This window comes from Numenius arquata, chromosome 2 (assembly GCF_964106895.1).
Source record: "Numenius arquata chromosome 2, bNumArq3.hap1.1, whole genome shotgun sequence".
In the NCBI taxonomy this organism is placed as follows: Eukaryota; Metazoa; Chordata; class Aves; order Charadriiformes; family Scolopacidae; genus Numenius; species Numenius arquata.
This window is the reverse complement of record NC_133577.1, coordinates 57,152,254-57,213,201: the sequence shown is the minus strand read 5'-3', so window position 1 is coordinate 57,213,201 and position 60,948 is coordinate 57,152,254. Positions and strand designations below refer to the sequence as shown.

The 60,948-nt window shown below is 41.0% G+C and overlaps 2 protein-coding genes across 2 annotated transcripts; one reads left to right on the top strand and one right to left on the bottom strand.

The window, feature by feature from the left end:
• The first annotated feature begins 532 nt into the window (after positions 1–532).
• Positions 533–18,977, top strand: RECQL (RecQ like helicase). The gene is made up of 15 exons (XM_074168532.1): positions 533–657; positions 1,264–1,336; positions 2,744–2,941; positions 4,779–4,958; positions 5,876–5,982; positions 7,110–7,308; positions 8,458–8,624; positions 9,184–9,265; positions 10,285–10,433; positions 10,521–10,638; positions 13,496–13,634; positions 14,489–14,580; positions 16,863–17,082; positions 17,970–18,099; positions 18,300–18,977. The coding sequence occupies exons 2-15, from the start codon at positions 1,321–1,323 to the stop codon at positions 18,486–18,488; spliced, it is 1,986 nt and encodes a 661-aa protein (XP_074024633.1). The 5' UTR covers positions 533–657; positions 1,264–1,320; the 3' UTR covers positions 18,489–18,977.
• Positions 18,978–23,115: 4,138 nt separating this feature from the next.
• Positions 23,116–44,891, bottom strand: PYROXD1 (pyridine nucleotide-disulphide oxidoreductase domain 1). The gene is made up of 12 exons (XM_074168356.1): positions 44,714–44,891; positions 40,353–40,433; positions 37,553–37,672; positions 35,986–36,114; positions 34,086–34,159; positions 32,938–33,098; positions 30,118–30,218; positions 28,732–28,858; positions 27,707–27,819; positions 26,473–26,595; positions 26,036–26,173; positions 23,116–25,348 (listed from the first exon to the last, which is right to left on the bottom strand). Exons 1-12 carry the CDS (start codon positions 44,792–44,794, stop codon positions 25,100–25,102), a joined length of 1,497 nt encoding a protein of 498 aa, XP_074024457.1. The 5' UTR covers positions 44,795–44,891; the 3' UTR covers positions 23,116–25,099.
• Positions 44,892–60,948: the final 16,057 nt, after the last annotated feature.

Here is a 60,948-nt window from a genome sequence, read left to right as displayed (position 1 = left end):
TTGGCAGTGGTGGTATAGAATCAATTGTAAGGTATACTGAGCTACTTCTTTTAGAAACGGGAGCTAAATTAAAGACTTGTGGAGCTTCAGCAGCATATAGGGAAACTTTCATGGGCAATTTTCATTGTCTTCGCACTCCTTGCATAAGAAAATGGCTTATGTTTCCTGAACTGTCAGCCTCATGATATTTGTGAGGATTGTATTTATGGGGGGGTAGAAGTAGCATATTGCATTTACAGTGTGTCTGCCATAGCAGACCCCTTGTTGCGGATAGCGGATACCCCTCGTTGCTATGTACTTTAGGGAGACTAATATTTCCAAATATGTTTGTGCAAGTGGCAGGTGGTATAAAGGCAGAACTGAGTAACTCAAATTATGCGGGTAACCTGGATGCTACTGAATTATCTTATGCAGTAATCAACTTCTTTCTGAAGTGTGGGTCTTTAGGTTATTTTTTAATTATAACCTCTTCTGGAAAAAAACAGTGTTTTATTCACACATTCTTTTTTGCATGTATTTTCCCCCCATTTATAGGGACGCAGTGAAATATTTATGTTAGGAGCAGCATACAGTGAGAGTCTGCTGAATTTGTTCCCTGTCACCTTCCCTCAGATTTGAGTCCCGTGTATACAATAAATAGTTCAGAATTCAACAAGGGTGAGAGAATATCAAGTTTCTTGAGTTTTGTATTGTTAGCATATAATACAAGAAAGAATATTGTTCAAAAAATTAGCCAGTAAGTAGAATTCTAAGTTCATCTCACTGATGACCTAGCCAAAAATGGTTCCTCTTCTCTGAACCAAACTACCTTTCAACTTCCTCCTAGAAGATCCTCTAGGTTTTATGGTGGCTACTTTTCTAAGGGGCACAATATAATTCTGTAAAATAGTCAGAGATGAAAAAAAAGATAGGTTGAAGGTAGGTGAATGACTGGACTATTATTATAATGGACCATGCTTCTTGTAGAAAATTATGAGTTGGTCAAAATTCACTTGTTTTCATTTAGAAGACTGCTGAATTCCTATAGCCTTAGGAATTGGTTGTGAGTTACTATCTGCCCCTTTTGCACAAGGGAAAAAGTGTGTTGTCATCTAGTTGGGCATATTTATACAGGCAGATTAAATGAGCTAGTACTTAAACTGTTATATTAACACCTTCTATACTAACGGATAACATCTTGTAGTAAATTTGTTCTAAGTGTAGAAGGATTTCTAATGAAATATTTGTTTGTTTGTTTGTTTTTTAAATTTATTTTATTCTTAGGGATGGTAACTTGGTTAAATAAGATCTCTGAAGGATAACATTCTCAAATTTCCAAAGATGGCAGCTGTTGCAGGTAATCCAAAATTAGTATTCAATATATTAATTTCGCTATCTTTTAGCTAACAGACACAATCACCTGATGTTATTGATTCTTATTTATGTGAATTTAATATATGCAGAAAAGAGTTTGTGGGATCTATATTATTATACTTCAGCTTGTGGGGTCTTATGTTATACTTCAGATTTGAAGAAAAAGTTCAAACTGGATAACTTTTTGTTTCTTAGACTAAAAACTAAAAAGCATGTTTGTCAAGGAAGTCACTTGGTTTTCAATATTTTGAAAATATGATTCATATTTTAAGATAGTTTCAACTCTTTCATGCTGAGTAACAGTGGGCGTTTAGGAAGACAAATGTCCCCATTTTGTGCTATTTGTAATGAGGATGTCTCTTTCCATATCATAATTTTGCTTCCATAGCAGATTATCATATCTGCTGTGCTTGGACCAAAATCTCTCTTTTTGTGGGGTGAGGCTGAGGAAGACATTTATTCTTATGCTTTTCTGACCTGGCTCTGAAATAGCGATACAGGCCTGGCATGCTGTGGCGGTATGTGTTAATTATTCTTTTAAACCCTGGGGATCGGATTCTACAACACAATCTGTAATTCACACAGATGCATATTAGGATGTAAAGAGGCAAATTCCTGCCCAAGATTCACTTATTTAACCCAAGCTTTTGGGGAGTATTTGCTTCAGATTTTTCAGATCAGTAGAATAGCTTGTGTTAGCAAAAGCTTTTGTCCTCTGTGTTCAAACCTTGACGTTCAGCAGATCCTCTGGTCCTGCATAGGAGGGAGATCCGGGTGCATGAAATGTAGCTTTTTGCTCATGTCCCTATTTTCATCTTCAGAAGACCTTTATCTGCTAAGATTAATGTTGCTTCTCACATGTAAATGCTTTCTATTAAAAATGTTCTAATGTTGTGCTCACCTTGGAATTGGCTGGAGTACTCATCTTCATTTTAACACTTGCAGCTTTAATATCAGGGCAGATGCAATATGCTTTTCACTGCTTGACTACATCTGCAGAAGAGAAAACAATTTCAAGTGTTTCTCCAGAGGGGCACTGATTTCGAGAAACTAAATTGTGATATATTTTTTTCTCTATTAATCAACACAGGCAACTTAGTGTTGTATATCTCTCATCAGAGATTACAATTTACATTATACCTGCATACACATATGACCTACTAATATAAGAAATACGTTGTTAAGCCTTGCTGTGTTTTTACATGGCATACACAATATTAGATGTTGTAATCTTATCAGTGGGTCTGTCAGACTGTTTCTCTAGGTTGTTTTTGGGTTGTGTTTAATTTTGACTGTTGTCAATCAACAAATTAAATAAAATATCATTTAAATCTGGGTTTAGCATGTTACTGTAGTCTCTATTCTGCCTTCACCTTGCTTTTCCCTTCAGTGCTAGAGGAGGTACTGGTTTCCATTGAAAATGAGCTGCAAGCAGTGGAGATGCAGATTCAGGAGCTTGTGGATAAACAGCAGGAACTCCTTGAAAAGAAGATGAGGGTAAAGAACCTGATAAAGCAGTCCTCAGGAGACTTGGAGGCAGGTGGAAGTAAAGACACTGAAACATCAGCTGAGGCATGGAACAAAAAAGGTTTGCAGAGTCAATATCAAATATTCTAACAGAAGAGTAAAATAATTCAGTAGGGGAAAAATGTGTTCATATGGAGTTTTGTTTGGATAATGATACTGTCCTATTTAATTTTGTACTTAACTCTCTGGACATTCCTAAATACTAATGTGAGTTGTTCTGGGCAGAATTATCACAAGAATGGACTGTTATAACTACTTTTATTCTTTTCTTGTTGCAAAGTCACAACTTGATTCGATTTGCTATAAGAATCCCAGAGTAAACCTGGGTATATTGCAATACTTATATTCCATGTTTATTTATGTTCTAAAAAAAATTACTCTGGATCTTTTCAGGATTTGATAACAATGTTGCACTCTCAAAGTTACTTCTTGCTGTCTTTGTGTTTCTGTAGGACATGATTGTGTCTACCTCACTGTCTTACTAAATTAACTGTTATGTAGCCTCACTATCTTACCAAATTAATGCAAATCAGATGGATGCTGACTGCCAAAAGTAACGTAGAATACCTAAGTATGCTAGAGTTAGTCCAAGTGGCAACTGGCCCATGGTGGTGTTAGGGCTGCTGTTAAACATTAACTGAAGTCCTGGGTAGTTGGTGGGTCTTGACTGTGTGATGCCTAGCCAAGTTCAATTCAGATCTTTTTATTGTAATTTTTCCCCTCCTCTTTTACTTCACTTGCAATTTCGAAATACATTGCTAATTTCTGCCTGTATTTATTGCATATATTCTTTTTTTTTATTTTTTAAAAATGAAGTTAATTTTGTAGTCTAATCCATATTTGTCTGTGTTTGAGAAAAGTGTTATGCATATGTAAGAATACTGGTATTTTATAATAGCAAATTGATGCTATTGAACAAATCAATCTGTTTTGGGTGGCTTTGTGCCTAATTCTCTCCTCCTATGCTTTGAAAACTAATATCTTTGCAATCAGATGCTGTGCATCTTGAATAAGAGGAGTAGCTAAATTTGGTCCCAGTATAAAGCTCACTGAAGTCAGTGGTAGGTTTTTCTTGGTTTCAGAGAGCGTTGGACCTTGGCTGTGCTCTCTGTAGCAATTAGGAAGCAATGTCACGTCAAATCCCAGAGTTAATTCTTGCCCTGCATGTGGTGTAACCTGGAGTTCCACATTTTTTCTGCATTTTAATTTTAATGATATGAAATTGATTAGTAAGCTTCCTGATGCACGTGAAATTTCAGTTTTTACAGTATTATCTCTAAATGATGCAGTCTGTAGCGCTTTATTGAAGAAAAGAAAAACTATTATAAGCATGTTGGGGTGATTATAGAGAGAGAGAGATATATATATAGGGGAAGATTAAACCCCCTCCCCCCTATTTTTTTTTTTTTTTTGTTAATGCTTATTATCTCTGGAATATATGGAAAAAATGGTAGCCTTCATTATCCTGTTTGTAATTACTGCATTTGTATGAGGGAAGCATTTGGGCAATTTAGCAGTGAGACTGCTGTAGGGCTCAGTGTCTGGTTTTATTTATTTTCAAGGTGGGTTTCTCATTTCCATTTAATTTTGGACTGATCAGTTAACTTGATCATTAGCACTTTGAAGTTCTTCATCTGCATCTTCATCCTCAGTGAAAGCCTGGAGGTGGGTTGTGTTTAAATTTCATAGTGTTTTCAAAGGTCCACCCTAGAAATTGGTTTATACAGACTTGGGTTGTGTGTGGGTTTTTGTGTGCCATTTTTGAATCTTTGAACACTTTCCCAGATCTAAAACAGTATTGCTTCCAGATTTAGTTATTATATGTGTAAATTGCCCTCCCTTCTTACATTTGAACAAATTTGGTTATGAAACGTGTTTGGTTTTTTTTCCTTTAACAGATTTTCCATGGTATGAGAAGATAAAAAGTGCACTGCAGAGCAAGTTTAAACTCCAGAAGTTTAGGTCCTTGCAACTTGAAACAGTAAATGCTGCAATGGCAGGAAAGGACATATTTCTTGTCATGCCTACAGGTGGTGGAAAGAGCCTTTGCTATCAGTTACCAGCGGTTTGTTCTGATGGTATGTAAGGGAAGAAAAGGTCCATAAACAGTTGGATTTATTTTATCCCTTTTATAGTTATTTGGAGAATGAACATTGTATTGGTATCTAATATCACAATATGGGGGAAAAAAAGAGCAAAGATATGAGAGAAAGATTTACTAGAAATATTTGCTTTGCTCTCTTACTTTATTTTCTCTGAAGGAGCAATAGCAACTTCAAAATAAATGTGCCCTTCAGATGTGATTTAGATTTATCTAGGTTCCTCTCAATACGTTATATTATTAAACAGTGAAAGAACTTTTTAAAAGTTTTTCACTCTTTTTTCCTTTCTTTTCCTTTTAATTCAATATACAGACTGTAAATTATTAAAGTATGGCTATCTGTTTTTTGTCTGTTCAACTGTAAGGTTTTAGCTTCAGATTATTTAGGAGAGACTTTGTGTATTAATTTTTTAAACGTGTTCAGTTCTAGTTTCTAAGTTTTGTTTTTGTTTTTTGTTTTTGTTTTTTGTTTTTGTTTTTTGTTTTTAAATAATCTATTCAATTGCATGGAAGTTTACTTATTTACAAAGACCAAATTTACCAATACCTAGCGTTGCTTAGTTGTGTGGTAAATTAGCACCTCACGACACAGATGTGAATCCAGCTTTCTTTGTTTTGTGTACTAGTTCTTACACTCCATTTGTTACAGCTCAGTTGTTTGTGGTCTAGATTCGAAGAGAAGGTGCGTGTCACAGGCATTTGGTCAGAAGTATCCCTGTGTGACCTGGCACACGCTTATCAGCTATCTAGGAGGGAAATCTGATACTGTGTATGAAGCTTAAGCTCACGTTTGGCAGTTCCTTCAGAACAAGGCCAATGCATTAATAAAAAGTGTTAGAGGAGATATTTCTGACATCTGAACTGTTCAGTTTGCACAGTGATTGATTGTTACAGGTTTCACGCTCGTGATATGTCCTTTGATATCACTTATGGAAGATCAGCTCATGGTTTTGGAACAGCTTGGTATTTCTGCAGCTTTATTAAATGCCTCGAGCAGTAAGGTATGTTTAACTGCCAAGTCATCATGGCTTTTGTGGTGTATGTGCCAGCATATTGCCTCTGTCTGTTATTTATGAATACTGAATGAATGGCAGTTCTATCAGCTAATGCCATTCTGTCAGCAGTATCTTGCCAGCTACGTGCTGTGATACGGATAGTGCGAATAAGTATCTTGCATTCTTGATTTAATGACAAAAACGTATGTAAGCCAACACCTTTCACGGAATAAATAGATTTCATGGGACTATTTAGAGGATGTGAAGTACCTTTGGCTGACATGTGTTGTAGATTTTTACACAGTTTCTCGACTTAAAAGAATATTGGAGTAGGTGATTTTTGTCCCCTAGTAACATGTTGAGCAGTGCATATAATTATTTATCTTACTTTAGGATGGTAGGCTGTTTGATCCAGAGACCGAGAAGCAGCTTATTTCCCAGTCTGTCGTTAGGCAGTTGCTTCTTACAGTGCGATATCTATTCCTGACTGGCAAGAGGCCACGGTCGTTAACTTGCACGTGGCACTGGATTTGATAAGTTAGTGGCTTGATGCAATGTGCCAAACTTGGAGCCTACTTTGAGGTAGAGTGCACTCAAAACTCAGTAATAAAGATTACAATTGTGTGTAAGAAATTATTTTACACTTGTTATACCACAGGCTTGTTTGGTCCATGCATTTATTGTGTTTATTGGGAAAATGCTGATACCGCATAGAATCATAGAATGGTTAGAGTTGGAAGGGACCTTAAAGATCATTGAGTTCCAACCCCCCTGCCATGGGCAGGGACACCTCCACTAGAGCAGGTTGCTCATGACAAATATTCAATAGTTTGCTTTATCAAAGTTCTGTGACAGATTTTCCAAGTATTAACATTTTATATATAATGGTCTTCTGCAAAGACTTACAGTAAATTACAGTAATATAATAATATATAATAATATATTAATATATACAGTAATATAATTACAGTAGTGTAATATATATAGACTTACAGTAAATACTGTGTAACAGTTTATCAGTCTCTGTTAGTTACTCCTTTTGAACTGTTAATTACGTCTTAAGAATCTTAGCACTAAGGAACTTCAGTGTGTTGTCCTAGTATGTTAGCCCCTGTAATTTTTGTTTTGAACAGGAACATGTGAAGTGGGTTCATACGGAAATGCTAGACAGAAATTCGCAACTGAAGCTCATTTATGTGACCCCGGAGAAGATTGCAAAAAGCAAAATGTTCATGTCAAAGCTAGAGAAAGCTTATCAAGCAGGGTGTCTTGCTCGCATTGCTGTAGATGAGGTCCATTGCTGTAGTCAATGGGGCCATGACTTCAGGCCTGGTATGTTCATTAGAAATCCAGTTTGCAGTGTTATTCAGACATCAATAAATAATGAGGTAGGCTTGAAATAAAGCCAAGTGCCTTCTTCATGTGTTAAGTAAATACTTAGTGTATGGCAAGTACCTATGTTAGCTCAAGGGCTTTAAATTTAATTCACAAATAACTATATTCTTGTCCAGAAGCTAAGGTCATGCAAATGGGCGTGACTTCAATGTAGATTTTGCTGTCAGTATTTTGAAAAACTCCTAAATCCGTTTACTTTTACTGGAGCTTAATAAAATGAAAGGTTTTGGCTGCTATCTTTAATATTTACAGTACAGTCATCTTTAATCTACTGCTACATGAAAAAGTGTTATTCTGTACACTGCTCCCTGGGTGACAGGGAGAGCGTTTTGTAAATTCATGTGATGTATTTTAGTCACTTCTAAAGCAAATTGAAACAAATGCCCTTGACTTGCAGGAAAAGAAATTGTGCTTCAGTTTCTTTCCTATCTTGTTAGTTGTAGAAGACTGTTGATTACTGCTTACAGTTTCTTTGCCTTTGAAAGAACATCTGATTTGAAGCAATAGTAACCATAAAGTCAGCCTTTGCAGTGTTGTTAGAAAGTGGTGTCTGAGCAAAGAGCCAGGCCAGTTAAGCAGGTAATGTGGAAATTGGATATGTATCTCTGGCTGCATTTCTGTTGTAAGGCAGCAAGTGATTGTCAGCACTGAGTCTTTACAGTCTTTCCTTAGTACGGTCTGGCCTATGTATCCACATTCCACATTGCTTGTTTATTAGCAAAGCTGTGTTTACTGAAAAGCTGTGTGTAAAAACAGGCCTGCAAAATAACCTGAATGTTAGTTAATGTGATGCCACTTATATTTTTCTACCTTTTTAAGAACTTCTATTTCAATATGTTTTGCCTTCTGAATTGTGGCTGCTTTTTTAAAATTTGGTTAGAAGAGAAAGGATCTATTTTGATATAGACAACCTTTTTATTACTTCATTTGGATGTATAAATTATTTCTGTAGTAAATTGATCAATAATAACATTTATTGCAGTATTACTCCATTGAATGCTGTCTAGATTACTATCTTTTTTAACTTTGGATCTATGGAGAAATCTTTTTCTTTCCAATTTTTTTTTTTTTTTTTTTTTTGCTTAGACTACAAGTCTCTTGGTATCTTGAAAAGACAGTTTCCCAATGCTCCCTTGATTGGATTGACAGCAACTGCCACAAATCATGTTTTAAAGGATGCTCAGAAAATTTTGCATGTTCAGAAGTGCATTACCTTTACTGCATCTTTCAATCGGCCCAATCTTTACTATGAGGTATGTCTTATTACCTGTTTTTTTGACTGCATTGCAGTCATATTATCTTCTGTAAGTTACAGTTGTTGAATTTTAGACTAGATTTTTCAATTATACATTTTAATAATAAATAGCTTTTCAACTGAATGGTGGCGTTCTTTCATGATTTCATCTTGCTGAACTTACTGTTGTCTGCAGAGGAACTTGGGCTGCTCTGTCTCTGTTAGCAAGGCTTAGTAGATAGGACTGTGTAGAGGGGAGAGGTAGGTAGGAAACTCAGACTGCTTCCAGACTGTTGGAAAACAGGTCATATGATGGCAAAATATTGTGAATTGTTGTGTTATACAGTATTTTCAGTTTGACCACAGCTTCTCTTACTGTTCTTCATGAAAAAACTTTTGCGCATTTTTTTTTCCTATGGACTTTTGAGATGTAATCTGACTACACAAAGAGAATCTAGTAATTTTTGTTAAATGGCAGAATTGTGTTTATTGTACTGGAAGAAGTAGAATCATAGGATTGTTTGACAGATTGTGTGCCAGCTTGAAGAACTTTGGCATGTGTTTATTATATTTTTGAGGTTCGACATAAGCCTCCAAATAATGAAGATTTCATTGAGGACATAGTTAAGATCATTAATGGAAGATACAAAGGACTTTCAGGTAATTTTTTATTTTATTTTTTTTTTAAAGTTATTCTCTACAGCATTACAGGGATGTTTTCAAGTGCTCCTGAAACGTGTAGAGAAATTCTACTTTCACCATACATTAAGCAGAAATGACATTTAGTAAGATCCATACCGTGAGTAATTACTCTTTCGAGTCATTAGTGTTTAAATGTCTTTACAGTTTACTTATATTTTTTGAAGTATTGAAATAGAATGCTGTGATGTATATGGAACAATGGTTACATAGATAAGAATAATAGCAATTGTTAAGATTGTAAAAACAAGGCTCAAAAAGGTTATCTGTTCTTAAATCACACATGCCATTTAGTATATATGTGTCGGGTTACTTACTGTCTAACACTACTTTTTTGTATTTCATCATAAGATTAATTTTTTATTCAGTGCTCAACATGGGGGTGGGGTGAATTGCGCTTTCGTGATGAATGCAGAACTGTAAAAGTTGGACTTTATGAATCAATAAATTACGTACTGCAAATAAAGAGGAGGGCCATATTACAAAGGCAACAGAACCCAATTTTCTGGAGCAGAGCAGCAGTCTGTCCCTGTCTGTGCTGCAGATCTGTGTGGCTGTGCTGAGCAGCTCCCTGAGTGCAAAGTGTGCTAAGAGGATCATAAATTGCGTGGGTCTGTGTGTAATCCTTGGCTTAGCAGAGACTGACTGATGACAAAAAGCAGATTTATCTGAAACCTCAGGTGAGATGTCATAGATGTCATAAGCAACAGCACCCCTTTACATAAGCATTAATAACCATTGTCTTCCTTGAACATTAATATTTCCATGATTATGTGGATTGGCACCCATATTTTCTCTTTAACTTCCGAGTCAAAGCTGATAATTGAAGTTTCATTCATGGCTACCAATACTGCAGACTGAATAGGCACAGAGATTGTTTACTGGTTTTGTTATTTATTTTTAAGTTAATAAAACTCTCAAAGTTGTTTTTAAGTATTCTTTTAAGACATTACAATAAGGCATCTTTCACTTTTGTGCAGGAATCATTTACTGTTTTTCTCAGAAGGATTCTGAACAAGTTACTATGAGTTTGCAGAAATTAGGAATTAAAGCAGGGACTTACCATGCAAACATGGATGCTAAACATAAGACCAAAGTTCATAAAGGGTGGGCAGCGAATCAACTCCAGGTAAAGTAGATACTCTTCATAAACTTTTATGTCTCATTTAAACAAATTGTGTTTTGGTACCTTGATGGTTTCTTAATCTTATTTTAGGTTGTAGTGGCGACTGTTGCTTTTGGCATGGGAATTGATAAACCTGATGTGAGGTTTGTAATTCATCATTCTATGAGCAAATCCATGGAGAACTACTACCAAGAGAGTGGACGTGCAGGTATTGTAGGAAATGGCTTTTGCAAAGTAGCCGTTTACATCTGTTAAACCAATAATATTATACTTTGATTTCAGCCATTTGCACAAAGTGTCTTGTCTTTGAGACAGGTTCTAAAGCGTATAATGCCACTCTGCCTCTGTAAAGAGGCTTTAAAGCAAATCATAATAACATTAATGATCTTAGGCCTCTGTAGTGCAGTGTAGCAAAGAATAACTAGGCACCTAGCCTCTTACTCTGCATTTTTTTAATTACTTGATTTTTGTGACATCCGTGGCTTACCAGAGTAATTTCATGACATGATTGGATATATATTACAGAAAGGATTTAATTTTTCCTTTGCATAGCAGCTGGAACACATTACTTGCTCACATTGTCTACAGATGATGTCTAATTGGAGACAGCCAGCATAGCTTCACCAAGGGCAAATCGTGCCTGACAAATTTGATGGCCTTTTACAATACTGCCACAGGCTTGGTGGACAAGGGCAGAGCAACAGACGTCATCTACCTGGACTTATGCAAAACATTTGACACTGTCCCGCACGACATCCTGGTCTCAAAATTGGGAAGTCATGGGTTCAATGGATGGACCACTTGGTGGATAAGGAACTGGCTGGATGGCCGCACTCAAAGGGTTGTGGTCAACGGCTCAATATCCAGTTGGCGGCCAGTGACGAGTGGAGTTCCTCAGGGGTCGATACTGGGACCAGTGCTATTTAACATCTTTGTCAGAGACATGGACAGTGGGATAGAGTGCACCCTCAGCAAGTTTGCCTATGACACCAAGCTTGGTGGCTTGGTCAACACGCTGTGGGGAAGGGATGCCATCCAGAGGGACCTGGACAGGCTTGAGAGATGGGCTCGTGCAAATCGCATGAAGTTCAACCAGGCCAAGTGCAGGGTCCCACACCTGGGACATGGCAATCCCAGGCACAAATACAGGTTGGGCGGAGAATGGCTAGAGAGCAGCCCTGAGGAGGAGGACTTGGGGGTGTTGGTGGATGAGAAGCTCAACATGAGCCGGCAATGTGTGCTGGCAGCCCAGAAAGCCAACCGCATCCTGGGCTGCATCAAGAGAAGTGTGGCCAGCAGGTTGAGGGAGGTGATTCTACCCCTCTACTCTGCGCTCGTGAGACCCCACCTGGAATACTTTGTCCAGCTCTGGAGTCCTCAACACAGGAAGGACATGGACCTGTTGGAACAGGTCCAGCGGAGGGCCACGAAAATGATCAGAGGGATGGAGCACCTCCCCTATGAAGACAGGCTGAGAGAGCTTGGGTTGTTCAGCCTGGAGAAGAGAAGGCTCCGGGGAGACCTCATAGTAGCCTTCCAATATCTGAAGGGAGCCTACAGGAGAGCCGGAGAGGGACTCTTTGTCAGGAGAGGTAGTGACAGGACAAGGGGTAATGGTTTTAAATTGGAAGAGGGGAGCTTTAGATTAGATATCAGGAGGAAATTCTTTCCTGTGAGGGTGGAGAAGCACTGGAACAGGTTGCCCAGGGAAGTTGTGGATGCCCCATCCCTGGAAGTGTTTAAGGCCAGGCTGGATGGGGCTTTGAGCAACCTGGTCTGGTGGGAGGTGTCCCTGCCCATGGCAGGGGGGTTGGAACTTGATGATCTTTAAGGTCCCTTCCAACTCTAACCATTCTGTGATTCTAACTGCTGTGTTAATTTCAGTGGCCACCGAAATACAAGTAGGATTGGGAGTCTGGAGCAAGGAATTTTAAAGATTGATCAGTGTATAGCAGTACTAAATAACTATTATGGCTTAAAAAAAAGTTTTGTAGTGTTTTGTTTTGCTTTGGGTTTTTTTGACCTCATGCATTATTCTTCAAAGACAGATTTGAATCCATGTGGAGGAAAGATTTTTAAAGACCCTGAGGGGAAATTGCTTGAGATTTTAACTATGCCTGTATGATAGAAATTGGCTTTAATGCTGGCCTAAAAAATACAAGTCATCCAAAGTTTGTGGGAGTTTGCATCTACTTATGCTAGAGACAAGGGCTGTATAGGTGCTGAAATGGTTGTTTCACTATGTTTATCAACTTGAGGTGATTAGAGCAAGCTTTTGTGTGTTTCTTTTTCATAACTCGATATAAATGAGGTTCTTCTGGGTGGGGAATTAACTAAGTGCTGCTACTCATTTGCCTGAACATACTACTTAGATTATGAAACCTTTTTTTTTACCCTTGCCCGCCCATCCAAGTAAAGTAGTTCCTTTCTGTTATATGTTAAATTTTTAAAAAAATGAGGGGGTTTAGAGCTTTTCTGCTCTCTGGATCTTGTAAACAGCAGAAGGGTACCCGTCAGCACACTGCTGGAAAGGGTGGGCAATGGGAAGGAAGAGATGATCTAAGTTCAGCTGTAGAAGACACAGTTGGTTTTAAATGGAAAATTTTGTTAAACCATACGTAATTATTTATTACCATTAGTAACTAATAAGGTCTTTGAAGCTCACAAAGTCTTTAAATCAAATAAGAATTAGGCTTCAAGATGAATTTGGCTAGGATTTTCCGTGGGGTGTTTGGGTGAGAAAATGGTGATTTCACTGACTTTTTCTATGACATCAATATTTTTTCAGTTGTTAAGAGTCAAAATCTTCATTGTGTAGTATTTTCAGTTTGCCTGATTCTGTAATTGTAGAAGACTCTTGTAGATCTATTTTATTTCTAGTCTGTATCATGCTATGTTCTATTGGCTAATATGTTTTGCTTGGTACTATTACAGTCATGCACTCTCTATATAGGGGCTGCAGAAGCCCATGCAGATAAGAATTTGTATCAGAAAATGCTATGCCTAAAGTAAATCTCTTCTAAAGATTAAAGTCTACATTTTTTGTTTATTTTACTGCATTGCAGGTAGAGATGACCAAAAAGCTGACTGCATTTTGTATTATGGTTTTGGAGATATATTCAGAATCAGCTCAATGGTAGTGATGGAAAATGTAGGGCAAGAGAAGCTGTATGATATGGTGTCTTACTGCCAGAATATGAACAAGTAAGTTACTGTGGTGGCTTGGCTGCTTAGTTTTTAAATAGTTAAGCTACTTTTGTTGGGTTTTTTAGAGGGTGTTTAAAAAAAATAATAACAAAAGCACTAAAAAAAAATCCCCATAAAAATAACAGCAGAACAAAAAAAACCAACCCACCACTTTATGGAAACACTAGCATTGTAACAGTCTGGAGTTTGGAGTTTGTGGTTTGGCTGCTTAGTATGTGTCCTCTTGCATACAACTAAATGTTGGTGTGTTGCTTGCCAGCTTCAGGATAAAGTTCTGGAAGCAGTTAACGTTAATATAGTTAGACAGTTAAAATACCTGTCAACAAACAGTGTTTGTATTTCAAATCCCATTCAGAGCAAATAGTGCAGTGCTTTGTTTTTTACTGTAAGGTACCAGTGTTTTATGGCTATACAGTAATCTGCATGTGTATAATGCTTCCTCCACTGCACTGAGTGAGCTGTATTGAATACTTCATGGAAAACACTTGTATCTACGTTGTGGACAACTCGTGTCTTCAGTATAGCCTTTGTTGGCCACAGTCTAAGAATGAGTTCATATTCTTAAGATTTTTCATTCTATTGGAATTGCAGATTATACTTACTTTGATTTAACCAAACTATTCCTACAGCAGTGTTCAGTATTGCTGAAAGCTACTAATTACTCCTATTAGCATAACTGACAGGGAGTACTGTATTGCAGTGTTTTTCTGATTTTTCCTGAGCTAATTCTTCATGCTTGTTTTGAGATAGGAGCTGACCCAGAGGACCACCTTTTTGCTGCTTTCAGGATTTATGACACAGGTGCATACATTTATGTTCTATAGTTCCCTTGTCGCTCTCTATTCTTTCAGGTGTCGCCGGGTCCTCATAGCCCATCATTTTGATGAAGTATGGGATTCTGCAAACTGCAACAGAATGTGTGATAACTGCTGTAGAGAGAACTGTAAGTAAATTGGTTTTTATAACAAAGGACAGAGAACATGGAAAAGGTTGGCTTAAAGAAATACCTAATTTAGACAAACTGTGAACAACTTCTGTAAAGTGTGCTCATGGTACTGCCTGTTTCCAAGGTTCTGTTGTTATGAAAATTGGTTTTTAGTGACTTAGTTTTGCCAAATTCAAGGTGTTTAGCAGGACTCTTCCTGGTTTGGCTTTTTGCCTGAGGCCTAACACTTTGGTATCTTTCAGGCTCAGCCAATGAAGCTCTGGGGCAAGGGCGGGATTGCCTTACCTGTTTTTAAAACGATTTTGGTATGTGTTAGGTTTTGTTTCAGGATATTTTTTTGGGGGGGATGTGAAAGCTTTATTTTGAGAAGGAGCCTCTTGCTCTCTGCATGCCAAACTGTTCACACTTAGGCTCTGAGAAGACACAGTTTGCACATGTCCTTTCACAACTTGCCTGGTAAAGTCTCTGAGGATTTCAGTGCTGTGTGCTCATGAGACCCGCCTGTGTCAGGACTGTGCCTGACAGTTGTGCAGAGCAACTGAGCACGCTAATTAAGGATTTTGCTGTGTATTAGCCCAAACAGCAGAACGTTTGTCTAGTGTGTGCTCTTCCTTTGGAAGAAAGTTGGGATCATAAGAGGAAAAGCATGTGGGCGAGACATAGAGGGAACTTGGGAGATGAGCTGAAACAGGACCTGCTACATGGTAAAGGAGGATGGTTTCAGCAGAATGCAATTCTGGGACATAAGTTCTTCTGCTGCTTTGCCCACAAACATTGTGGGCACTGTTGGCTAGCTAGTTTAAACTACGCTTTTGTGGGTGATCATTGGCTGCTTTAACTGTCATTTTTGGTACCCATCCAGAAAGCTGTAAGTCTCTGAAGATGCACAAAGTATCAATTGCATCTAAGTGAGAGCTCTGGTATAGACATGGGAAATCCCATACAAAGCTAGAAAGCTCTGAAAAGAGTGCCAAGAAACAGTTGGTCTTGAGCACCTTTAACTGGACACACAAAACCATCTTAAATTTCTTTGAGGACCAGGTGAATTGTAATATGTGGAAAATATCATCTCCTCATACCTCATATCTGTTGCAAAGCATTTGGATAACGTAGTGATCAGCACTTAAAAATCTTAGCAACAACTCTGTATTCAAAACTGTTCTTCATAACTGGACTTTATTTCCGTGTATATTTTTTGGGGGGGGTAAAGTAGACAAAACAAAGATATTTAACTTCTTTTTTTTTCTTTACAGTTAGTTATAACTATATGATAAAACTGTTTTAAAAAATCATGCAAATAACAGTATCTTGTTATCTTGTAGTTGGAAATGGGGCTTAGTTGAAATTTATACTGGGATCAGAGGTTGAGTATGGAGCTGGCTTGTACCCAAGACTTACAGAAGTCCTGTTTACTGCTGGTTTACCCCCAGGGCCTTTTGATACATAAGCGAGGTTTGAGGAAACCTAGTGGTAGTACTAGTTTTTCAGTACTTAATTCTTAGTATTGGAGAAGGCAGTTGGGGTAATTCTATGCCATGATCTGATTGTGGGGTAGAAGCATGATCATTATGTGCTATATGGATGTGTTAGTGCTCGGAATAATTATTCATGATGAAGATAATTTGTATAATGAAATTATTACTTTTTTTCTGTCTCATTTTATATATGATGAAGCTAATTTGTATAATGAAATTATTACCTTTTTTTCTGTCTCATTTTATATATGATGAAGCTAATTCGTATAATGAAATTATTACCTTTTTTCTGTCTCATTTTGTGTGTAAGTTTGTTGAGAGAAGAAATGTCCTGCTTATATTCTTCAATTCCTCTTTGCTCTTTAATCTTTCCATAATAAATATTATGGGTGAGGAAAAGGAATCCAGCTGCGCAGTAACACAGTAGCTACTTTACAAATTTTATGCTTCGTAAATGCTTCTTTGAAATAATTCATGTGGTTTGAAACTTTAATTACGTGAAAAAATGTTTGCAGGGTTGGAGTTTTTAATAATGCACTACAAAGATGAAAGTTTCTTTACAAATATATCCTAATTTGATGGAGGGAAAGTTACAGCTGTATTCTTTAAGTTATAGTTTAAAAACAAACAAACAAAAAAGCATTGCTATTATATGGCACATAGATATATATTTATAGATGTACACATATACCTATAAATATGTAAAAGTGCATCTATATGTATATGCCTAATGTATATATGGATACTATCTAAAAAAAATATAAATAACTTGCTATTTAAATGTTACTTCACTTTTATTTGTAGCATGTGAGAAAATGGACATAACAGGATACTGCAGGGATCTAGTCAAGATACTTGAGCAAGCTGAAAGCATGAGTGAGAAACTCACCCCACTGAAATTAATCGATGCGTGGTCTGGGAAAGGTGTATCAAAATTCAGGGTGGCTGAAGTTACTCCACCAAAGCACCCTCGAGAGGAGCTGGAGAGAATTATTGCCCATTTACTGCTGCAGCAGTATCTGAAGTATGTAAGATGGCTACTTTTTTTTTTAACATCTAGCAGTCATTTTTCTTTACTCTCATGTTACTTTTGTGTAGTATATATAGATAGGATACATTCTGTAGTCTCATTTTTAGCCTTTATTTCAGATGCATTTAATGTATTTTAAAAAAACCTCAAAAGATTACTATATTTCTACTTCAAAAAGTTAAAACAGAAATTGGAGAAACATTTGAAATGCTGCATCTCTTGCGGTTTTAAAAAGCTGGGGTCTTCTGTATTCAGGTTGAACCTTTAAATCTGCAGTAGTCTTCATTTTGGAGAAATCTGCTGTTTATACAGAGTCCATTTACATTCCATGGTTAACAAAGCAAATTGGGTTGCTCAGATGAAGTCTAAGTCAAGACAGGCTGGTTAATGTGGAAGGTGGTACTCAGAAATTTTAAAAAATCATAGTGAAAATAACAAGAGTGCTTCTCCTGTAACCTGGCTGTCTGTATGGTGTGTGATTTGTCTTTTCATATAGTTTTAGAAGTTCCAAGAATATGTACAAATCAAGTATTTAATCCTTTTATTTTTGTCTTTTTTTTTTTTGCATCTATTTGTACAGTTGACTTTTTACACTCTAGGAGGGTGAGCAGATGACTCTATTACATCTTTTTTTCCTCATTTTTCTCCATGTTTTCCAACAGATTGACGTGTGTGTATGTAAAGGTCCACAAACTTAACTAAGTTAAGTGTTGTCAAGACTCACTCTAAATTAAGTGACTATCCACTTGAATAGATAAAGCAGAATTAAGCTGTTATTTGGAACATCATCAGAAAGATCAATGTGTCCCATTTTTCCCCTGCATGGTCTAGCCTGTCTCTGTCTTCAGCCTTCTCTTGTAACACTGATTTAAATTATGCAGGGAAGACTTCAGCTTCACAGCTTTTGCTACAATATCCTACCTGAAGATAGGACCAAAAGCAAGTTTGCTGAAAAACGAGGCACATGTCATCACTATACAGGGGATAACACACAAGAAAAATGTTTACAAGGTATTTATATCTGTACTGACTTGCTATATACATATCTTTTCAATTATAGTTTATTTTAAGTTATCTAATAGGTATCTGCTCAATAGTAATGCAATCAACAGGATTTAAAATAGATCTCATTATCTCCTCTCTTGTGTGGGAACACTGAAAAAGAAGGAAAACAATGTTAGAATTTTAATAGAATTGTTTATAACCTACAGGACAAACCATCTCAATCTTCGAATTCAAAAGGAAGCAGAGAAAATGCTCAGACTATTTCAAAGACTGTCCAAGATTCAACAGTGAAGAACTCACAGGGACGTAAACGGCCTAACTCTGGGTCTAACTTAAAAGCAAAGAAGCTTAAGCTTCAGGCAGGTGGAGATGACCAACCAGTAGTTCTTGACTGAGTTTCACAGACTACGTTTAGGATTCAATCATGTTTGCTTCTCCATGGATAATGCAGTGTGTAAGTTCTGTTTGTGTTTTAGTAATTGTATTTTTTTGTCCATTTTTTTTAATTAAAAAACCAACCAAACAAAAAAACACAACAGGGAAACAAGTATCTTGAAAAAGTCTATTAGTCAAGGGGGAAAAATGCTTTGTATCAAAATAACTGGTGCATATCTTATGATACAACAATGACTGACTACAAAATGTAAATAATTACCATGTTGCCTTTTTAACTCTTTTGGGAGGGTAGTGTACGGTAACACTATTGCAGAATCACGCAGGCTGGAAGGGAGTTCGAGAGACCGTCTAGTTCAACCTCCTGCTGAAAGCAGGTCCAGTTGGAACAGAGTGCTCAGGGCTGGGTGGTTAAGTTTTGACCATCCCCAAGGATGGAGATTCCACAACCCCTAGAGCATCTGCTCCAGTGTTTGACCACCTTCATGACCAAAAAAAGAAAAAAGGTTTTTTCTTAGAGCTAATTGTTATCTCCTGTGTTGCAACTTCTCTGTGGCCTCTTGTCCTACCACTGTGCTCTTCTGAGAAGAGTCTGGCCCCATTGCTGCTATTCTCTTCCATTAGGTGGTTGAAGTCAACAGCAAGATCACAACAATCACTCTGCCTCCCCCCTGGCTTTTTTCTTTTTTAATCTGGAAGAAATCCAGTTCTCTGTTTCTCCTCTCTAAGCCCCTGCTTCTCCTCTCTGAGTGTCTAGGCAGCTTGTTAGCCCTCTGCTAGACTCAATCCATTGTGTCAGTGTGTTTCTCCTACTGAGAAGTGCAAAACTTAGCCCAGCACTCTAGCTGTAATCTCACAAGTGCTGAATACCCAGAAAGAGTCATTTCCCCCAAACTGTTGGTTACATTCTTGTTAATACCCTCTACTATCCTGTTATCATCTTTGCTGCAGAGGCACACTGCCAGTTCATGTTCAGCTTGTTATCTACTGGGAACTTGGGTCCTTTTCTGCAAAGATGCTTTCTAACCAGTTCAGCCCCAGCCTCTACTGTTGCATGGTGTTACTCCATCCCAGGTACAGGACTTCGCTTTTGCCCTTAACTTAAAGGTCCCTGGCAGCCCATTTCCACCCTGTCTAGGTCCCTCTGAATAGCAGCCCTGCTCTCCAATATATCAACAGCTCTCCCAACCTTGGTATTGTCTGCAGACGGGCTGGAGCATGCTCCATCCCTGTATCTAGATTGTTAAATTAAAGACCCTAAATTGTATTGGACCCAGAATCAATCTGTGAGCGTTGCCACTAGAAAATGGCCACCCATTGGACTCCGTACCACAGATCCCAGTTCTTTGTACCAGGTGGTCCAGACAACTTTTGACCTACCTTGTTGTACCAGTCTATATCTCTCTGATAAGGAAAGTAAGGAAGTTATAGGAGCTCACGTCAAAAGCCTTCCTAAAGTCAAGGTATACAACATCCATTGCTACCCCCTTATTCACACAGGCAGTTATCTCAGTCAGTCTGGTTGATCAGGTATGCTTTGCTTCTGGTAGCTCTAGCTGGCTGTTCCCAATCACCTTCTGAAAAATGTCTCCTGGTAGTATTTGCTCCTTAAGTTTGCTGGAGGCTGAGGTGAAGCTGACTGGTATGTAACTCCTTAGGCCCTCTTTTTTGCAGAGGGATGAGATATTGGCCTTTTCCCACTCATCAGGAACCTCCCCCAGTCTCCAAGTCCTTTCAGAAGTGAGTCTTGCACTGACCTCAGCTAGATTCCTGAGTGCCCTTCAGTGCAGCCCATCCACTCCTGTGGGTTTGTGTATGATCTGTAACTCCACCTTCCCCTACTGCTTTACTCCCACAGACAGCAAGTAGGCTTGGGGACCTGAGAGGTCTGAGGGCAAACCCTACCAGTGAAAACGAGGCAAAAAATATGAGTACCTCAGTCTTTTCCATGTCCTGTGTCACTAACTCCTCTGAGTAGTGGGACCATACTTTCCTTACCATTCCTTTTGCTGCTTAGGTACTTACAGAAGCTCTTCTTACTGCCTTTCACATCCTTTGCTAGTTCCACCTCCAGCTGAGCACTGACTTTTCTAACTCCCTCCCTGTGTGCTGAAGCAGTGTCTCTATTCTGGTTATCTTGTACCTTCTGCCTCCTTTTTGTGTTTGAGCTAGCCGAGGAGCTCTCTGTTCACCTGGGCTGGCCTTCAGCCATGCTTGCTTTACCTTCTGCACAGAGGAATAGACTATTTGTGCTTTGAGGAGGTTGTGGTTTGGAAATCAAGCAGCTCTCCTTGAGCCCCTTTGCCTTCCAGGGCAGCCTCACTGGGATCCTGACAAGCAGATCCCTGAACAGGCTGAAATCTTCTCTCCTCAGGTCCAAGGTTCTACTAGGTCTTCCTCACGTCTATGTTGAGTTTAAAGGTCTAAATCACAGAGTCACTGAGCAACATCTGGAATCTGGGCGCCTGGTAAAAAACAAACCTGTTGATGTCTCCAAGTCAATGAGAGCCTCTGTCCCTTACAGGAGGGATTTTCTGGTAACTCTCATTTCCCTTTTCTTCATTGTGTGAACACTTGGCTTAGATTCAGCTGACATCAATGCATTCCTTGGTGGAGTTGTCATCATCATCTTTCTTAGGGCACTGTACCTACTCTGCAATGGCAGAGCTGCAGGCAGAAAAGGAGCCCTTTTGTGTTGCTGGAAGCAAGAGGTTTCCAGCCTTGCCTCCTGTGGGAGTCTGAATCCACTGTTCCTATGAGGGTAGTCTCAAGGTTTTCCCCCCTTTGCAGCACAGGGCTTGGGTGCTCCTTAGCTCTGCAGGGTCTCTATGAAGACCCTGCCATGTCCTGTTCCTCCTCCTGACTGCTACGCAGGCTGCTCACCTCCTCCTGCAGCTCCTTCACCCAGCAACTTGGCACCGCAACCAGAGCACAGCTCTCACTGCTGTCCCCGGCCCCAGGGAGGGACATCAGGCGGCTGGAGGCCTGGGCTGCTGCAGCAGCAGCACCCTTCCTCTGGAGCCACCGCGGATCAAAGCCTCTGCTGTGCCAGGGGCAGTTGTTCCAGCCCACGCGGGCATCACTGCCACTACAGTTTTGAGCAGAGATGGGGCCTGTTTCTGCAATACTTACACCTACTACAGCATGTCTGAGTACTTGAGTGTACTTCAGAGAAGAATTTCAACAGGGCATTGTGACAACATTGCACTACTGCTGACTTGTAGAGATTTTTGTGAAATATTGTATATATTTATTCCTTTAAAATATGTCTGTTGCTCTCAGAACTGGATTTCTCTAGCTTGTTACTCAAGTAGAAAATTACTACTTCTGTGCTTTTCAGAAGTACCTAAATTTATATTTAAAAACAAGACAGCTTTTCTTGACCTCAGCCATTCCCTTTTACAAAAGTTATGCTCTATATGGGAAATACAAAAAAAGGCCACTCAAAAAATACTTTGCTCTCCTGTTTTTTTCCCCTCCTCCGCCTGTTGAATTGGCTTATATTCTGACTACAGATCTCTATTCTGATTAGAAGTGACCCTGGTTGTCCTGAGAAATACCCTTCTGCTCTGTAAGCACTAGAACATGACTGTATTGGAAGTTACAGCCTTTAAGCCCTAAACGTGGGATACATTAAACTTAATCTTTGGGAGGTTTCTGATTTCCAATCTCTTAACTCTGCTACCCCACCTATCTGTTTGCTAAGAGGAAAAAAAAGAGAAAGCCAAGTCCAGGAGAGTATCGCTGCTTGCTGTGGCTCAGAGTAGTGCATCTCTGCCATTTCAAAGAGCAACCTGTCTCTCTTGACTCACGTACGGTTCCTTTCACGTAACGTCGTGGTTCTGTCAAGGTAAGAGAGCGCCAGTGCTTAGTGCTGCAGATGTTCTTACCTTACCTCATCCCACAAAGCCGAGTGGCTGACGGCAGTTAAATACCCGTCTGGGTGAGCACTGCCTGTCCAGAATACGCAGGTTCAATGCAAGCTCTGTCAAAATGATAATAGTTGAGAGAAGAAAGATGATAAAAATCACTCAAGATTACAAATTACAAGTGGAACAGAAGACAGAAGTTGGTTTTAAGATGTTTTCACAAGTAGTGGGAATTTGGTAATTCAGAAATTATAGTCGAATTTTAATTCTGAGTTTTGGAACTATATTGAAACTGATACTTTTTTGCCTTTTTTTTTTTTTCTAGAAAGGCATCAACATTTTTTTAGTTGCCCAGTCCTACCTTCTGCAGTGAGCAATTAAGTGTGTGCCACGAAGCTTTTTTCTTTCCACGCCTAACCTAACCTGTTAACCTAACCTGTTAACCTAACCCCATCCTGCTGGCTGAACTGTGGCCATTGTACACCAAGGGTCACAGTCTCTTTCCTCAGCACTCTCTAGGGACTGAAGAAAATCTTCCGCTACGGAATTCTTTTGCCTCCCATTTCAGCAGGGAGAATATTTAACTGTATGGAAAGTAGAAATATATACCTGTTGATGTCCTTTGGTCAGTGTTTCCAGGAACGTGTAGCTGTGCTGCCAGACTGGGAAAGACCCAACAGTTAACTGCCGCCATCAAGCATTTGCTGAGGTACACATGAGGCTGAATGCCAGAGTAGATTTTTAATTGGTTTATTTTTTTAAGATCATAGCAGCCAATGATCAGTAAGGCAAGTTCAAGCTCATTATGAACTTCAGTTCTGGTACATTTCATTTTGGTTTCCCACACACACATTCAGATGTATACCAACTTAAATATAAACCAAACGTGATTAAGAACACGCTCTTCATCTTTATTTTTCTGGTAGAATCTTGTCAGTGACTAAAGGTCAGTATTTCACCCATCATTTAACTGAAAACTTTGCCAAAAGTGGAACAGATTTATTTAACTGAACAGTCATTCTCTTAAAAAAATAGTGATTTTCCAAGAGAATTCCCAGTATGCGCTGCCAACTTTGCATTTAGTGGAGTACAACAGACTGTTCCCAGTTTGACCCTAAACAAACAGCAACTCCCAAATAGCAATTGTAGAACTAGCCCAAAAGCCAGTGTGAAACAACCCGATGTCCATGGATGGCACTATGGAATACAGAGAGGACATTATGGAATAGCTTAAAATCTTGGGCTTTATCACCTAGATACTAAATTACGCCTAAGAACTAAAAAAGAAGGAACTCGATTGAAGCGAGCCTGTCTGTACATAGCACTATTATTAAAGTGCATCTTGTGGAACTAAACATACAGGCAGAGAGCTAGTTACAACTGGAAACAAACAGCTTAAACCCCCAGTGGCAACTTAATAGTAGGTATTTTGTCACTAGTTACCACAAGTCAAACTGGAGTTTCGTACCTGCAAAAATTCCTTCCCGGAACCGGTACACGTGACAGTGGAGATGAGGAGAGGGCAGAAAGTGGCCAAGACACATACTATCCATGAAGGTTTTCATTAAGCGACTGTAATAGTTGTCTACTAAGAATCCCATCAGGATGTGGGACTCCCATGCAAAATTGCATGCAGTGCCATCTCCCACTTCATCTGGATCCAGCAGCCTGCTCCACAGGCTCTTGCCAGGGAAGACCGCTGCAGGCGCCATCCAGCAGTGCTGGTGTGTCAGCCTTTCCTTGGCGCGTGCTGCACACTGATCCTGGGGGCAATGAGACAGGATGCACCAGTGCAGCTCTACCACAGCACCTGCACAGCTCAAGCGACAAGCAGTAAAAAAGCTGCTCTCAACTGACATCTCATCCTGGCTTTCCTCAGTCAAAGGTTCTGTGCTCAGCTGAGTAGCAAATACATTTATTTCAGTAATAAACTTAGGAAAACAATAAAAAAATATAAAGCATCTGTCTTGCCATGTATTTGCAGACCACATTCCAGGCAGAGCTCTGAGCACCCTGTGCCCTAAAGATGTTCCCTGTTAATCTGAGCCAGCTCGACAGAAATGGTACCAGTAGCTGGAACAGAAGTCTTGAAACCTGGGGCAGGTACTCAGAGGTAGCAGAGGGGAGCTACTGGGATGTTAATGCGTTGCCTGACTGCCTTGTAGAGGTTCACATGGGCCTTAGGAAGCAGTGGCTTTCGCGCCCGAGCCAGTACTCACACACCCCAAGCCCAGAGGTAGCTTTAGGCAGGTAAGGCAGCACCATCGCATCAAGGGCGGCTTCCTGGTTGAGATGAGGAACATGCACAACAGTAAGGCACGGGGAAACCAGGCTCTGGTAACCACAGCAGGTGAATTATGCATAGTCTGGGGAAGAAGGGAGTTATGAGGCAGGCACCTGCTTTAACAAGTTTACTTTTAAAACTGAAGGCTACCTCGTGTTCAAACGAAGGCAGGGCTATCTTAATAGCACAGTGAAGCCCGCTTGTTAAGACTGTTAGAGCCCTGTTCTCATACAGTCATCTAATTTAGACAAAAATTCTTTGTCAATGCTAATCCACTTGTTTTTGTTGCTGTTTCCACACAGATTAATTTAATTTGCCAGTCAGTATTTTGACAAGATCAACGCAAGATCTTAGTAAGGAATTGCACTTATCCCTCATTTCTGTTAATCCTGAAGAAACAGTTTTGTAAGCCATACTACTCGGTGTCAAAACTTTATACAGAATGGAAATGGGGTTTTGTTCAATCAAAATAATCTTCTATATCAATATCCGGATTCAGGAGATCTTCACCATAGGCTGAAAGATCCATTTGATTTAAAATTAAGTTTTCAAAGGTTTCTTCCAAGGCCGTTTCACCAATCAGCACAGCTCCCATCATTCGGCCATTCTGCATCACAACTTTAACATACTCTTGTCCCTTGGTACATCTCAGCAGCAGTTCATGGTCTAAACCCAAGCCCTGAGCATTATATTTTCCCAGAACCACCACCTAAGAGAAGGAACAAGAAAAAGCACTGGTAAGGTCACTGCGGTGGCTTTTAGTATTTCTGCTGATTACATCAGTCGTTTGAAGCTTAGGAACGTTAAAAGGAAAATCTTTGTCCCTAGGGAACATCCCCCCTTCATCAGCTTTCAAACCCACAACAGAATTAAAAATATTCACCTTGAATTATCATACACAAAAAACCAGTAATGAACCAGTTACTGTGCTGAACTGTATTGAATTTAACTATGAACAGAACCTTAATGAAATGGAATATATAGAGATGCAAAATAGATGAGTGCCATTCATCACCAATTAAAATTTGTAATATAGAATCATAGAATCATGGAATGGTTTAGGTTGGAAGTGACCTTAAAGATCATCAAGTTCCAACCCCCTGCAGGGACACCTCCCACCAGCCCAGGTTGCTCCAAGCCCCATCCAGCCTGGCCTTGAACCCCTCCAGGGATGGGGCAGCCACAGCTTCCCTGTGTATCTGTAAAGATCTTTGCCCTCTTCAGTTTCAGCATTCAAAGTTAGCATGAATGGAGAAAATCTAAACTAATATTAATTATTTTATAGAAAAAACTGTTTCATCAATATCAAAGCATCTGCTCAGTGTTGGCAAGTGAATATAAGCAAGCAACGTGTGTTACTCAGTGCCTAAAGACTATTAAACTGTATTTACTTTACCTTGTAATTGAAAAATTTTGTAACATGAGCAAATAGTTCAAAGCTGAAATCCAGATCAACAGGTTCCCCTGAAGTATCCGCCGCCATGCATTTTGCTGCGTACCATCCCATCTGCCTGGCTTGAGTCCACAGTCTCATCTAAGGAAAAAAAAAAAAAAAAAAAAAGACTTAAAACCACAGATCCGTGTCACTGTGCAATGCCCAACACTCACTGTCTCATCAATGCACGCTACACCTTTCGTTACACTCAGAAAGGCTGAACAGCTTGGCTTTCAGCCACTGAGATAAAATTATGTCATCAACACACCCAGGATTATCTCCTTGGTCAGTGGTTTCCGCTTCAATTGAACTTTATTTTCTCCCGTCAGTGTAACGGCGTGTAATTCGCTTTGTAGGTCAGACCACCGCTGAGCGCACAATGGTATGACTTGATTTACCTGATGCCACACTGGACTAGGTTCCCACGACGCTGTGCAGATATCCCCAGCTGCGTAGATAGCTGGCAGGGATGTGCGCATGTGTTTATCCACTTTAAGACCTCCATCTTCACCTATAGCAAACTGAAGTGTTTGCAGAGATCAGCAATAAGAAAAATAATCATTTAAACTAAGTGATTCCACTTCATCCATGTTTAGCACTCATTTCATTTGTTATGTTTTAATGGCAGACTCCTAAAAAAACCACAGGGGTGTTTTAGGTGTCGCCGAGCAGCGCTTCGACAGCCTCACAGCCTTTTGTGTCCCACGGTGCCCTGCCAGCAGTAAGGCTGGGGGTGCACAAGAGGTTGGGAGGGGACCCAGCTGGGGCAGCTGACCCCCGCTGACCAAAGGGGTACCCCAGCCATAGGATGTTGTGCTCTGCAATAGGAGGAGGAAGTGGGGGCATTCATAATTTTGGTGCTCGTCTTTCCAAGTCACCATTACGTATGATAAGCCCTGCTTTCCTGCCCGTGGGAAATAGTGGATGAATTCCTTATTTTGCTCTGCTTGCACGCGCAGCTTCTGCTTTGACTAAACCGTCTTTATCTCAACCCGTGAGTTTTCTCACTTTTAACCCTTCTGACTCTTCCCCCATCCCACTGGGGGAGTGAGCAAGCTGCTGCGCTGCCGGCTGGGGTTAACCCCCACCACCTGGCATGGAGACAGGATGACCTCAAGGCCTGGAAATTCACATGGCAGCTATGAACTCCCTAATCATCATCCACCTTTGGATGCCGATTCAAAGTGTGACTTCCCTCAATGAATATGAGCATCTTTATAACTCAGTTTTCCTAGATGAAAATTATTGGAAATAACTGTTTCCTTCCCAGGAGAAAATTTTAAGATTTGTAAGATAAGAACATGGTGCAGAATTAACACAAAAGCTATTCTAAATTTTTGCCACGTTACTCAATTCTACAGATGTTTTTCTCTCTTTGTATAGGCTTAATCTTAACAGTGTATATTGTATCAGTACATATTATGAGTAGGAATATAATAAGCTAAGAACATCAATGAAATTAATTTTTATCGTGTTAGGCATTTCCAGTATCAACAATTCTTACATGCTGTACAACATTCAAACCCTTTATCAATCAATGTTTCATGTCAGAAGCATAAACCAGCTGAAAGAGCTTATTTCACCTCACTTAAGAAAAACAGCTTAAACTTCCAAAGAAATCGGTATACTTACATTGTTGCCATCAATAAATGGTTCAACATTTGGCACAACTCCAGTTGCACTGACAATGAAATCGCATCCATAAATTTTTCCATTCGTTAATTCTACATATACAGGCCAAAGCACTGAAAAAGGGGAAAATTTTGCCCTGAGAATGTAACGGAAGTTATTTTAGTAATTATGTCTTCTTACAAGACATGAAATTTAAAAAAAAAAAAAAAAAAAAAAAAAGAAAAAGAAAAAAAACCCTATCTTTTGAAATATCTAATTGATTAGGTAGGGAAAAAAATAAAAATAAATTTAAAAACTCCCCAAAACAGAGATTACCTCTAACATTTCTTACCTTCACTCAGGACTAGAAAAATGAGATTTTGGAGCTTAGCTCCAAGCAAGTCCTACTACTAACTTTCTCTGGAATTTTCCTAAACCAAAGCCCTCATTTGTAAGGGAAAAATACTGTGTCCTGCCACTGCTTCAGACCCATTGCCAAATACTCTTTTACATATAAATTTACAGATGCACAGGAAATGCCTTAAAAGCAAAAAAATATCAGTGATTTGACTTCCTAGAATCTTATGCTGAAAGTAACTGGCTACTAAAATAATATTTTAAATATTAATTTCCATTCAGTGGAATTTATAGATAGAATTATTCATGAAACAAGTGATATTTTCTTCTATTTTCTTCAAAGGATTACATCAGTTTTGACACTAAATAGTTTTTTGGGGTCTTTTTTTGCTTCTCTTTTAACTCCACTATTAATACATAGTTTTATTGGACACATGGAGGGAATATTTTGCACACAGGATACAGGTGACACTGTGGGAAAACGGTCTGACCCATAACATTTTACAATTCAACTGTAGACCATTAATCAAATTCTCAACTACTATAAACTCCTAGAGCTCCATTTACTTTATAGAAATAAAGGATTTTTTTCCAAATCTGTATTTGCTCTAAAACAGCAAACAAGATCAAACAAGCTCCAGCATTGCTTTATCTTCAATGCGTTATTTCTCATCAGCACTGGTACCTACCCTCATCTGGTTCTACATTTTTCTCATCCTTGGGAAAAGTCAAAGTCCGTTGCAGTTGTATAAATTCTTGCTGTAAGTGTATTTTCTTTACTTCACATAGTCTTTCAATATGTACTTTATGAGAAAACTAAAGAAAGATTGACAAAATTGTAAACATAATGATAACCAATAACTATTTTTTAATAGCACGTATACCGTCACCTGAATCGACTTGTTACTAAACCAGAAAAAAACCCAACCAAACCCCAAACCAAACAAATATCCCATCCTAAAGTATGACACATTAGCTGAGTTCTCACACTTTTTCCCTTTTCTGGCACAGATCTAATCACAGCAAATGGCAATTTACCTGCTTTTCCAGCAAATCTCTGAAGTTCCTTGAAATTTCATGACAATTTATATTTTTCTGGCATGCCAGAAAACATACTCAAGTTCCCCTGAGTTTACAGGAAGAGAATTCAGAACTTATTAGAACAGAAAAAAAAGTAAACTCATCTTTTCTGTCTTTATGGATTTCAAATCCTTCATTTTTCTATGAAGAATTAAATTCTGATAACAATAAGTTTATGTTCTAAATGCTGTAAAAAGAAAATATATCCTGTTCGATCAACGCATATTTCAACCACTTACTCTTATTCTGAGCTCAAGACAGAAGTTGGAAAGTTACCTGTTTCTCTAAAGTATTTTGTGGATTCAGGCCTAGAACTGTTTTATTCTCCACTACACAAACACGTTTCCATAGCCTTCAACAGCCAAAACGCCACTAATTAATCTGCTGAATATTCTAAATATCCTTTAGTTGGCACTGTAAAGCCATTTCTGGTAGAATCTATGACTGATCACCTCTGAAAGGCTTTTTTTTTTTTTAAAATGTGTGTAGCAGATGCAAACACCTAAGAGCTAAGAAATTAATAAATAAACTTGATGAAAACCATGAAATGTGAGGATTTGCCCACTGCTGATTTCACATTTCATGATCTGCTGTGACAGAAGACCGATGTTCCCTGTACCTCTGTACAAATCCTAGTGTCCTGTTTTTTACAGAAGAAAATGTACGTATGGCAGCTAAAATCAGTACAGTAGAGGTACTACTGCTTCTGGTGAAAGCTAGGATCGACACCAGTCCTACAGAAAGATGCAAACCATCATTTATACATAAATCTGAAGAGCAAATTGCTGAAACCATACCAGTGGACCTTCTTCTTCAAGCAGAAAATTACTTTGTTATTATTAACATATTTTCCTGCTTAATTCTGACAGAAGAATCAGTTCAAACACATTTTATTTTTATTTTTCTAAGAATCCTGCATGTGACGTTTCACATTCTGTCATCCTTACCCACTTAAAGCAACAGTTAAACAAACGTGAGCAAGATTACAACCATACCTCTTTAGTCCCTTTAAGATGTAAGCCCTCGTGCCAATCAGGGCCTAAGGCACTGCCCAGTTTGTCAGATGCTGCTGCAGGTCTCTCCATTTCCTCACTTCCTGAAGGAAAGAGATAAATAATATCAGATTTAACCTGCATACTTCATTGCCTGCAGAATTTCACTGAATTTTCACTGAATTTTTTTAGAGTTGGAAGGGACCGTATAGATCATCTAGTCCAACTCCCCTGCTGAAGCAGGATTGCCTAGAGAATGCTACTCAGGACTGCATCCAGGCGGGTCTTGAAAATCTCCAAAGAAGGGGACTCCACACCCTCCCTGGGCAGCCTGTTCCAGGGCTCTGTCACCCTCACCGTGAAGAAATTCTTTCTCATATTCGAGTGGAACCTCCCATGTTCCAGCTTGTGCCCGTTGCCCCTCGTCCTGTCACTGGGAACCACTGGAAAGAGTCTGGCTCCCTCCTCCTTCAACCCACCCTTGAGATACTTATAGGCGTTAATAAGGTCTCCCCTCAGCCTTCTCTTCTCCAGGCTAAAGAGCCCCAGCTCTCTCAGCCTTTCTTCATAAGGGAGATGCTCCAATCCCTTAATCATCTTTGTTGCCCTTCGCTGGACTCTTTCCAGTAGTTCCCTATCCCTCTTGAATTGGGGAGCCCAGAACTGGATGCAGTATTCCAGTTGTGGCCTCACCAGTGCAGAGTAGAGGGGGAGAATGACTTCCCTCAACCTACTGGCCACACTCTTCCCTATGCAGCCCAGGATTCCGTTGGCCTTCCTGGCCACAAGAGCACACTGCTTGCTCATTGTCATTTTGCTGTCTACCAGGACGCCCAGATCTTTCTCTTCGGAGCTTGGCTCCAGCAGGTCCACGCCTAACCTGTATTGGTGCCTGACATTCTTCTTCCCCAGGTGTAGCACTTTACACTTTTCCCTGTTGAACCTCATGAGGTTCTTCCTTGCCCAGCCTGTCCAGGTCTCTCTGGATGGCAGCACGGCCCTCCAGGGTGTCAGCCACCCCACCCAACTTGGTATCATCAGCAAACTTGCTGAGGATACACTCTGTCCCCTCGTCCAGGTCACTGATGAATATGTTGAACAGGACTGGACCAAGTATTGACCCCTGGGGGACACCACTGGTTACAGGCCTCCAGCTTGAACCTGTTCCATTAACCATTACCCTTTGGGTCCTGTCACACAGCCAGTTCTCAATCCACCTCACTGTCCCCTCATCCAGCCCACACTTCCTTAGTTTTCCAATGAGGATGTTATGGGAGACAGTGTCAAAAGCCTTGCTGAAGTCAAGGTAGATGACATCTGCTGCCCTCCCCTCATCCAGCCAACCAGTTATGGCATCATAGAAGGCTATCAGATTGGTCAAGCATGATTTACCCTTGGTAAACCCATGTTGCCCACTTCCAATTCTTCTGAAGGATTCTCAATTAAGAGAAATATGACCTGTTTGCCAGAAGGGAAGACAAAAACGCGTAATGTTCCAAAACCCATTAATCTGCAGACAAATCAGACTCCAAGCCAGTATTTTTCACACCTTTCAACTTGATGCCTTTCATTATTTCACTCATCTCCAAAACAACCATGCCACCGTTAGGTGCCTGCCTGGACCCATAACAGTCAGACTCCAACAGCACCAGGCTTCTGGAGACCCACTGTAGACTTAATTGCTTAATATTACTGCTAATATTTAAATTTAATTAAATATTTAAAGTCCATCTGCTAGCAGGTGTGCACTGTCCCCTCCACTGCACGAAAGTGCAAATTCTAAAATACCATGATAAATTTGAAGAACATTGGGTGCAATTTTGTGATGTTTAGGCTGATTCTTTTACAATTTATTCTTCCATCTTGAAGTCTAGAACCATGCTCTTCTTTTTGCTATTGTTTTAGTCATATATATGTTCATGTAATATTTGTTCATGCAGTTCCAGTTAACTCTTGTTACTAAGACCGCATCTATTAAGTTTCACTGCATCTGTAATAATGTTCTGTGAGGTGTCACCTGGTCCTCCAATAGCTTATTACAGGAGTGCACCTTCCTACTCAATGCTGACATAGGTTAGAAAAACACTAAGAATGACAGAACAGGTTCTTCAGCAGATGGAATTCAGGAAATGAAATGTAAAATTGGCACGGATATAAAAATAAGGACATTTTTTACAGATTTTAGGTAAGTGTATTACGTGCTGTTGTGTGTCCCATTACTTCTGGATGGGTTTTCATATCGCTTTTTTCCTTTTTTTTTTTTTTTTAAAGGAGGAAACGCTATTGATGGTAACAGTAAACCTTATTTATGGCCTGTTACATTAACTGATCATAGGACTATCTTTAATATTAAACGCTGCTGCTACAGTGTTAGAAGACTAAACCACCTTTCACTGAATTTCACTGAATTTTTTTAGAGTTGGAAGGGACCGTATAGATCATCTAGTCCAACTCCCCTGCTGAAGCAGGATTGCGTAGAGAATGCTACTCAGGACTGCATCCAGGCGGGTCTTGAAAATCTCCAAAGAAGGGGACTCCACACCCTCCCTGGGCAGCCTGTTCCAGGGCTCTGTCACCCTCACCGTGAAGAAATTCTTTCTCATATTCAAGTGGAACCTCCCATGTTCCAGCTTGTGCCCGTTGCCCCTCGTCCTGTCACTGGGAACCACTGGAAAGAGTCTGGCTCCCTCCTCCTTCAACCCACCCTTGAGATACTTATAGGCATTAATAAGGTCTCCCCTCAGCCTTCTCTTCTCCAGACTAAAGAGTCCCAGCTCTCTCAGCCTTTCTTCATAAGGGAGATGCTCCAATCCCTTCCCTTACCTTCCATTGTATACTTGGTTCTTTTACACGCAATTGGAGTCTCTCGTTTTTCAGCGGTTAGCTTTGGAATGAGAAATTCAGCTGCTCCCGCATCAAAAAAAGTGTTCCCAATGGCTTTGTCTTTGATAGCCCAAATTACTTCGCAGCCTTGAATAACATACCTGTGGACATTTAAACAATGGTTAAAGTGACCAAAAAGGATCTGACTCTTAGCAACACAACTAGAAGCATGCCAGGTTTCATTCCAGAAGCTAGAAATAAGGCATCCAAGACTTTTAAACCTATCAAATCCACTACTGCTTCTAAATATTTACATAAGGAACACATTAAAAAAAACAAAACAAAACTCTTCAAGTTGACAGGTCATACTTTCTCACCAGCACAACCTCAGGTGAACTGTTCCCAGGGTGTGAGGGGAGGCAGATCAAATTTATAATAATGATAATAATAATAATACTTCTTAGTATTTCCTGCTCCCCACAATGAAAAAAACATGCATTTTTGCCAGATTGCCCACTGCTAAGAACAGGCATTTGGATCTTGTTTGTGTTAACTGGAACATGAACTGGATAGAGACATGCAAAGGAAAACTTAATGCAATTGAAAAAGTGATTCCCTGCAACACAAACCAAGACCATCTAGTTGTGTAGAAAAGATGTTGCTGTAATCTAGCAGACTGCAGGACCACAGGGTTCAATATCCTACCTGTGACAAAGGCCGTGCGAGACATTTCAAAAGCTCCATCAACTGAAATTAGGCTGGGTGCAAGATAAGCTGCCTCTCTATTCCTCTTACATCTTTTGTCTCCAGAAGTCTCACAAGTTTTGTAACTTAAGTATTGCCTTTAGTAGCCTTAACAGAAATCTTTGTTGGTACCAAATCAGAAAAACACTGTATATACTTAATATCTGTGTCAAAGCTTGGTCTGAAGCTTGCTGAATTTTATGTGACAGTAAAAGGTACTATACTGTGGAAAAAAAATATTGTAATCGATTTTGCTACTAAATGGTTTAAGAGTTACAATTTTATAAGTCAACCTTCTCCCAAACTCATTACTAATGAGGGTAATTTAGTACACTAGATTTAACATGGAACTGTTAAAGATTTTATTCGCATATTTATCTTTAAAACTTTAGTCATTTACTTACACTAATTCAAGTGCAATGCCACCGTTTCCTACCACTACTATTCTCTCAGCTTGAGCCAATTTCTTCTGAAAAGCCTGCATTAAGAAAGAAAAAGTCAATTAGAACTTATATCATTCACACTGATTAATTACATCCTTTTCTATATTTTCTTGCTCTTAGTCTTCTTATTTTGATTTTCTCAGACTACTGATGCGCATTTACTTACGCTAAGATCTGTTACAGAAGCTAATGAAACCTGTGAAGTTCTATCACATTGAGGGATGAAGTTAATGATACAGCCTTGCAAGTCTCAAATTGAGACAGGAAAAGTTCACTAACTACATTTAAGTCAGTTTGACAGACCCCTTTATAGAATCAAGGAGACTTTTCTGTCCTTGGGACCATTGGCTTTGTGAAACCTATTAATCCAGTTTTATCACGACTTGTGTAACTTTCACAGCAATTGGCATAACATCAAAAAGGCAAAGATACAGAATTTTAGGAATTTGAAAATTCCTGATCAAAAATCAGGAATTTTAAAAAATAATTTGTAGCCCATCAAAGAACCGGTTTTATTTATGCAATAAACTTTCAGAAAGAAACAAGTCTCTGAATCTATCCTTGCAGAGAGAGAAATAAAAAAAGATATAGCCCAGACAGTATATTTTTGGATCATAATGTAACCACTTCAACTATTTTCTTTCAAACAAATGAAGAATCACAACTATCAGAACAACTATTGCAATTACACGAAAATCTGTTCATCCAAGCTTCCGGTTTACCTGACTAATTGTATCAGAGAACCTCTAAACTGTAAAACATCATGAAAACTGCAGTTCTTTAATCCCTTCAGAGAAGGATACTGAAGTTGTATCAGAGGGACTAGTGAATGCAACCAATCGCCATTAAAAAAAAAAACCAAACCCCAAACTCAGAAACAAGTATTTTCAGTCAAAGTTCAACATCAGTTCTGACAAATGATAGCCCAGTCTATTGTTTCCCACAGTGGCCAACAGTGGATGCACAGGGAAGACCATCAGAAGACAACAAGCATATGACAACACTATCCTGAAACACCATCACAGGTTCCAGACATTGCTTGTGCCACTCAGGTGGCATCTTTCTCTTCAATTTAGGTAAGATCAATTTATCAAGGGCTGTCTTTTTTTGTGTGTTTTTTCTTCCCTCTTCTCCTCTATCCTTTTTTTTTTTTTCCTTTTTTTTTTTTAAACTCAGGTAAAGTTTTAATATTCAAACCAAATAACAACAATTTCATAGTTTCACTTCAGTTTCCTTGAAAAAATAACTCCTTTTTTATTTTCAGCATCAAACTTCATTTGATGAATTACAATTCTTATGTTACGGAGAAGCAGCGTTTACTTTCACCTTGCCTCCTCTAATTCTACACAGCAGCGAAACCTCACTTTCTACTTCCAAGCTGAAGTTTTAGTCTATTATTTCCTCATGTGAAAATTTTTCCTCTTCCTTGCCTTCAGTGGTAACTCTTCTGTACCATGAGGAGAGGCTACAGTAGAACTAGAAAAAAAGTGTCCTTCCATAGCTTTCCACTGTGAGAAGTAACCCTTCGTACCCTGTACCAGATACACCTTCTCAGGAAAGTTTCTAGTGGTGCCTACTTCTATGTTTTCAGATTGTCTTCTGCCTGCAGGGTAAAAAGAATACCATTTATTCTAGATTATCGTGTTAGAAACATTGTCTATGAGCTATCTATAAACTTAATAAATTTAATGACTAGTTAATTTATTTAATGGCATTTTAAGGCTATTTCTCTGCTACTGAAAGTGTTCCTATTTAAGGAGATAGAACAACAAACATCATCTTACGTTTCTCCATTTCACTCCACAACCATTTTTAGTATTTTGCGTCAGAAGCAGGAATGTATTATCCAAAACACGTTTACCTGTGCACTGTCAGTATCCCGGATTCCTAACACATATGGGTTTCCTTCAAAAATTAGTTTTGGTTTTGCTCCAGCACACAGGCAAAGTTTTTCATACATATATTCTTTCCCATCTTCAGTGAAAATTTTCTGTAAAAATTAAGAGAGAAGAAAAAACAACTAAAGACATCCAAGAGAACATAAGGTATTTTTTTTTCCTTAACGTCATCGTATTTTGCAGATATTAAAAGCTGTACCCGGCTTCTTAAAGAGCAAGCCTTCATACTCACCTTGATTGTGTGTGATTTAGTTGCGTTACACTCACCACAGACTTACAAGCCTACATATAGGACATTACCTGATGGATAAAATGGAAAGCGCATACAGTGCACTCGAAGATTAAATACGAAGATTACCACTTGGTGACACTCTGTACTCACTATCTGTGCTAAAAGAACCGATTTTCTATGTGACATGTTCCCCCACCCCAGTAACAGGTGCAGACCTATGCAGTACTATATGGTAGCAATTAAGAATCTCATTCAAAACATTTCAACAACAGCAGACCCATATTCACTTAACTACGCACAGGCTGGAATATAACTTGAAAAGATCGCAAATTCTGTTCTTTGTTAAAGGGCAGTCATTAAAGAAGCTACATCATTCTGTTAGCAAGCAATACTTAAAATATAACATTTAATGACCCTATTTGTTGTTTTCTAAATTATAAGCTAAATAGTTTACAGCGAGTTTGCACAAAGAGAGTTTTTAAAGGTTTTTGGAAAACAGAGGCAAAAGATCCTCCAAATCCGTATCCATGAAATATTCTTGTTCACGGAGACATACCAGAACTAAAACATTCTAATAATGATACAAGAATATAATTCAATTCAGACTATTAGCAAATTATAATCTAACTGGAATCATATCTCTGTGACTTAAAATGAGCAAAACCAATTTTGGATCTGAATGTGAATTTCTGATAAATGCTGAAGCGAAAAATAATGTGTCGAGTCGACACAGACACTAAAAAAGATCTGTATGTGCTGTACACTGCTCATACTTGCAACGCATTTCCTGCTAAAAAGAAAGAAGAAAAGGTGGAAATGTTGGTTCTTTCCAGAATTATTAAGTTTTTTATCATAAAGTTGTTAATACTTTGGTCTCTGTAGCAACAAGCAGTAATTCAGGAATCAAAGAGATCTCCCATCAAGGGTTACAGGAATTTTGACACCTATATTGATGTACAGTATTGGTTTCATTGACTGGTTTCTCTGCTATTCTAATCAGGTATTCAGCGATATATCTCTAAGGTGTCAAAGATTTAAATCTAAAAGATATGGTTTCTTAATTAAGAAGTGATTTTTGATCAACAATTATGTCCCCTGCATATACTTCTACTTGAATAACACTGTGATAAGTGAAATTAAAGTTAGGAAGTATTTTCTTGAAATTTTGGTAACTTAACACTTTAACCAGAATGTTCTTCAGCAGAATTTCATGCCCAAAATACTCACTCATTTCTTAGATTTTTTTTTAAATAATTTGAAAAACCACAGAAAAGTGAAAGAGAAAAACATCAGCTTACATGTTCATCACTTTTCAATTGTTTTACTCCAGACTGTATAACTTTAATATTGCGATATCGTTTCTCTAATACAGAACTTGGCTGCTCTTCTACATCAAATTCCTCAAGTGTTTTGGAGACCTGTAGGAAGACAACAAGTATTTAAAAATATGAATAACTTATTCATCTCTTTTTCTAAAGCTTCTAAAGAAGTCACAACACAAACCCCATATTGTCTCAAAACACGTTACCGCTTGTTACATGTTCCTTTTTATATACAGAATCTTTTCATGGCGTATTCCTGGTAAAGAATCAAAGTAGTACAGAGAATTTTAATTCTAAAGCTAGAAATTAAGCAAAAATGGAGAACCATGATGGCTGCCCTAACTGCTATAATGCTTTATTCCACAAATAGCTGATATTATTAGAGTTGTTAACACTGCTTTTTACTTACTTAACTTACCTGATGCAGTGTTAATACCCTGGTTTTCTGTTTGTTATAACATTGATAAAATAACTCAATAAGGTTCTCCCATGCAACACCTTCTGCTCCTTGGCATTTGGGGAAAAATTTTTTTGGTAAAAATAGCTTAAAGAATAGTCTGGAATAAATACTAAAAAAAAAAAAAAGTCTGGTGACATTTTCTCCAAAAACCTAATGATTCAAAAACCTCTTGTTGCAGGTAGTTGGTGCTTATGTCAGCTGAACTGTTGTTCAGCTTGTAAAGCAGGATGTGTAAGACAAGTGCTTATGCAAAACAGATTCAAGATCACCTTAAAGTATTTACTCAGTTAGCATCTCATCCATAGTCACTATCTGATATTTCAGAAACTGATGGAGCAAAAAAACCCACACCACCATCACCACCAGCAACCAACCAAACGAAAAAGGAAAGAGGCAAACCAGAACTGGGAAAACATTCAAGTCAGTTATGTTGAATATTCAAAGAGTCTGGAACACAGCTAGGAACCAGAAGCCATACCACGCCTGCAATTTAGAAAGAAATGAAGATGCTCATGTCAAAAACCTAGATGCTGCTGCCTTCAAATCGTGTTTAGCTATTCCCTTATTCTTCAGATACTAAAACTTCCGCTGATGCGAATTACAGACTTCACATCTCTGTGATGTGTGAATGTCTTTCCTGGATGCTCATGACCCTACTGTCAGCACTCTCAAGCTCAGAAGATATTCTTTAGTTGAGCGTTACTCTACCAGTCTCACATAGAGCTCTCAGTGTCTCATCTATGTTCTAAGCGTCCCATTAGCCCTAGACAAAAAATGCAGTGTGAAAAAAAAAGAGATGCTGATAGCCAATTACAGCCACAAAACACAAAGAAATGCTGTTCAAATCTCTCTATGCTTTATTTCCCCCCTGCAGTGATTTGAATTAGGCATTCTGTCCCAGTTTGAAGTACAACCGAACCAATTTTCTGTTCTGTAATTTTACATCCTAGCCAGGCCTCCTCTAACTCTGAAATTAATGGTATATTGTGGAGAAAACTGCTCGTTCTCAGAATGATAAGCCCAATGTTTGCGCTCCATGCCAAGGAATGGTGTGCAGAGAGGCCCTGCTTATCCTTATTGCTGTAACAACCAAGGGCAGCCAATTTTGTTATTTGCCCCCTTAGAGGGTCGGAAATGGAAAAAACATAGAGGGGTCACATCGGTGGGGAGGAGTGGACAGGAGAGGTGACCCAAACCTGACCCAAACCTGAACTGAGGTATTCCATCCCATCTGCCCCATGCTCAGTATAAAAGCTGAGGGATCAAAGGGTCAGCTCCCCTCCTGTGATGGCCAACGTCCAGAGGGGACTCTGTCTGTTCATCTGCCTTTGATCCCGATCTGTGTGTTCCTGACTCCAGAGCTGGAATCCAGTTCCCATCTGTCGCTGAGTCCAGTCTGGACCGCCTGTGACGTGACTGTCATCCTGGGAGCTTGATACGGTTTCGTATATATTGTCTCTATTTCATTATTTTCTTCTTTATTTTTATTTTAATATTAATTCTTCATTAAAGTAGTTTAGTTCATTCTAAACTTCGAATCTCCTTATCTCTTTCTCTCCTCTCTCTCTCTTTTGGGGGGGGGGAGGAGGGGAGAGGAAGGGCCATCCGTCAGTCTGCTTTCAGTAAATTCGGATGAAACCACGACAGCATTCATACACCAGGAAGAATCATGTTAAAACCAGGCTGTCGGATAAACTGCAGAGTGGTCTTTCTTGTCATGAGATATGCCTCACCTGTTAGATACCATGTTTCAGAAAGAGAGTCATGAATATAGGTGTCAGGTGGAAGCCCAGCTCTAGGTGTCTTAACTTAGGGATCCCTGAGAGGTAAAACCTAACTTCTTACTGGCTGGCAGCTTTGCGCAATCTCAATATCTGCAAATCTGCAAGTTCTGCGCAATCCTGTCTCCAGCTCTTTCCGTGTCCTACAGTAGTGTTTAAAGTTCCCTCAGAGTGGGAAAAAGAGCAGTGCTTTCCAAGATCTGAGTACCTCTGCAAAACTAGCTTATGAACCTCTAGCCAGAAACCGGAACTCCTGCATGGATTTGATTTTCTTTTTCAAGCCAGCAGGGAAGAGGTCACTGAATCACCAGCAGCTGGAGATGCAGATAAAGATGAAGGCAATTTCACAGTAGGCATCCCTTCTATATAATTCTATATATCCCTTCTATATAATTCTATATATCCCTTCTATATCCCTTCTTGTAATTCTAAATTTTAATTCTATAATTTAGAACCAGGATTAGGTTCTAAGTTATCTGTACATGTAAAAACTTCTAAAAAGCTCTTACCCTAATAAAAACTAAGTTTCTCTTACCTGTTTGAAATTCGTTACAGCTTTTATAACTGGAGAAGCTGTCATTAAAAAAATGTCTTCTGATGGGAATTCCATGGCCAGCTTGTAAAGAAACAGAAATCATGATGAGTGAATACAGTCATTAATAGACTTTGACTTTAAGACAATAAAATTATTGGCGAAAAGTAATACATGTTAATACATTACTTCGGTCTTGTCGAATCCTATTGGACAGAGACTACTTCAAGATTATGGAAGGGTAATGACTGAAATGGAGTCAGTCCATTTCAGCCAGTTTGGAGACCCAAGATTTTAACTCATTCACACACAAATATATCCTCAAGAACTGCAGCTATGGTATAAACGACTACTCAAAAAACTATTCTTACAGTAGTCTAAAGGCCAACTGTAGGAACAGACTACGACTACAGACTACTGTGATTTCTGGAGACACCCAGTTGCCTGATGTACATTTTTTTATGGCAGAGCAGTGACTAATTACTCATTTTGACAGGGGAAATGCTGATTCCTATTGATAATTTTTAAATGTTGTTTACTAAACTGATAAATGGATTATCATCTTCAGAGCGCTACTAAGCAATACAAGACTTTTACAGGCCCTAAGCCAAATAGAAGAGTTCCCATTTTAAATGTGCATTGCTCTGCCACAGAAAATAAATCAGCTCTGTCAAGCACAAACCACTCATCTCTGAGGAAAAGACAAAATCCAGGGCTCCTTGTCACCAGCATTCTACAGATGGACAGAACAGTTGTATAAGCCACTGAGAAGCATATTTCCCATTGTATATGAACAACTGAGCTATAAACAGACTATCATGTACTCCTGTACCTCAGGTAGGAGCAATCTAACATAGTAATCTGAAACTGAAAGTGGTGAAACCCTGTTGCCAGTCTAAGGGAGGTTCACGTGGTCATACTGTTGGAAAATACAAATTAATTTAACGATGCTATGTAAAACTAAATGTAACCCACACTTCATAGCATGAATCCCTAACATGTTTCACACATATTATAGCTGTACGCATTGTACTGACAGACAACAGGAAGAAAGGTTGACATGTAACACACTGTGCTGCAGCAGTTGCTCCCAGCTGTATCGAATAAGCATCAGAAAAAATACAGAATGCTACAGACAGCACATGATCATGTTCAGTATCTTTATTAATGACATAGTGGAATTGACTGCACCCTCAGCAATTTACAGACAATATCAAACTAAATGGTGCAGTCCGTTAGTTAGAGGGAAGGGATGCCATCCAGAGGGACCTGGACAGGCTTGAGGAGTGGGCCCATGTGAACCTCATGGAGTTCAACAAAGCCAAGTGCAAAGCCCTGCACCTGGGTCATGGCAATCAACAGTATCAGTACAGACTGGGGGATGAATGGATTAAGACACGGACCTGTTTGAACAGGTCCAGAGTAGGGCCACAGTCAATAGTCAGAGGGCTGGAGCACCTCTCCTACGAGGACAGGCTGGGAGAGCTGGGGTTGTTCAGCCTGGAGAAGAGAAGGCTCCAGGGAGACCTTATCATGGCCTTTCAATATATAGAGGGAGCTCACAAGAAAGACGGAGAGAAACTTTTTACCAGGGCCTGTAGTGACAGGACTAGGGGTAACAGTTTTAAACTGAAAGAGGGTGGGTTTAGACTAGTTTTAAGTAAGAAATTCTTTACTGTGAGGGTGGTGAGGTACTGGAACAAGTTGCCCAGAGAAGCTGTGGATGCCCCATCACTGAAATTGTTCAAGGCCAGGTTGGATAGGGCTTTGAGCAACCTGGTATAGTGGAAGATGTCCCTGCCCATCACAGGGAGGCTGGAACTAAATGATCTTTAAAGGTCCCTTCCAACCCAAACCCATTCTGTGATTCTATGTAGTAATCATCAGATATGCACTGTAAACCAAAGTTTTAAGACTGACATCATGTACTCTGGTTTACTTACACATGCTCAAATGCTTACCCCTGCCCTCTTACTAAGATTTAATGGTTGTTTGAAACTTTCATTCACTATTATTAAGATTACTGCATTTTTTAACCTTTTAAAATACTAAAATTAAAAATCTGCCAGATAATAGAATACTAGATTTATCCATGCGCATGGGAATGCATGAGTCATTATAATCCAGAAAGAAATGTTGCAATATAAGCATGAAAGGTAGAAATTATAAGACATGCAACATTTTGTGACAGAGAAAATAAATCTAACTCAAGCTTTTAAGAAAAATTCAGCCTTTAAGACATTTTGTCAGGTATTTCAAAATGTACTCAAAAAGTAACTAATCCTATCAGAATTTTTTTGAGACAGACCTGATACAACAGTTGTTCTCAGATAGCTGCCCGAGAAGTCTGAACTATGAGACATCATATAATGCATACCCAAAATGCAATATGATGGACAAGCTGTTTATTGCCACTATGTTCCACAGAATTGTACTTGCTGAAATTCAGGACTGAGAAAAATTGTGTTCAATCTTCCTCTTTTATTTAAAGCGTGCCCCCAGCTACGGATGTACAACACAAAAATCCTTCTAGAACACCAAGTGCCACTTCTAATGGACTCGGTGTATTAAAATGTATTCTAGAAGACCACTAATACTCACTGCTAACTGTGCTTCCTGCAGTACTAAGAGATGAGAAAAAGCAGCAAGTCTCTGCCATCACATAACAATCTGATTTTGGTTTTCCAGGAAAAAAAGTAATGGGAAGGAAAGGAAAGAGCATAAGAAAAGAGATGTGAATTAGAGCAGTAAGTGGCACACTCTGTGAGCTTTGGAACAAAACAAAGCCCAAACCCTGTGGCACTAACACAGCAGAAAGCATCCTAAACAAAAAAATAAATTTTAGTACCTTTTATAGCAACCTCAAAGACTACAGACATCCAATATGATGTATTGGAAATAACTGTATTACAAAACAGGATCATAGCAATTAGATGCAATTCTAAATTATTTCCATGAAAACATAAAGTCTCTGGGAATATTAAATATTGACCCAAATCTTACTCTTGCAAAGAGTAGGGACACACAAGAGCTTTAATTATGTGAAGTTTAATCAACTTTTAAGGGATTACTCATATTAATATAGCATTTAAAGTGTCTGTAGTACCAGAGCCCACATATTACATTAACCATGAAGAAAAAGACCCTCAAACTAATAAATGGTAGAAACAAACCAATTCCATAAAGATGGAGAATGGTATCAATACTTTTTATAATTTGCTCTGCATGTGGTTTATACAATGTCAGAAATGAAATAATACCACTTCATCATCAGAGAACAAATGCATCTGAAACACAGTCTTTACACCGCTTTGTAGTTTTAACAGTTAAAATATTCTTCACTGAATTAATATCTGCATAATTTTATTCCATGCTGTAGGTACAAAATTACCTCCAGTTACTGTTACTTTAAAAACACCAACTACCTTGAAACCAAGAAAAAACAAATTAAGAGCTTGAGCTACGGAAAGCTGAAGAGATTGACAGTCTCGACAGGTGTGCAGCCCTAAACATGGGCCCACCCAATAAAAACAGAGCAATATTTTTATAAAAGGAAAAAAAAAAAAATGTTTTTTAAACATCGTAGCAGCCTTCACCTTAGTTACGGTACAATCCTTACTGGCTACGAGGGATTCAAGTTTCTGACCTCTTGACTAGCAGACAGAATGCCAGCTCTCTCAAGTTACAGAGTTTTAATCCCCTTTTTATGAAGCGGTCATAAACCCTTATCAGGTTATTTGCAGGACAGTTTTGACCTCTTGAGGAATATTTCTGCACAGATAAAATATTATAGATAATATTTCCTCCCTGGGGCTGTGTTTGGGGTCTATTTGTGTGGGTTTTAGTTTGGTTTGTGGGGTTTTCTGTGTTTTTTTTTTCTGTGGGACGAAATATTTGTAAAAAATTGGGAGGCAGGGGCTACGACAGAGTAAGTAATTACTATGTAATGGAGAATATTTTTGCAATTGCTATATAAATCTAATGAACTGTTTTTAGAGAAATTCCTAAGTTGACCCTGAAAGTATTTATGCCTCGAAGTATAATATTTATTTATACCTGAGCGGCCTCTACAGCCGTGCAGGCCGGTGTCCCCCCCGCACGGCTGGCGGGCCCGCAGGCCTCACCGCCTGCGCACGGCCCTGACACCCTCAAGTGACGGTAACGCCATGAGACGGCAAAGCCTCCTCCGGCAGCCCAAAGGTCGAGCTCCGGACTTATGACCCCCGGCTGAAATGACACCCACCCACCCCGCCTAGCGCCGGGGCCGAGAGAAGGCAGGGCCGAGGCTGCCGTTCGGGGCCAACATGGCGCTCCCGCCCCAGAGCCCTCCTGCAGCCGGGGGGGGGGCGGGCAGAGGCCCTTACCTTCTCCGCGCAGGTAACCCCTGCGATCCCTCCGCCCACCACCACGAACCGGCTCCGCGCAAGGCCGGGGGCGACTGCCATTTTCCTGCCCGCTCCTGATCCACTGCCGAGTCTGGGCCGGGGAGCGGAAGCCGGCGGTGGCTCCGCTGCTCCGCCTACGGTGCCCGGTAGCGCCCAAAGCTCCTCCGCCGGCGGGGCGGGGGCGCCCCTCCCGCGGCGCCAGGGCAGGGCCCAGATGGGGTAGGGCCCCAAAACAGGTTTTACCCCTAAAATAAATGTATTTATTTATTTATTTATTTTTAATTTGGCGGTTAGTTTCTCTTTTTGCTGGTGCCCGAACGCTGGGGGGAAGGGGGACAGATTTTGATGGACTTTGTCAAGGGACCAAAGAGACCAGGTAGCAAATGGTTAAGATAAAAATTAAGGAAAAAAAATAATTATATGTGTTCGTGCCTTTCTTCATTCTTTACTCATTCCTTACCAGGAAAAAGAAACATGGAAATGTGAGAGATTGTGTTTTCCCCAGGCCTCTGCCCTGCTCCCGTCAATTGATGGACACAATACTAAAAGTATAACTTAGGCCATGGTGTGAAGATGAACATCGAGCTGCTGTTCCTGAGATGCTGCTCTCCCTACCTGTAACCCCCCCCCCCCCAAGGTGTTGCCCTCGGGAGGCACCTGGTACTTCCCGGCCGGTGGTGGGGAATCCTCTTCAGTCTTCTCCTTGCTCATGCGGGCAAATGACTTAGTGTTCTCTTTCTTTGTTTTTGAGACTTGGATAATAAATATGGTACTTTCCTATCCCATCCCATCCTATGCTATCCTATCCCATCCCATCCTATCCTATCCTACGTGGGGGACCTAGTGGAAGATGGGAAGGGACTCTTCATCAGGGAGCCTAGTGATAGGACAAAGGGCAATGGTTTTTAATGGTTTTTGGAAGAGGGTAGATTTGGATTAAATACTAGGAAGAACTTCTTTCCTGTGAGGGTGGTGAGACCCCGGCCCAGGTTGCCCAGAGAAGCTGTGGCTGCCCCATCCCAGGAGGGGTTCAAGGCCAGGCTGGATGGGGCTTTGAGCAACCTGGTCTGGTAGGAGGTGTCCCTGCCCAGGGCAGGGGGTTGGAACCTGATGATCTTTGAGGTCCCTTCCAACCCAAACCATTCTATGTTTCTATGATTCTACTGTAACATGAGAAGTGTGTCAAAGTAAGGAAATAAATTGACATGATAAACACCCAGCAATGTGTGTACTCTGAGATGAGCTGCTTAAAATGAGATGAAGCTTTTGCAGTCTGGTTTACCTTAGAGTTTTCAGTATATTAGTAAGTGTGCTTTTCATTCCAACTCTGACATTCAATGCTTTTTTAACTCTTGGAGGAAGGGATAAGCTATAAAAGATAAAACTACTCATTGTGTGCACCACAGAAAATGAAACTATTTTATGGCCGATGCCTGTTCAAACATTCCCGTAGCTATCGGGACATCAATCACAGTCTTCAAAACAGTCACCTCCTAATGGCAGTTACGTATAAATGCTTTCATTTTGTCTTTTTTTAAAGAAGTCACTTCTTTTTTTTTCCCTAGCATTGAAGGTAATTTCACAATCCAGACAATTGCTGGCCGTCTTGGTCATAAACTAAATTCTGTTCTCTGAACACATCCCATTCCACTGTAAATTACCTGAGTAAATGACCTGACCTAAATGGTGCAAGAAATTGGGTAGACTTGCGTCATCAAGTACAAGAATACCTTCCAAGGATTTTATTCCATAGTATACAATAAATGATGGGAGAAAATCTCATTTTACTTAGAGCGCTTGCTTGTGCAAACCAACAAAAGTTGTTACTGCCTCCATTCACGAAAAATGTAGAAAGCAATTTCAGATACAATGGGGCGAATTAAGACTTTGAAAATAGTTGCTCACAATTAGAGCATACCTTTTTGGTTCCTAACTGGCACTTCCTAAGAAGTGGAGAACTGTGAAAAATTTTCAAGATTAATAGCGTTTAGTTTGTGTAGGGGATGTAATGAACTCGGCTTTAGTATCAGTAACCCATTGCAAATTCATTCCTGACACTTCTTACCAAGCTTAGTGCATATGCATAGGAGAGGAATAGCAGAGGACGTGACACCATGGCAGTAAATGACAGTCATTAAGTAGATTTTATTCTTTATTAAACGTGCTCTCTAAAAGTTCTCTGAGGAACTCTGAAAACCACTGCGGACCCATCATGGTGCCCATGTCACTCCTCTCTGTGCATGGTCACAGAACCTTCAATGCGTGGCTTTACTTATCTAGCATTCACATTCTAAACGTAAATGTGACTCTCATAATCACCCCAAACTCCGGTAGCCAAACCCTTGCTGCTGGACACAGCTGGATTAGGTATTGATCTGGGGGAGTCCTCACTGAAATACCGGAAGAAATCCACTTGTCTGTAAAGCAAAGTCTTTTTTTTTTTCTATATCCTTATTTTCTACGAATGGAACAATGGCATGTACAGTTACAGGTTGACCGGGTCCCTGCCACCCTGCGTCCTCTGCTGACTGGCCAGCGTGCTTTGGCGCGGAGCAAGGCCTGCCAGATCATGGCCCTGTCGCGAAAAGCCAGCCACGCTGCCTGCCAGTGGTAACGCACTTCGTATTTCCATCACCCTTCCTTCTCTATGAGTGTTTGGGCACTTCAAATATCCATAGGCCTTTGTTGATTTGGGCCAAGATGGTAAGTTTTGCCCAGGAATATAAGTAATGTATCACTCATAAATAATGAATTAATGTACAGAGTAAGACAATAACGTCTCTATAGAGATACGTACTATAAGGAATTCTTTTTCTTTCCCTGCCTTCTATTCTTCAAGCAGGTGGAAAAACTGTTCATGAAATGAGAGCAGAGCGAGGCAAGAGATGCCCAGTCCACTGACTGAGTGATAAAGATGAACTGAAAGTCATATACTATTTGATTGGCCTTTGGAAAGGGATCAGAAAAGTGGTAATGTCTTCAAAGAGCCCAAAATGTTTTACAGGCTGAGCGACATTAAAGATTCCAAGATTTTTTGTCAGTTAGTACTTGGTTCACATAAAAGCAGAAGATGTAATATTATTATTGTGGTTAATCTGAATGACTTTTAAAATGACAGACTTGCTTCTGGCAAAACACCTGAATGTTTTGGCACCAGGAGGTGCTGGGTCAGTATGATTCCAGTAAGAAAAGCACTCATGACTCTGTAAAGTATTGCTTAAAATGACATTTATTGGAGCTAACACTGTAACAAAAAGAGGACAGGACGGATAATCTCACTTCCCTCCAGATGCTGGGGGCCCCGAGTTGTGCAGCATTGGACAGGTCTCCAAAGAAGGCACACCATACAGATCCCATTCGTGGAAAGGTTACCCAACGCTGTGGTCTTTTAAGCTCTTACAGGATTTTTTTTTTAACAAGAAAACATTTCTACTCATGATCTCGACTGTCAAACAAAAAGAATGTTCACATGAGAACCCGTTGCTACACCATCAGATGAAGGCAAGGCCACACAGGTGATATAATCACCAGTACTGAATGGGAGCTGGCAACAGGCTCCTTGATTGCAATTAGGTGGCTAAATTAATCCTGTGGCCAAGGGATGCACGCAGCCCAGCCCAGCCCGAAGGCAGACCAGGCTGTATGTGCAGCAGCGTACAGCACAGCAAAGGCTTGGGCCAACCCAGGTCAGCTGTGTTGTGGATCACTAACTCCTCGATGTACAATGATCTTCCGGACAGGATGACTAACTTCCACCCCTTGATCCACATACAGTTGACCTTTCCTACAGGCACTGTAAGTTGCAGATTTTACCAGGAATTTTTTTTGGCTACTAGAAAAATTATTTTACAAAAAAACCCCAATTACTAAAATTAATAATACAAGAGTAATAAAACAAATATTGATTGTGAGAATAAGCGTAGGATAGCAGTCACCTTGGAGCTAGGACCATCAGAGATGTCTTGCCATCAGGTTCCTTTCCTAGTCCCACATACCCTAAGACAGGGTGGTGCAAATTTCAGCAAACAGTCCAGTTATGTGATGTAGTAGACAAAGAGGAGCTCTAGCACTGCTGGAGGGCAGAAACGTCTGGCACTTCATATTCACTGGTATACAGCATGCAGAGATCCAAAGCAATACTGTGAGGCTCCATGTAGCAGTTCTGTGTGAGATAAAGACTTTTTTTTACATGCAGCATAATTGCAGTCTGAAGAATAAGTCTTATGAGGAGAGGCTGAGGGAGCTGGGGTTGTTCAGCCTAGAGAAAAGGAGGCTGAGGGGAGACCTCATTGCTCTCTTCAACTCCCTGAAAGGAGGTTGTAGAGATGGGGTTCGGTCTCTTCTCCCAAGTCACAGGCAATAGGACAAGAGGAAATGACCTCAAGTTGCGCCAGGGGAGGTTCAGATTGGATATCAGGAAAAATTTTTACCCTGAAAGGGTTATTAAGCCTTGGAATGGGCTGCCCAGGGAAGTGGTTGAGGCACCACCCCTGGAGGTATTTAAAAGACAGGTTGACATAGTGCTTAGTGACATGGTTCGGTGATGGTTTTTATCAGAGTTAGGTTGATGGTTGGACTAGATGATCTTAAAGGTCCCTTCCAACCTAGACAATTCTATGATTGCATTAAATTCTTTACTGTGAGGGTTGTGAGGCACTGGAACAGGTTACCCAGAGAAGTTGTGGATGTCCCATCCCTCAAAATGTTCAAGACCAGGTTGGACGGGGCTTTGAGCAACCTGGTCTAGTGGGAGGTGTCCCTGCCCATGGCAGAGGGGCTGGAACTCAATGATCTTTAAGGTCCTTTCCAACCTGAACCATTCTATCATTTAACAGCCCTATATGGCCAGTGAGAAAGTCTGAGAGACTGGCAGTGAACAGTAGACTACTGGGGCCTAAATGAAGTCACACCACCATTGAGTGCTGCAGTGGCACACACATTAGAACTACAATATGAACTGGAGTCAAAGGCAGCCAAGTAGTATGCCACAATTGACATTGCTAATGCATTTTTCTCTACCCCTTTAGCAGCAGAGTGCAGGCCACAGTTTGCTTTCACCTGGAGGGGTGTCCAGTACACCTGGAATTGACTGTCCCAGGGGTGGAAACACAGCCCTACTATTTGCCATGGACTGATCCAGACTGGACTGGAGAAGGGTGGAGCTCCAGAACACCTGCAATACATTGATGACATCATTGTGTGGGGTAATACAGCAGAAGAAGTTTTCAAGAAAGGTAAGAAAATAACCAAGATTTTTCTGACAGCAGGTTTTGCTGTAAAAAGAGGTAAGGTCAAGGGACCTGCATGAGACGTCCAGTTCTTGGGAATTAAGTGGCAAGATGGGCATTGCCAGATTCCAACGGATGTGATTAACAAAATAACATCTGTGTCCCCACCGACTAACAAAAAGGAAACACAAGCCTTTTTAGGTGTTGCGGGTTTCTGGGGAATGCATTTTCCAGGTTATAGTCAGATTGTGAGACCTCTGTATGAAGTGACTCAAAAGAAAAATGAGTTTACGTGGGGTCCTGAGAAACAGCAGGCCTTTGAGCAAATTAAACCAGAGATTGTGTATGCAGTAGCCCTTGGACTGGTCTGAACAGGATGGGACATTAAAAATGTGCTCTACACGGTAGCTGGGGACAATGGCCCTACACAGACCCTGTGGCATAAAGCACCAGGGGAGACTCGGGGTCGACCCCTAGGATTCCAGAGTCGAGAATACAAAGGCTCTGGGGCCAGCTATACCCCAACTGAGAAAGAAATCTTGGCAGCATATGAAGGAGTTAGAGCTGCTTCAGAGGTAATCGGTACTGAAGCCCACCTCCTCCTGGCGCCCTGATTACCAGTACTGGGCTGGATGTTCAAGGGTGAAGTTCCTTCTACTCATCATGCCACCGATGCTACCTGGAGTAAGTGGGTTGCCTTAATCACACAGCGAGCTCGAATAGGAAACCCAAATTGTCCAGGAATTGTAGAAGTAATCACAAACTGGCCCAAAGGCGAAGACTTCACAATGCCACTAGATGAGGTGGTGACACGTGCTGAAGAAGCCCCACCATATAATGAACTTTCAGATAATGAGAAACAGTATGCCCTGTTCACTGATGGATCTTGTCATGTTGTAGGGAAACATCGAAGGTGGAAAGCTACTGTATGGAGTCCTACATGGTGAGTTGCAGAAGCGACTGAAGGACAAGGTGAATCGAGTCAATTTGCAGAGGTAAAAGCCATCCAGCTGGCCTTAGACATTGCTGAAAGAGAAAAGCGGCCAATACTCTAGCCCTATACTGAGTCATGGGTGGTGGCAAATGCTCTGTGGGGGTGGTAAAAGCAGAGGAAGCAGACCAACTGGCAGCACAAAAGTAAACCCATTTGGGCTGCTGAATTATGCTGCTGAAAGATATTGCTGACCAGCTAGAGAAACTAGTCATGAAGGGGTGCCATGTCCACGTACCCATGGGTCGGACCACTGAGGAACATCAAAACAATCAGCAAATGGATCAGGCTCCTAAGATTTTCCAGACAGATTCGGACTGGTAACATAAAGGGGAGCTATTTTTAGCTCGGTGGGCCCATGATACTTCAGGTCATCAAGGAAGAGATGCAACATATAATTGGGCCCGTGACCGAGGGGTGGATTTAATCATGGACGCTACTGCGCAGGTTATCCGTGACTGTGAAACATGCACCGAAATCAAGAAAGCAAACCTTTGTTGTATGTGGGATGATGGTTAAAATATAAGTATGGGGAGGCATGGCAAATTGGCTATATCACACTCCCTCAAACCCACCAGGGTAAGCATTATGTGCTTACAATAGTGGAAAGAAGAACCAGATGGTTGGAAACCTATGCCTTGCCCCATTCCACTGCCTGGAATACCATCCTGGGCCTTGAAAGGCAAGTCTCATAGCGACATGGTACTCCAGAAAGAATTGAGTCAGACAATGGGACTCAATTCAAAAACAATCTTGTAAATACTTGGGCAAAAGAGCATGGCATTGAGTGAGTATATCATATTTCCTATCATGCACCAGCGTCAGGGAAAATTGAGCGATACAATGGACTATTACAAACCACCCTGAAAGCAATGGGTGGTTCCTTTAAAAATTGGGACAAGCATTTAGCACGAGCTACCTGGTTAGTTAATACCAGGGGATCCATCAATCAAGCTGGTCCTGCTCAATCAGACCTTTTACATAGTGTAGAAGGGGATAAAGTCCCTGTGGTGCATGAAAAGAGTATGTTGGGTAAAACTGTTTGGGTTTTTCCTGCCTCAGGCAAAGGCAAACCCATTCATGGGACTGTTTTTGCTCAAGGACCGAATGCACTTGGCGGGTGATGCTGGAGAATGGAGAAATTCAATGTATACCTCCAGGAAATTTAACTCTTGGTGAGAATATTCAATCCTGAGTCTGCTACAATAGATGAGACTGAGCAATTATGAACTAAATGGACTTAACAAACTCTTGTGTATGAAGATAAATCATAAATGACTGATCTGTGTATATATATATATATCTGCATATGTATATACCTGATGGATAAGAAGTATTAGTGATTTAAGCATGATGCAAATGGTATGGAATAAGGGGTGGAATGTCCTGGTTTGGGGTGGAGCAGAGCCAACTTTCTGTTCATTCTTATGAGGAGTGGCTGTGGGAACTGGGGGTGTTCAGCCTGGAGAAAAGGAGGCTGAGGGGAGACTTTATCACTCTCTACAACTACCTGAAAGGAGGTTGTAGCAAGGTGGGGGGATTTGGTCTCCTCTCCCAAGTAACAGGTGATAGGACAAGAGGAAATGGCCTCAAGTTGCACCAGGGGAGGTTCAGATTAGATATTAGGAAAAATGTCTTCACAAAAAGGGTTGTCAAGCATTGGAACAGGCTGCCCAGGAAAGTGGTTGAGTTGCCATTCCTGGAGGTATTTAAAAGACACCTAGATATAGTGTTAAGTGAGGGACATGGTTTAGTGGTAACTTGGCAGTGTAGGTTAATGGTTGGACTTGATCTTAAAGGTATATTCCAACCAAAACAATTTTATGATTCTATGACCATTAGGGTTTTGGAGCCAGGGATATTGAGGATCAGAAGCCCACTGCAACCCAACTGAAAAGGAGATACCAGCAGCGTATGAGGGGGTTCTAGCTGCTTCAGAAGTTGTTCATACAGAAGCATATCTCTCGGCACCATGATTGCCCATGCTACACTGGGTGTTCAAAGGAAGCATCCACTTTATACAACATGCAACCAGTGCTACATGGAGTAAGTGGGTAGCACTCATCACGCAATGAGTTCAACTGGGGAAATCCAGCCGCCCAGGAATTCTCAAAGAGAACATGGAGAGGCCAGAAGTCAGAGATTTTTGGAGCATTGCCTGAGGAGATGGGTCAAGCCCAAGATACACCACCATATAATCAGTTATCAGCAGGTGAAAGGCATTATGCTTTGTTGAATGATGGATCTTGTCGTGTGGTAGGAAACTGTCAGAAGAGGAAAGCTGCTGTGTGGAGTCCCACCCAACAAGTCATTGAAGCCACTGAAGGAGTGTGGGAAAATAATGGAAGATTGGCGAGGAGGATTATAAACATGCTCAAGTGTCCTGCAGCTGAGGTGTAGAAAAACACACATATCATACTAATTGTTGTTTAGTCTTGTGTGCTTGACAAGTAGAACATCTGTGTTTAGATAACATAGGCCTGTGATAGACTCAGAGGCACCCTATTGAACACGCTTGATATTCCTGCCCTGCTGTCGGAAAGATCAAAGCACAGTAGTAAACTACACTTGAGTGAATCCCTGATAGACAGGTGAAAGCAGCAGATTTAAAAACTTTCTAGCAAGGACCGAGCTCTGTGGTGCCTGCTTTCCCGCTTGTGTGCCTCTGCCCAGGTGCTGTTTTGGAGGTCCCCCAAGTTCACGAGGTAGCAAAAATAAATTTAGTCTATGCATTTCATTCATGGTTTTGTGGTGGTTGTCTCCTGCGTGTGTTGGCTCACACAGTGAGTAAAGTCAGTTTGCAGAAGTGAAAGCCATCCAACTAGCCCTAGAGATTGCTAAACGAGAAAAGTGGCCAGCACTCTATCTCTATACTGACTCCTGAACAGTGGCTAATGCCCTAGGGCGTGGCTACAGCAGTGGAAGAAGACCAATTGGCAGCGCAGAAGTAAACCCATCTGGGTTGCTGCATTGTGTCAGGACATCACTGCTGGGGTAGAAAACATGGCTCTAAAGGTACATCATGTACATGATGTACATCATGTACCTGTACATCATGTCAAGTGCTCACACGCCCAAAAGCTGTGCCACTCAAGGACATTGAAACAATGAACACGGAGACAAGGCTGTGAAAATCGAAATAGCTCAGGTGGACCTGGACTGGGCGACCTATTTGCAGCTCAATGGGCCCATGAAACATCAGGACATCTAGGGAGAGATGCAACATACAGATGGGCTTGTGATCAAGGTGTGAACCTGACCGTGGAGGCTACCACACAGGTCACTCATGAATGTGAAACATTTGCTGCAATCAAGTGAGCCACAAGAGTAAAATCTCCCTGGGGCAGAGGGTGGTGGCTGGGTTTTTGATACGGTGAGGCCTGGCAAATTGACTCTATTGGACTACTGCCACAAATAGCCCAAGGCAAGTGCTACATACTCACCATGGTGGAAGCAACTACTGGTTGCCTAGAAAAACACCCTGTAAACCATGCCACTGTCCAAAACACCATCTTAGGCTTTGAAAGACAAATTTTGTGGTGACATGGTACCTGGTTTTGGCTGGGATAGAGTTAACTTTCTTACTAGCAGCTGGTATAGTGTTATGGTTTGGATTTAGGATGAGAATAATGTTGATAACACAGTAATATTTTTGGTTGTTGCTAAGCAGTCAAGAACTTTTTCAGCTTCCCATAGAAGTTGAGAGGGAGCATAGACAGGACAACTGACCCAAGCTGGCCAAAGACATATTCCATACCCTAGACATCATGCTCAGTATATAAATAGGGGTTGACTGGGAGGCAGGAATCAAATTGATGATCACTGCTTGGGAATAGGCTGGACATTGGTCAGCAGGTGCTGAGCATTGGGTATCACTTGTTCTGTATTTTCTTTTATCATTATTATTATTTTCTCTTCCTTAGTGCTGTCCTATTAAACTGTTTTTATCTCAACCTGCAAATGTTACCTTTTTTTCTCTAATTCTCTTTCCCATCCCGTTGTGTGCGTTGGAGGAAGCAAGTAGCTACATGGTGTTTGGCTGCCTGCTGGGTTAAACCACAACTGTCCTTTTTGGTGCCCAACATGCAGCTTGAAGGGTTTGAGATAACAGATTAATTGGAGCATATTAGGGGATTTATAACAGTTAACAATCGTGGGACATCATATTGATTGATCTGTTCTCAATAGTAGTTTATTTGATCAGCTGAGGCCAGCTCACCACAGTGGCTCTGCCCAAATTAAAAACAGAGCAACTAACAAAATGAACCTTGAAGAGAGCAACAGGCTTGAGCTTGCTCCAACCCACATATTCCTTCCCAGCAGCTGGGAATGTCCAGTGCTGTGATGATGAGCATATAGAGACCAGTAGCAGGAATCGCGTTTGTACTGTGATCCAGCTGTGGACTGCAAATGCTGTATTGTGCTTGTATTATGCCTTCAGTACACTGCCGTGTCACTCTGCTAAATCAAAACCCTGGGTGATGTCAAATATCTTCAAATAAGTAAATTTGATTATGAAAACATTAAACCCTTCTCGTATGGAATATCTAAAAGACTCTGGTCAGAGAGTACTGGACTCTGACAGGGTTCAGCTCTACGCCCAGCTCACAGGACTAGTTTCTCCTTTGCATGGGTCAGGGGGTGTGCAGGTGGCCCCTTGATGAACCTCCTAGGACTGAAGCTGTCCAGTGTGTTCTGTTTGTCTCCCCCACTTTTGTAACACCCTCTGCCCTTTTGACATTCCTGCTGCCCCAGCCATGTCAAGGCTTCATATTGGATCTGTTTGGGATGGAGTTAACTTTCCTCATAGCAGCCCATACAGTGCTGTGCTTTGTAGCTAGAAGGGTGTTGATAACTCATCAGTGCTTTGGCTGTTGCTGACCAGTACTGTCTCTCCAACTCCTTCCCACCAAAGGCCAGTAGCCTGGGGATGAGCAGGGGGTTGGGAGGGGACATAGCCAGGACAGCTGACCCAAACTGACCAAAGGGATATTCACAGAATCGCAGAATGGTTGAGGTTGGAAAGGACTTCCAGAGGTCATCTGGTCCAACATCCCTCCTCAAGCAGGGCCAGCTAGAGCTGGTTGCCCAGGACCGTGTCCAGATGACTTTTGAGTATCTCCAAAGATGGAGACTCCACAACCTCCCTGGGCAATCTGTGCCAGTGCTTGGTCACCCTCACAGATAAAAAGTATGTCCTGATGTTCAGACAGAACCTCTTTTGTTTCAGCTTGTGCCCATTGCCTCTCATCCTGTCACTGGGCACCACTGAAGAGAGCGTGGCTCCATCCTTTCCACACCCTCTCTTCAGGTATTTATATGCATTAATAAGGCTAAACAGACCCAGCTCTCTCAGCCTTTCCTTATAGAAAAAATACTCCAGACACTTAATCATCTTCATGGCCCTTTGTTAGACTCTCTCCAGTATGTCCATGTTGCTCTTGCACTGAGGAGCTGTGACTGTTCACTCAGCTCCAGGAGCTGAGTAAAGTAAATTTGATATTAAACATTACACCATCCATGCATGGAATTTCTAAAAGAACCTGGTTAGAGAGTATTGGGCTCTGACTCTGTTGAACCTGCTTTTTACTTTTATTTAATTCCTTTCTATTGACATGTAAATGTCAACTCTTCATTTCTTTAGCTCTTATTAAAGGATGCTTTATACATTTTCTACCTACACTTTTATGGATATGTATATATTGAATTTATATACCTTTGCAGATATATACTGTAGGTACACACATATAAAGTGTATCTAGGTGTAAATTATATATCCATATTTTTACACTCCTGTGTATTTACTTTCTCTGCATATATAAAATGGATCAATAGATAACCATATCTGTACCTATATAATGCTTTATCTATATACATAAAATAAAAATTTAATTTTTGTCTATGGACCAAATGAAATGGGCGGCCAATCTGCCGCAGGGAACTCTGAGATCATATGGGCTTGACAGCGTCAAAAATCACAAAGCAGTATGAAAACACACAAGAAATTATGTTGCCAAAGAAGGCAGCCTCTGTGTGAGGGGGGCTTCCTTTTCTGACACTTCTGAATAAGCTCCTTGGGGCAGCTGGTCCTGCCAGACAATTGCAGGGCAATATGAAAACACATGAGCCATAACATTATGAAAAATGCACATGGATTAATTACACTTTAATTGCACATTGATGAAATGGACATTGATGAAAAGGACACCCGTTAGGGGTAAGCAGCAGTCACTCGCAATTCACGACCCAGAGGCATATGCCTGCATTAACCATCAGATAGAGGGTTTAACACTCCTCTGCACCAGGTGCTGCCCATCTGGAGCCCAGCAGGGTGCTTGCCAGAGGATGCCTAAAAGCTTTACTTCAGCTGCCAGCCCTCTGACTGTCTGCAGGTTTGCTCCCAGACTTTGCTCTCACACGCCAGGATCCAGCCAGTTTCTCATGGGCCCAGCAGGGCTGTGCCAGGGGAAAGCTGCCCACCAGCAGCCCTGCTTCACACCCTGGGTAATGGTCCAGGAGGGACCGGTGGCCCGGCAGCCATGCACACCAAGCCAAGGAGCACACTGCAGTGCTCACAGACGTCCAACTACCAGCACCTTGGCTGGGGTGGGCCAGGCCCTGAAGGAGTGTTTTCCCCATTAGGCAATAAATTAGGCATTTCTCACCAGTGGCATTAAAGGCCTTTCCTGTTTGACCCCCCACAATAGATTGGAGCACTCCCGTACTCCACATCATACTGTGCATCCCTCTGGCTGCGACAAACTTCTTGATCCAATTTATCTGCTCCCTCCTACCCCCCCAACGTGGTAATATTCATGACCTTATTCTCGGTGCAATGGGTCGTATTTTCATCAATTAGGGTCTAGATGCCATAGCAGTTGAGCCATAGAAGAACCATAGTGCATTGCTTACACGCCAGCTTCCCATCCAGCCCCTTACCAGCTGTCTCGGGGAGGGGCCGCCCGTCCCCTCATCCTGTTACCGTTGCGGCCCAGCGCTGGGGGAAGCTGGGGGACCGCTAAAGGGGACACCCCTGCTCAAGGACAGCCGCTGACAACCGAAGGCAGGCACGGCGCCGGCGGCTCTTTTGCAGCAGCCCCAGCGGCGAGCCCGCCGCGGTCCCCAGGGCGACGGCAGCGTCCCGCACCGCCCTTCCACGGGCAGCCCCCATCGAAGAAGCCACCGCTCCTCCGGGAGCGGCGGGGACGCTCGCTGAAAGGCGGGTTCCCCGGCGGGGGACGCGGCTCCCTGTCGGGGCCGAGGAAAGCCGGGTCACGCCGCCTCCTTCAGTCCCGGCCGCGCTCTGCCGGGCTGCCGCCCCACCGCGGGGAGAGAGCGGTCGGTCCCCCGGGGTCGAACCCCGAACCCCAGCGGCGTGGGGGTGAGGGAGGCAGCCGGGCACCCGCACACCTCCCCGCTGCCCCCTGGCCGCTCCAGAGCGGCGTTTCCCGCGGGATCCCACCCGTGGTGCTTCGTTATGGTCCCGGTAAGAGAAGGGTGAGGTGCCGCATAAAGTGGCATCTATGGGAGGTAAGGCCATAGGGCAGAAGAGGGTACGCGCGAATAATCTTACGTCCCTCCGGAAGGTGGGAATGCCGGGCTGGGCAGCATCGGTCTGGATGGGCCTCCCGTCAGGGCACAGCAAGCTGTGCAGGTCCTGTCAGTGGAAAGGTTACCCAACACTGCATTCTTTGGAGCTCTTACAGGATTTTTCGTCAGGAAAACATTTCTATTCATCATTTCGACCGTCAAACAAAAAGGATGTTCTCATGAGAACCCGTTGCTGCACTGTCAGATAAAGGCAAGGTCACACAGGTGGTGTAGTCGCTGGTACTGAGTGGGAGCTGAGCATGGACTCCTTGATTGCAATCAGCTGGCTAAGTTCATCTTGTGGCCGAGGGATGTGTGCAGCCCAGCCCAGCCCAGCCCAGCCCAGCCTAGCCTGAAGGCAGGCCAGGCTGTTACCTGCACCACAACCTGCCTGGACCTGCCGAACCGGGACAACTGCTCTGTGGGTATGGCTAACTCCTCCGTGTACAGTGGTCTCCAGGCTGGCATTGCTAGGCTGCTTGGAAATGCCTTTGTAATACGCTGATGCATTCTATTGTCACTTCTGTGCATTCAGACACAGTATATGTTTTAGCTGATTTTGATGTGTTCTGTAAGGAGATATCCAGATATCAGTGTGTTTTCTTTATTTCTGAAATGATTGCTACTAGGATTTTCTCTCAAGAAACATCTGTGTGCCAAGCATTTTAAACTTCATGTATTAGACTTGAAAATAAATTAGCAGATAATTAAATACCAGCTAAATGAATGCGTTGTGTTGTCATATTTTTATCAGTTGAAAGCACAGCAATTAGCAAAAAAGTTCAGGAACTTGCCAGTGAAAACATGTTGACTGGGTTCTGCTTTCATTTCTGCGAACATGAGTAAACATTATTACCAGGGAGCTCTGGGAGGTTTATTTTGGTATGGCTTTTACTGGAACATTAATCTTTGTTTTCCTCTGTTAGGTGGAAGCAGAAAAGATGTGGGCCCGCTAAAGAGCACTTCATTTGTGAGTAGTCCCATACAGGCTAAAATGCCTTTCCAGGAGCAGGCCCAGTGCCACTGGCAGGGGTTGCAGGGTGGTGGGGAGATGTACACAGGTCTTTGGGACAAGTGCTACACATGGCATGTGTCTGATCACAGCCGCTGCCCTCTGCATGGTGCGTGCAGGGCTAAAAGCAAACCCAGTGTGTGGGATTCTTCTCTCAAGCTCCAGGCAGGGGACAGATGCCAGTTAAGGGGTAAATGGATATCTGCTTGTTAACTGACATGGCAGTCACTCCTCTGCCCTAAATTTCGTATTATGGGAGGAGCTCAGGCTACAGCACTGTTTCATATTCTCTGCCTGTCTGAGAGAATAACTAGTTCTAGCTGGTGAGTTGGAGGTACGTTGATCAGCTGTGCTGCAGTCACAAGTGCCTGTGGGCCAAAGAAAACAGTGGAAATTACAGCGATTGCAAAGTGTTGACACTGCAGTGAGGGGCATGAGATGGGAGAGCAGGAGCCCATCTCCCACTTCTCATGAGTCTTGACGTGTCTGAGAGGACCTGTGAGTCTGATGGTCTCTTTAGTAATTCACAGTCAGAAAATGCTTCAATGAGCCACAAAACCCTGGGGCTCAGAGAAAAGGGAAATTAGTAATGTCCTGTATCATAGAATGGTTAGAGTTGGAAGGGACTTTAAAGATCATCTAGTTCCAACCCCCCTGCCATGGGCCAGGACACCTCCCACTAGATCAGGTTGCTCAAAGCCCCATCCAGCCTGGTCTTGAACACTTCCACGGATGGGGCCTTGAGGGATGGGGAATACTCCTATGCATGCCATATGAAGTCCTTTGAATTAATTGTTTATTTGTAAGGCACTTGTATGTGAGTAGCTAATTTGGAGAAACACCATGCAATTGTTGTACCATTTTCATTTTTTTTTGCAAGGGGACAAGGTACTTATTTTTAACCTCCTGGTGTGAAGGAGATGCTAATCTGCATGGGGGCTATTTTATTTACATACTCATTAATAATATGATTTGTTCTGAGATTGATGTATTTGCCAAATACAATATTGATGTAGCACCCTATGTGTGACCAGGTTATTATTTCATTGGCTTGTGCGAGTGCTAGCTTTTAAAAATGAAATCTTGACAGCTTCCCTTTTCTTTAGGATTGACTGGAAAACAGCAAATACCTAAGCAAACTCAGAATTTATAGATATGTGAGAAAAGATGTATGAACAGTATAATTGGACCTACTGACTGCTAAAGGAAGCTAAAATACTTTCTTATAGTATATCAAACATTCTGGAAATTTGCAACCTGTATAATGAAAGTATGTTAGTTAGGCTTGTGCTGTATCATTTGTCAATTTTCCCCCTTATTGCCTTTTCTTGTACTTGTGATATGACATAATGGTTAAAAGTTTGTCTCCCACAGATTCTGGGTTGTCTGATTC

Bases quoted from the DNA above. Each gene is read 5' to 3' on its own strand.
- RECQL (XM_074168532.1), top strand. The intron at 2,942-4,778 runs GTTTGCAGAGTC...TTCCTTTAACAG, and splicing joins TGAGGCATGGAACAAAAAAG to ATTTTCCATGGTATGAGAAG. The intron at 9,266-10,284 runs GTAATTTTTTAT...ACTTTTGTGCAG, and splicing joins AAGATACAAAGGACTTTCAG to GAATCATTTACTGTTTTTCT.
- PYROXD1 (XM_074168356.1), bottom strand. From the start codon at position 44,794: ATGGCAGTCGCCCCCGGCCTTGCGCGGAGCCGGTTCGTGGTGGTGGGC. The intron at 40,434-44,713 runs GTAAGGGCCTCT...TTTCTTTACAAG, and splicing joins GGGTTACCTGCGCGGAGAAG to CTGGCCATGGAATTCCCATC. The intron at 34,160-35,985 runs GTAAACGTGTTT...TTCTTAATGCAG, and splicing joins GGGATACTGACAGTGCACAG to GCTTTTCAGAAGAAATTGGC.